Raw genomic sequence first — 64,083 nt, forward strand, 5'->3', positions numbered from 1 at the left:
TTGTCCGAAATGAGACCCTTAAATTTAGGATTGTGAACTATTTTTTACTGGATATTTTGTGTATTTAAACACTTTTAAAGTCTGGATGTCTAGCAATCATAACTGGGGTGTGCATCTTTTTTCTGGAAAAGCCTAATCAATCAGCCAATTTGATATAAAATCATGGTAGACACTATATAGGAAGCATGCAGATGCAGTATAGAATGCATGCGCTGTCAGTGTTTTAATGTTAAATTGGTTTATCTCATGCTGAATTGGGGCAATATCATTAAGAAAAGTTAATGTAGAGTATACATTGGTCTAGATATTTGTCATTAATACACTAATCACACACTATATGCAAATGTTAGGCTCAACATTAACAACGGTTATGTACTTTTAATCTATTTTGTAGTATCTGAGAGCTTAATCATTTTAAGACACTAGCAGGGAAGTAAAAACTGGCATGAGGCAAGGAAAGAGCTTTAGTGGTTTGAGCCTTCGGTAAAATATGTAAAATCACGCTTTCACTGCCTATTAGTCTCATTACCCATTTAGTAAATACAGCATTTTAAGTCACCATTTTGCAAATCCTACATATGTGATGCGATCAAGCAAAATCAGTCGGAACTCGGAAATCAGTTTCTTTTATGATAGTAACAAACATTTGCAAATCTGCATTTTGCAGAAAAACCATTGAAATTGAACAACCAGTTCCAAAGATATGAGCAATTAAAGAGTTTCCAAAACTGCCTTCAATATTTCCGAGTTCCGACTGATTTTGCTTGATTGCATCATATAGACCTATAATAAATCTACAAGTTAACTCTCTCCACATGGATGTCTAATTGCAGACGACGACAAATTTCATTTTTTTTTTAATTTAAACATTTTAAAAATGTTAATTTTCATAACCATACATCATTTGGAATCAGGATGAAAAATGCATCAAAATGAGTACAAACAAGCCTAGTATTGCTCTTGATACATTTATGTTAAGGCTAGCTCACAAAGAATTAAGATATTAATGCTCTTTATCAGGTGGTGGTCACATTGCATTGTCTAAATTCAGTAAATTTTCATCGTCAACCGTGTAATTGAATGGGATTCTTTTGAAATTTTAAAACGCTTGATATATCACAAACAAACAGGCCTATGTTAATAAATAATATAAATACAAGCTAAAACCGTTGGGGTTCGATAAATGAACCCCACAAAACTAATCAAGTATATGGAAAATGCCATACGGCCGGGCGGTTTCACAAGTTGCCGGCTCGATCATGCCATTCGCCGCCTGGCTCTTTATGTAATTTCAGTGACTAATACCATATTGTCTCTAATAAATGCCCCTCAGGCATGTTGCATTTTTCCAAAGGGGGGAGGGGCATCTATTAGAGGTGAATTTTCAACATTAAAACATAGGCAAACTCCATACTTAAGCTTATATATACCTGGAAAAGACAAAATATCACCAGGTGACCTCTGGTTGTACTTCCTGAACTTCAGGGTTGCAATGCTATTTTTGGCTATCTCATCGTGATCGGTAAGCTTATTTACTTGAAGAAGCATGAACATTTCTGCATTTGTAAAGCATTCTCTTCTGATGTATTTTAAACCCACCAGGAGTACTCGGTGCATTTAAACCCATTTGGTATATCAATGCCCCTTCTTTTAAGCCAATTTGGATATAATTATATGGATCGGTCATTTCTTATTGTTTTTTGAAAACAGCCTCATTCTGCCTTAAAATTTGCCCAAGATGTTTAGAAAAGTTGTAAAAACTCTTGGTAATTTTGTTTAAATTTGGTTGGTTGAACTTTTGGTAGAGTGATGGATCCATTTTTCTTGGAAAATTTGTATATGGATGGGTCCCCCCAATTTCTCCAAGCTTCTCCAAACCAAACTTGAGTAGCTCCCACCCCCATCTTAAATGATGAAAACTAAATTATTGATTCAGTTGTAGTCTGCAATGTGCAAAAAAAGGCAATTATTACACCTATTGACAAAATGATTTCATGAATGTGAAACATTCCATTGTATGACAAAATTTAAAACATTACAGGAGCATTACAAAACATGTCTACTGCTGTTAAACTTTGCCAAAGTTTATTCGCAGTCAGCGGCACACATAAAAAGGATGTTTAAGTGAAGTGTTGAAGAGTTTAAACTGAGGCATATCAATCTATTCAAGTACAGGCAATACAGCAAGTAAATGGATTTTGAATGATGGACGCTAAGTTCCTAAACCTTCAAATTAAGCTTAATGGAAGCACACGCTATGCGAGGGCGCTCATTAAATGTGTGCATTTTAGCGAGTATTTGCATAAAAGACACAAACAGGCCAGACGGCATGTATCAACAGGCCCATTGCATGGTCACTTATGGCTTAGTCCTCGGGCAAGTAGTGCAGGATGGAACATGATTATACTAAGAACTATTTTTCTTTGGATGTATAATTTGTGGCACGCATCTTTGCAGATTGACCAGGAAGTGATTTTATACTGCCCAAGAGAATGAATGATCTGTTAAAAGATAGGACACAAGTCTGACTTGATAGAGATACTATCACATAATAGCTAGCGTCATAGAGCTTCTTTTTTCAAGCTGAGATGATTCTTTCCAATTTAAAAAATACAGCATCTAAAACATTCAAATCACCCTGGAATTTTTTGATAAGGGTAGGGTGTTCACAGAACACTGTTGGATCCTGGGGCTTGAATGTGGTTTGCAACATGGTTTGTATAAAAAAAAAATTAAAAATCTCTAATTAAATAAAAAAAGTAAATTGAAAAAAAAATTTAAAAAAAAAAAAATAAACAATAAACAAACAAACAAACAAACAAACCAAAACAATTATACGAATCATCTATGAAATCTAATCAGGTTAAGAATCTCTGACCCAGCTACTGACCTCTTACTAAGTTAAGTCACTGTACCCTGTACGGATCTTCAGATATTGGAAGAATAGAAAAACCTAACAATTCACATAAATTATGCAAATCAGTTACTTAATTAGCATATTTTGCAATTTTGCAAGGAACTGAAAATGCAACTCTTGTTTCACAAATTCATTGTGATTCTAGAGTCAAGATTTTACTCAATGCTCAAACAATCCCCCTTTGAAAACAAAACAAAAGAAAACATTGCAAGCAACTTAAAAACACTGACCACCCCCTCTTCACCTATCAATTTAAAACTTTTTCATTCCAAAAACTTTTGTTTCTTCTTCATATTTTACAAACCCTTCAGCAGGCTGGCCATAATAACAAAGTTAGAAAGCTTGGATCAATGCATCTTGCTGGCTCCATATAGATGGTTCATCAGATAGCCTCATCTAGTACCAAACACCCTTAAGCAAATCATTTGACAAAAATGATGGCAGCTCCTGCTTCATACATTTATTATCTTCCAAACATCTCCAAGCTTCTAAATATTTATACCAACAATCTAATATGGCCACACAAGGATTAGATGCAATCTTCTTAAATGACCGCTGCATGTCCTGAATTCATTCAGCCCTATAGCGGTTTCACAAACTGAAATATAACCCTTCTAATACGTACTTATATTCCAATATTTAGACTATACTAACAAAATCATCATGTAAAAAACTGCTTATTACCTTCTTGACATGGTAATATTCATTAATATACTACCATCAAGTATTATGGAATTAAGATCCTCACAATTCATAATTCGAAACCAAATATGAAGTAGTACACGGACAAGTTTCCTGACAAGATGGCCGGCTCAGTGAGTTGATGGTACTCTTCATCCTCTTAAACATGCATGCTTTGCGGGGATTTTTTTCCTTGGTATCAATTTCAAGGGTTTTGTTTCCCGCATGTTTCATCATGTAAACAAATTCTAAGTGGCCGGTATTATTGATTATGCAAAAGCAAAAGCCCGAGAGCTGATGACAGCCCGAAATTCGAAAGTTGATTTTCTAATTAACCTTAAACCATGCGTCCTTTGGTTCAGGTGTTCCAATGTCAGGCATCCTTTGTCCGTTTAACTCAGTTATCTGTAACAACATATTGGGCTAGTAGATCAAAATCGATGCTAAATAAGACCAGAGAGGACAAATATTCAAATTTTGTTCCTTTTATCTCTGTGATAAGAAAGCAGCCTTAACCTATCGTGTTCTTCCTATCACTTGAGATCTGCAATATATGCCTTGAAAGGAAAGGCAAAGCGCTTTAATGAGCAAAATAATCAAATTGTCATGCCTGTGCTGAATCTTGTATTCTTTATCCTAAGGGTGGGGTACTCTATACAAAAGGGGTAGTAGGACATGTTGCAAATAATAGATATCTATTTCAGCCCTCAGGGGTGAAGCAAAGTTGACCTTTAGAGACTTACAAACTTTGGTATCAAAGTTGGTCACCAAGCAAAACTGTTTTTGCAGTTTGTCAAAATATTAGTTTTGGAAATCTCAGATGACATAGATGAACATTTTTGGACAAAATCTTAGAACAAAAAAATACACATTATGCAAATGCCATATGTGATGACAATAAAACATACATTGTGGTCAGTGTGATGTAGCCTCCAAGCAAATTTTGTGTTGCTATATAATGCTTATTTGGAGCATATTAGCTGGTGTAATTTTGCAGGCATTCTCAATTCAAACAAGTTGTAGGTTCAAACCCAGGCAGAGTTGTATTGCATTTTAGACAAGGTGATTTTATCTCCGGTTTTATTTTGATGCTGCACCCCGGGGTCACTCCCATTGTGGCCTGTACACCATCCGCGATAATGAAAACGTGTAAAAAGGGTAGTTTTTCGTGGTAAGTACGATACGCGCGTAACACGTTTAGGGTGTCAAAAACATGAAATATTGGAAAAAAGGGTAGCAAAATTGCAATTGCTAATACGCTGAAATGAAATTTAGGGTATGAAATTTGATGCAAACAATCCCTGTTTAGGGTGTGAAAACACCTGTTTAGGGTATTGTTTTAGCCAAGGGTTAAATCCTTGTTTAGGGTGCTTTTCAAAAGTTGATTATCGCGGATGGTGTACAGGCCACAATGGGAGTGACCCCCCCGGGCCCTAACCAACCAAAAACATGAAAATTGGAAAAAAGGGTAGCAAAATTGCAATTGCTAATACGCTGAAATGAAATTTAGGGTATGAAATTTGATGCAAACAATCCCTGTTTAGGGTGTGAAAACACCTGTTTAGGGTATTGTTTTAGCCAAGGGTTAAATCCTTGTTTAGGGTGCTTTTCAAAAGTTGACTATCGCGGATGGTGCACAGGCCACAATGGGGGCAGCCCTGCACCATACCCTGTTGTACACTTGAAACTTGAAACTAAAATGGACCTTTGTCAAAGGAAAATTACCCCTTTGCTTGTACTGGAGTGAAACACACACATCATAAAAATATATAATGAAACATACTACATCAACATGCAAGCATTAATTTAGTCACCCAAATGTAAACCTTCTTATCAATATATTATATGCAAGTTGCGATTAAAATAACCTTAAACTTTGGTTTTCATTTAAGAATGTCAAAATTTAAATTTATTTGCTGGCAAATTGACTGCATATCACTTTCATCTTCAGACATTTCTTACTCATTGCATAGCCCATCATGATTCTTCAAATCACTATGCTCATGTATAAGAACATTTTAAGGAGTAGGAACTGGAGTGGCTGATGGAACCTGATCATGAAATATTCATTGACCAATATCGCAAAGTTGCATCGCTTGACCGGTATGACCTGTCTATTTGTCCAGCAGTGGCAAAACCTTACTGGGACAGGGAAGGGGGCTTGAACTCTCATCCCCTCTGCTGCCCTCTGATCTAGTTATACCACTGATTGATGACCATGGTGCGGTTCCTAAAGGATTGTGATAGACCTGGCAAATAATTTTAAAATCAAAGCAGTGTGCCACTTCCATTTTGTCATGTTTATAACCATTCATAACCTGCTTTTGGCCAGAGTGGCAATTTACATCAGCCCTGGCCCCATCACTTAACTAGGACAAGATAAGAATTCAGCCTTTGTATCAGGTGCACGGAATAAGAATTCACAGTTTCTTACCCGGTATTTCTCAACCCAAGTGCTGAGAGCAAAATTGTACAATTGATTTTTTCGGAGTGGTCTTTCTTTTCCTTGCTTTTTTTTCTTCCTCAATTTGTTTCTTTCTAATTTTCTCTTCATATTTGGTCAGCATGCTAATATGTGACCATCCAGCACAACTGAGCCCTGAAGTCGCCAATCATCATTTATGAGATATTCAACCAAAATATTCTGCTTGAAATTAGCTTTAAAATGATGTATATCATGTCTATAGAACTTGATATTTAAGTAGTGAAAAATCAATAAAACAGTCAATAAATCCTTTGTTTCCTAGTGTTTATTGTTAAGTTCAATGGAGCATATCTCAATAGTGGCACTGGAGACATCCAGGCTCAGTTGTGGTGGATGGTCACATATAAGCTTTTAAGCTTGGCTTGAGCATTTAGCTTAAGTCTGGTCCCATCAGGACTCAAGTGTGTGTCCACTGGACCGACTTGTTAAACAAGTTTTGTTACAAAGTATTGACAGATTTTTCATGCTACACTGTAAAGACAGTTTTTAGACTTTTAACACTTTTCTAACCATGTTTCTAAACATGTTTAATTCCTAAACACCAATGTCAAATTCAAAGACATCATGTGTTTAATTCCTAAACATAGCTCATAAACCCAACCCATCACATGATTGTTTGATGGCATGTAGAACTGTATTCATTTTTAAGCAAAGTTGAACACTGATGGCGCTATTTATGTTAAATCTTTATTTGCCTCTTTACACGGGGTAGACACTTGTATGATATCATTAAAACATAAAAATGAAAGGAATAACTCTAAATAATAAATTGAAAATATATGTAAATAGCGCCCTCAATTTGCATACAAATATAAAGTTATAATATTATTCTAATACTAGAATAAAAATTACCACAAAAAGGCAGAAGTTAAAAATAGCTAAAAAGTGTATGTGTATTACAAGTGCATGTGATAGCTGCTTGTCTTGTGAAGGTCTAGAATTTAAAATTATGTAATGTTAGTTAACATTAATATGATCACATCAAACAACCATGATCAAATTCTATGTTTAGCCTTTAAACATGTTTAGAAACGTGGTGCATTAGTGTTTAGGAAAGTGTTTAAAGTCTAAACAGTGTTTTCACAGTGCAGAGTCAGAGGCAATAACCTGCCTCCTTGTCCTCTCCATCAATTCAATGCCTACGGTTACAAGAGTATTAGTAAAACTGAAATTTGTGATTTCAAAGAAAAACACTTTCCTTAAACGGCCTCTAAATTCTCCGTGTCCGTAGCACAGATACAGAATTTCATGTTAGGTTAGTCCACAACATATCATCTTGGCCAAACATGCGAGTCCACAGATCATGTCAAATCTAATTGTGCTCATATTACAAAGTATAAGATTACAATAATAGTGTCAGGCTCACTCCAGTAGGTTAACTTGAATTTCAACCTCACCCAATCAACACCAATTGTCAAGTTAACATAAACTATGATGGTGCGTTCAAAATGTACTGCCACATGCCTCTATTATGAAAAAATAAGTAGAATGGGATGACAGGAGCCATATTTGTACAGTTTAGCCTGCCAGCGTACTTCTTAATATTACATGTAATATTGATCTGATAGGAAATGAGTCAAGGAAGCCAATAAGCACATTTATATTTTCACAAGGTCTTGCGGTTCTTGAGCTAAGCAAATAATGTATCAATAGTTTTGGGTGTTTCCCACCCTCCCTAGAGCAATCATACACATGGGGTGGAGAAGACACCTGGCACCCCAAGCCTTCTTAGGATATCTTCTGTAGAACCCATACCATTCATCTTGTGTGTCAGCTTTATTTATCTCAATATTTTAGTGCAAACACTGCTAGCTCATGCTCACCTCCTTATTTAACCTTATGAATCCAGTTGCAAATGTTAACCTCTTGAAACTTCCCAGGGGTACATAATGCAGCCTATTCTTAAAGCCATATTATAACATTTGCTGAAGAGAACACCCTCAATATTCTGTTTTTTACATGATTATATTGTACTTTAATATACTAACATACCGTACCCTGCAAAAATCAAGACTATAGTGCTGTAGTTTGGTCAAAATCCAAGATTTTGAATAAAACGCAGGAACCATCGTTTTATTATTACAATGGGAATATTAGTCGAACGCATACACAGTGTTCATACTGCACAGAATGTACATGGTGTGCGGGACGGATATACACATCAAAGGATAGTACCGTAACACAACCGATGGAGTGACACACATTGGCAACATCGGCGCTGGTAGTAAATTCCAATTTCCTTTGCTTTACCTCAGTTGTTCGGCTCAAAATTAAAGGGGACATATCTGATAATAAAAGCTAACATTTTATGGCAAAGAAATACTAATCTATTTTGTATGGAAATGTTATAAAATGGCCTTTAAGAACTTGAAATAAAAGTGTTCAACCTAAATTTCACCTAGATTACACATGCTTCAGTAGGCTATTTAGAGTCAGCATTCAATATTTCTGGCAATGTTTTACACATCTTTATTTTGGAAAGCATGCTCCGCCCCCCCAAAAAAATCAATATTTCAACACCAAACTTATAAAGCTACAATTATGATTTATTGGGGATAGGGCTTTTTCTGTCGCTTCTTCACATCTTTGGCATTCTTTACTGGTTAACATCAAACATATCTTTTATCTCTGGATCGAAGGTCCATTAGTCCAAAAAGGGCCAATACAGTCAGGATTTAGGACATTTTGGGTTATAGGTTAGCGTTAGGGTTAGGGTGGGTGTTACGAATATGGTTAGGGTTGGGTATGGGTCAGAGTTAAGATTATAGTCACGGTTATGTTTAGGAATATCACTGGCGTTTCCAGGATCTGTTCCTGCGGGGGCTCAGAGGGGCTTTCAGAGTTATGCAGGGTGGCTTAATGGCTAAAATCGCCAAAAAACAGCTAATTTTACATGATTTTGAACAAAGTGCCGGGGCTTCAGCCCCCAAAGCCCCCCCAGGACATGTCACTGAATATGGTTATGCTCAGATTTAGGGTTAGGATTACAGATTGCTATAGGATAGGGTTAGGTAAAAATTAGAGGGTTTATAGCATCTGCTATTGGGTTTTCTGACTATTAACCCTTTGGACTATCAACTTGTAACCGTTTGTTTGGGCATCTTCATGATGGAATTTTGCACTCAGTGATACATATAAATTGTCATTATTATTTAAAATATCATTATCACCATATTATTATTATTTTATTACTTTTGTTCCCTTTTCAGAAAGAACTGCCTTTCCAAAATGACAGGTGGATGGGTGGTTTGCTAAGATTAACCCCAGATAGAGACAAGGAAACACAAGGAACGCAATTTCTTGGCACCACTTATTCACCATCAGGATAGGCCTAGACAATAATTTTTCGTTCACCTGATTGCTGGTCAACAAATGCAAAATCTGCGATCTCTGTGACCTAGCCCGCAGAAAGAACCGCTCTCATTGGCCAACTCACTGATGTTAATGGTGTCACCTACAGATGAAAGGACATCTATACTTTAACAAGTCTACATTATGTTTTCTTTTATACATGTTTTTCAGCTTTTGATGTGCGGTATCATCAAAAACAGAAACGGATATATGGCCGAAGTTTATACAGTACAAAATATTGAACCATTTCTAACAGCAGAGGTTGGAAGCAGAACCCTTTGAATGACCCTCCTGTATAGACTATATTAAATCCAAACATGTCCCAGTGGAGATCTTCAATTTACTTATAAATGTTATTTTTTCCAATCTTGATCTGGTAGAGGTCTCTCTTTCCAATACTATTTCAGTCAGTCCCTTGGTGTAGGCCCCTGTTGGCTATGTGTATGCCTTATCTTTATTCTATTTCTGTCACTTCGGGCGGGTCGGTAAGTAACCCAAAATAGCCGGTGGGGTTTGTGACCACTGTAGCACACTTCCCTCCGAGTGCGCTGCCCTTTCACAAGTACCCAATCTCATCCTGGCTTCATTTCTGCTACACAACATGTCAACTCAGCTGGTAAAGATACTGATAACCAGCCAGAAGTAGCTCTATGAGTGTCCATCCATTGAATGCAAATGAAAGTCACTTTACACTCGCATTTGGACATGACAAGTGTTCCTAATACAAAAGAGTAGCACTTAATTAAATTAATAAAAAGATGTGATTATTTCAGTAAAAGGAAAATTAAATTTCCTGTATCAGTCCACCATAGTAAATTAATAAGAAAATCATGCTGTTTCAATCTCTGTAATGGAATGTAATTTGTTTGATCAAAATTATTTCGTCCATGTAATTAACATGCTGAAGTGAGAAAAGTAATTATTACTTTTGATCTAATTTGAATATGTTACTCAAGACAAGTGCATTCTACAAATGTAGCATTTAAGTTAACCTTAGACCCAACATGCAGTCACGGTTGTTTGATGGGATCATTTATTAGTTTTTCAAACAAAACATCATGTACAACCAAATTTTAGGCTTAACCAGCTAAAAGTGATATCATGCTAATGTATACAGATGCTTTTGAGTCATTCTCAACTTTAATTTCCCATTTTTTTACAATATTATTCACTTTTATAGCATTTTTAAAGCTTTTTCGGATATAAAATGTATCTATTATTGACAAAATTAGTGGCGCTATTTAGTTACTGGAAATTACTCTTTCAAGCTTTTAATACAAATAATTCCTTTTATTATTTGATAAAATATGTTTATAAAATTTCCTTGTTGCTTGTTTCACCTATTCCAGGTGTTTTGATGGCAGTATTAATCACCTACCCCCCGGGCCTACCCCTTGCAAATAAAGAAATGTGATTTAGGATAAATAGCGCCATCTATAGTTTGCATTTAGTTAATAATGAAGCCAATTCTATATACATTAAACAACCGTGCAGTATGGTATATAGCTTACAGCAAGATATGCTCATGAGGATACCCTTAATTTTTCTCAAAATTCAAGATTTTAATATTTTGTTTGTTATTTGTTTGTTTACCTAGGTTGGTCTGGGGAACACACTTGAGCTCATGGGAAAATCTATGGTCGGTGATGCAATCGTTAGATGTTATTTGGGACATTTATACAATCCAAGGGACCCATGATGTCTACCTGATGTCTATCATTCTATGGCAGAGTGTCCCAGCTGAAAATATTTGTAGGTAAATCAGGATGGAATAGCCCTGGGAATAGCTGATACAAGGCCAGTACTTCCCTTTAAAAGAATTGCTTGCATGCTAGGGGGGGGAGCTATTTCAAACATTTTAACATGGAAAATGGTCCATTTATGAATTTTCTTTCTAATTTGAACTGTCTTTATCCCAAATTAACCCTAAAAAGTGGACATTTTCAGAGGGCCTTTTGTGTGTGTGTGTGTGTGTGGGGGCGGGGGGGGGTGCAGCTAGTTTCCAAAGAAATGTCAACTTTGGGTCCCCTGTGTGCTCTCAGGCACAGGGCAGGTAGCGAAAGTGGGAACAGAGGGCACACGTCCCCCTAAATTTTTGTAAGGGGGGATATCCCCTAAAAATCATAACCGATAAAAATAATTGCCATGTACAGTTAGGGCTAAAATGGTCTGAAATTGGAACAGAATATGCTCATCCTGACCCCCCTAAATTTGGATGCTTCCTCTGGCACTGCTCTCAGGGCTTCTTAGATAGGTCCCGGTTTAGGGTATTACCATTCCCCTCCTGTTGCGGACTTAAGGTTTTCACCTATGAAGTGTTTTTTTCAATACCAAATTTTAAAGCATGAAGTGGTTTTTTTCAATACCATTAAAAAATAAAATTTGATCTTAACACCTAGTCAGCATAACTTAACATGTTAAGGATGACCAACTGTGAATAAAATCATTATATATCAGTAAACCTAACACTGACCCAAGTCTCAATGAATTACCTATTCTGATCAAGTCAATTTTTACACACACTCTCTACACCTGTCTTCTCAGTAGTCACGTAAACAAATAAAAATCATCAGGTGATTTTGAACTTGAACTTTAACAAATCTATACAAACTTGGAACTCCTTATTAACCCTGTCTGCACTGATATCACCCAGATTATCATAACAAATTCATAAGTTTATTACAAATTTTTCCACAAATTTCAAATCAAGCAAGGGGAAAGGAATTTGTATGGAAGCTACATAAAATTTGAAAGCACAAACAGTCCTAGTATTGGTAGATTGGATCTTGGGATAATATTTTCATGTTATAATATCCGGGATAATCACAGCAGAAGAGCATGTGATGCAGTGCAGCTGACAGTTGCACGCAAACCATTAATTACACATTCATCTATTTCTGGGTACAACTTACTTTCCTCCTGAGATGACACTGTCACATCCATACGCTCTCCCGTCGTTTGAGATGACCAACGATGACAACAAGCGATAACAACTGTGGATGCCCTCCCAATGCGCACCGCTGGTGACCATCTCAGTGAATGAACTATGCACAATTTCCAAGTAATATACCACATTGAGTTTTAAAATTGCAATAAAATGACAATGATTATAGTTAATAGTTAATTGTTTTTGGTAATTTCTTTTGTAGACATTCGAAGAAGTTATAAGGGATATTTATGGTATTCATAATGGAAACATTCCATCTCTGGGCTCAATGTACAAGCACAACCACACATGATCTGAAATGTTACATTGAATTTCAACATCAAAATTGAAGAAAGTGAGAATGGTCTATAAACTCCTATTTAAAATGTGACACAATCAGATCAAAGTTGGTAAATAAATGAAATTGAGATATTGATAAAAATAAGGGGCAAATATACAATAAAACCTAAGAAAATTGAACATAAAAAAGTTCATAACTTTGCAACCAAACATGCCCAGAGTGTGGGGATTTCAATATCATTTTAAGCTTGAGATACTGAGCAAGTTAAGTTTGGAATAATACCTCAATATTTCACATTTCTGACTTTGATCTGCATGGACCAGGTCATGCCACAAATGTTAAATCATATGATAGCATATGAAAGTTGTAAGTATGCTAGTAAGTATCCTTACCTTAATTTTTTTACACTATTTTGCCCCATAATCGGGGTGAATTTTGGTGGAAACAGACTCTGTGTCTTTTTTCTTTTTCTCATTCCAGAGTTGTATGAAGTTACAAAATAAGTGATATTTTATTTTATTTATTTATTGGAACATACACTTTTGTAACAGTGGCACACGCCTAACCAGCGGTGCGTTCAAAAAACAATATCAAACATAATTATATACAAGAAATGATTTAAAACAATATACATGCGCAATTATTATGGCACAAAACAAAAGCAAAATAAATTGCCTGTGTCAACCCAAGTTGATTTGAAATGGATCGTTAGCAGGCAAATAAAGCGAAATATAAAATAATATTAAAATAATATACATTAACATGGCAAAATACTGGCATTAATTGTGCATAAATTCATTTAACAAGAGAAGCTCTAAGAGCCCAAGCACGCTTAAGGAATGATTTACAAAAGAATCAAAACAAAAACTACCTTCTTCACTGTCTAAGGGGGTCCCCAGCATCAAGCACGCTTTAATGTCCTCATTCCCAGCAATAAATATGTGCCAAAAGGCCTCAAGTTGCTGATCATATACACTACGCAAAAAAAGTTTCTTTATGGTTAGGACATTTGCCCACTATTAGAATCTATCGACTAATTTTGTACGTTTGCTAAATATTCGCATGTGGGTGATTGTCCTGCGCATTTTGACACCTCAATCACTACCCTACGACACTCCTGAGAAAAGATATGAATGTTTAAGTAACACGAGGTCGAAAAATCAAAATTGCAAAAAGGCCTATTCAAGTTTTCAGCATAAAAGAACACACACACAAAAACAAACAAACACGCAGATAGCATTAATTTGTTTACTTGCTGAGCACATTTCAGGCATCATACTACTGCTTCCAACTTCACTTGAGATTGATCTCTTTTTTCTTTCAGTACTTGTGTGTCCACCGTTGGCTTCCCTTACAGCAGCCACGCGGCGTCTCATGCTCCGAATGTTACCTTGCCGTTCCACTCATTGATAACGATGCGACGCAATCCCACCGAGTTGTATCTGTTTTTATCTTCTTGTTGACTCGTATCTTGAGCTGATCCCAAAGGTTCTCCAAGGGGTTTAGATCAGGGCTTCTGGAGGGCCACTCAAGTGTGAATTCCTTCTGTTTTGGTAACATTGAACATACAGTATCTTCCAAACTGCTGTAATCATGACCTGTTTTGAATCCCTTTTCCAAAAGCCATCTCTCAAAACGTAAATGTCTTAGTACCCACTCACCTTTGTCTTTGATCATTCGTCTGCACAATAAGCAAAGGATTATCCAACATGCATCAAGGCAAATGCTTTAAATTCAAATTGAAAAGGTGGGAATAATGAAACCGCCTTCGATCAGTGAATCAGCTCTAAAACCATTGAATAGGCTTCTTTGCAATTTTTATTTTTCGACATCGTGTTACTTAAACATTCATATCTTTTCTCAGGAGTGTCGTAGAGTAGTGATTGAGGTATCAAAATGCGTAGGACAATCCCCCGCATTCGAATATTTAGCAAACGTACAAAATTAGTTGTTAGATTTTAATAGTGGGTAAATTTCCTAACCATAAAGAAACTTTTTTTGCGTAGTTTAGTTCACTTTCCAGTTTCAGATACTCTTCTGCGCGAATTGTGTTCAGAGCCCTACAGTTGAAAAGGAAGTGACTGAGATCTTCGCTCCCGCTTTTGCATAGAGGGCAGGTATCATCCATGCCCTCGGTCCAACCGTGGATTCTACCATTTAAGGGGAGAGTGTTTGAACGTGCTTTAAATTTGAGGCTTATCCCCCAAAAGTCAGTTTTGTCAAGAAGGTAGTTTTCAAAGGCAAGTGTTTGTTTAAATTTAACATATTCAGCCAGAGAAGATTTGGTTTTGGCATTGTCATACCACGAGATTTCATACACATTTTTCATAATTTCTTTACAACATTTGGCCCAGTGTGGATTGATCATGTTGATAGACGCGTCATTTGTGAAAAGGCGGTTCATATCACATTTATCGAGAGCAGATTTGGTCGAGCTTAACCATTTAAAGCGAATTTTGTCAACATTGCAATCAAGAACGAATAAAGTATTGAAAAGCAGTTTTGGCCATCGATGTAAATCCATTGATCTGAGACGAGCAAAATAGTTAATCCTAATAGTATCTTGAATGGAGGCAATTGATTGCCATCCTAGATCACCATAAAGGGCTGCCGCTGGAGTATTACGCGGTGCTTTAAGAATATATCGGGCCATTTGTAACTGCAGGTTTTCAATTCTTTTGATGTCCGCTTGACTTCCACATGTCCACACTGCGCACGCATAATTAATACATGGTAGAGCAAGTGTACGCCATAAAATATCCCCATACTGCACCCTATTAAAGTCATCGTGACCATCCAAAATAGATCTAATATAACCAATAAGTCTATTTCCTTTTGACAACTTCATTAACATGTGTGTGATCAGAAAGATTTTTAGAAATATGAACTCCTAAATATTTATAACTGTCACATGAGGAAATGGTGCTATCACATAGGTTCCTGTCTTGTTATTACTTACTTGTTTTCCAATTACTACAACATTTGACTTATCATAATTAAAATCTAATTTCCATAAACGAGAGAAAGAAGATGCAATATTCAGCATTTTCTGAAGTTCGTCTTCATCATTTGCGATCAAAACAGCGTCATCAGCCCAGAATAAGCAACCTATTTGAACATCACAAATGCGAATACCGTTACCACTTTCTTTGAAAAGTTTAGCTAGCTGGTTTATATAAATGCAAAATAAAATTGGGGATAAGACACATCCCTGTTTAAGACCTTCTTCCACCTCGAAATATTCAGTGTCAATATCACCAAACTTTACTTTAGCTTCTACATTACAATAAAGACTTTCAATTAATTTCCAAGCACTCCCTCGAATTCCTACGCCCAGGCCACAGAGAGGAGGCCATCCCTCCAAACCGTATCAAAAGCTTTTCGGAAATCCAGGAAAGCTAGGAAAGTTGGTTTGTTTTCAGCTAACCTGGCAGCAGCTATACTCTTAAAAACCAAAACGTGATCTTCACATCTATGATCTTTCCTAAATCCGCCCTGGATTTCCGACAGCACGCCATTATCTTCCAGAAATTCCGAAATTGAATTTGATATAATACGGTTGAAAATTTTGGAGATACATGAGGTAAGGGTGATACCTCTATAGTTATTGAGATCTTTCTTATCGCCCTTCTTGAAAATTGGGATAATTATTCCCTTATTCCATTCTTTGGGGATCTTCTCTAAAACAAGCAATCTTTTAAACAAAAAGAACATGGAACTGTTAAGAGCATCCCCGCCATTTTTGATAAGCTCATTTGTGATTGAATCGATACCGGGAGACTTGTTATATTTGGCTTGATTAATGGAATCAATAACCTCGTCAAGTGTAAGTGCAATATTATGCATAATATTATCTTCAGATACATCTAGATTGTTAAAAGTATGATTGCTTAGATACTTAGTATTAGATATCATATCATTAATAAAATCTTCTTGATACAGCTGATTATTCATTTTGCCCAATGAATGGTAATATTGTTTGACAGTCTGATTCATGACTTTACGGTCGTTAGTTACATCATCGGAATTGGGCAGTTTTAAAGAGTATACATTGCTTATCTGGTTTTTAGGCCCTCTTAGGTTTTTCCAAAAGTCCCTATTTGAAGGACCGCCTTCTTTAGCAATTTTTACACTTCTATCGATTCGCATTTGCATTATACGATTCTTAATAAGGTTCTTCACCCGAGTTTTTCTTTCAATATATTCTTTCCATAATTTATCTCCAATTTCCTTATCATGACCCACACTTGAAGATCTAACTTGAAGTGGACCACCTGCGATGAGCCTGACAACTCTTCTTCCTGTCTTTTATGGCATCATCTATTGTTTTGTCCCACCATTGTTTTGGTTTACAATTGGAGTTTTTCACACCTATTGTTTTGTTTGCTGCGAAAATAAGCTTATTTTTCCAGTCACTCCACAGGGAATCTGGATCATCAAAAGAATTAGCTTTCCAATTACAAAATTGTGACTTAATCTCGTTTTCATAATCGGTAAAGTCCTGACCTTTCTTAATATCCCATATAATTCTTTTGTTACAAGCATATTTTTCTGTAGGAATATCGTTAATATTCATAGTTAATCTTTATATTTAGTATGCCAAATATGAAATGTTATCACCTATCATGAGTTAGCCATGTTTTGCCCTCAACATGCTCTACCATGGCCCTTGCTTTTAACAATTTAAAATCGTCACATCTCACTCCAGTCAACATCCTACCACTGGCAATATCCATGAGGTGTCACAAGATTTGGAATAAGTACTGGTGTTGCCTACCTGATAACACTATCAATGCAGCAGTTGAAATGCCTAACCCACGTCCACTACACACAAATATACCACTTTTGCCACGTACGCTCGTAATAGGGTTAAATCTGATAAGAGCATCAAGTGCACTAACAAAAATAAATAGAAATATTTTGCTAGATAACAACAATTGATATTGTTGGTTTCAACTTGTCACTTTGTGCATTCACCAGTTACATATCAATGACGTATCTAGCAACAGAATCATTGCTTGTTGAATTAATACATGCCCTAATATCTTGATGTTAGATCAAATCAATAGTGGTTTGATGTCATAGATGGCCATCTAGCCATTTATTTAGCTAAGAAATCACCAATTCAGTGAATGATTGTTGCTATGGATGCAGATCAAGAGGATGACATTCTAGATGCATAACAGAGTTGCATTATTTATCAAATTCAGGGTTTTCTTTAACGCACAAAACACGCGTATTTACGCGTTCAGGCACTTTGCTGACTCCTTCAAATCCAAAGTCCCAAAGTCCAACGCGCATACAAAATCTTGAAAACGTCTGGCGCTCAGATATTGCAAGATTTGAATAGAGAAACACCCGATATTGTGCATTTATTTTCGCTTTTGGCATTTAGGACCTACTCCCGATATGTAGGGCCCATCACATTTTGTCAGCATTAATCCATGCATGTTTTAGTGATTATGAGTAATGTAAGAGTGTCAGTTTGAAATCTTGCAAATTGGGTTCGGGTCCTTTTTCTGTTTAAATGATGCACCAAATGTCTTCAATTAGACTTTAATTTTGCAAAATTTTCCCTCTCAGGGGTGAACATCCTCCTCAGACACCCCCATGCGTAGTGGATAAACAAGTGACCATTTTTGCTTCTGCTTTCGACATTTGCCAATGTAGGCCCTATTTTTAACACAATTTATAAGCCTAATAGGGAAAACGTGACAAAGAAAGGCTTCATAGACCGTCATTTCACAATTTTCGGCTTTTCAACTTATATTTTACACAGTAATAGTGCCAAAATGGTCCACCAAATCGCTTCAATTAGGTCTTCATTTTGCAAAATTGTCCACGTTCTGAGAGGGGAACATCACCCTGCGTAGTTGATAAACAAATGGCCACTTTCACTTCTGCTTTCGACATTTGCCAATAATGTTTAACACAATCTATAGGCCTACCATAATAGGGAAAGCTTGCCGTCCGAAGGCTCCATCATGATCATGTCCATGGACTGCTCATTTCACAAATGTTCTGCTTTTTTAAACTAAAATTTTACACATTAATAATGCCAAAATGATCCGCCAAATTACTTCAATTAAGTCTTCATTTTGCAAAAGTTTCTTACTTCTCATCTCAGGGCATTTTTAAATAGTATTATTTTCTTTTTTAAAATTGCCCCCACCTTCTGACTGCTTTAGATCCGCCACTGCTCCAAACAGTGACGTAGATTTCTTTTTGACTTGGGGGGGTGAAAAATGTCTTGAAGTATAGTGAATCCAGCACCTTTTGGCGAAAGAATAAGTTTATGGTACAAAAAATTTTGCCACTGTTGAAATATGGTGCAAAAGTGGAATAATTTCGTGCACTTTTTGAGTTAAAATGACCAAATATGAGGTTAATTTGGTCAGAAACATGAGACTACCGGGCGATATAGGGGAGAAACCCACATACAGGCGTCAACATTGGGGGATGATTGTATGGACCATCCCCCTGGCAAAATATTGGGGGAGATTTCCCCCCCCTCCGGATATACGCCTATGGCTCCAAAAACACACATATTGTTAAAAATGTCTTCAAAAATAATATTATAAAAATACCCCTTGGGCAATGGTTTTGACTCCTTCAGAGGAAAAATTCACAATTGAAAGGGTCAAAAAAATTTGAAAATACCCTTTCAGCAAAATGCTTAAAGAAAACCCTGATCAAATTGATTGCAAAATTTCAAGTAATCAATTACTTTTTCTTTCTATGTTCTTTTCATTTTCGCATGTTCAGTGTCTAACATTTTCAATGTTGGAGGTCTCTGTCTATAGAGTAGCGCTGTAGCATACAATAATATTGAATGGAGCTTCACATCCGGGCAGGGGCACTTAAAACAAATAACCATATGGGTATGCTCCCACTGGAAAGAACCCTGTTTTTGGACCTTTCAGCTTCAAAAGACCCCTGAATATTGCAAACAGTGTAAAATGGATACAAGTCCATAATAATGCATGACTCATTTACCGGTATAGGGTCAGGACTTGGGAAGTGCATGGGTCCACTGTTTGGAACCTAGTTTCAGGTGTGCATGGTCCTCCGCTATATAGGTCAAAGTTGTAGGTCCTTCTGATAAGTGCATGGGTCCACTGTTTAGAACCTAGTTTCATGTGTGCACAGTCCTCCGCTAGATAGGTCAAAGTTGTAGGTCCTTCTGATAAGTGCATGGGTCCACTGTTTAGAACCTAGTTTCATGTGTGCACGGTCCTCCGCTATATAGGTCAAAGTTGTAGGTCCTTCTGATAAGTGCATGGGTCCACTGTTTAGAACCTAGTTTCATGTGTGCACGGTCCTCCGCTATATAGGTCAAAGTTGTAGGTCCTTCTGATAAGTGCATGGGTCCACTGTTTAGGACCTAGTTTCGGTGTGCACGATCCTCTGCTAGATAGGTCAAAGTTGTAGGTCCTTCTGATAAGTGCATGGGTCCACTATTTAGAACTGTGCACGGTCCTCCGCTAGATAGGTCAAAGTTGAAGGTCCATCTGATAAGTGCATGGCTCCACTGTTTAGAACCTAGTTTCGGGTGTGCACGGTCCTCCGCTAGATAGGTCAAAGTTGCAGGTCCTTCTGATAAGTGCATGGTTCCACTGTTTAGAACCTAGTTTCATGTGTGCATGGTCCTCCGCTAGATAGGTTCAAGTTGTAGGTCCATCTGATAAGTGCATGGCTCCACTGTTTAGAACCTAGTTTCATGTGTGCATGGTCCTCCGTTAGATAGGTCAAAGTTGTAGGTCCTTCTGATAAGTGCATGGGTCCACTGTTTAGAACCTAGTTTCAGGTGTGCACGGTTCTCCGCTATATAGGTCAAAGTTCTAGGTCCTTCTGATAAGTGCATGGGTCCACTGTTTAGGACCTAGTTTCGGGTGTGCACGATCCTCTGCTAGATAGGTCAAAGTTGTAGGTCCTTCTGATAAGTGCATGGGTCCACTATTTAGAACTGTGCACGGTCCTCCGCTAGATAGGTCAAAGTTGCAGGTCCTTCTGATAAGTGCATGGTTCCACTGTTTAGAACCTAGTTTCATGTGTGCATGGTCCTCCGCTAGATAGGTTCAAGTTGTAGGTCCATCTGATAAGTGCATGGCTCCACTGTTTAGAACCTAGTTTCATGTGTGCATGGTCCTCCGTTAGATAGGTCAAAGTTGCAGGTCCTTCTGATAAGTGCATGGGTCCACTGTTTAGAACCTAGTTTCATGTGTGCACGGTCCTCCGTTAGATAGGTCAAAGTTGTAGGTCCTTCTGATAAGTGCATGGGTCCACTGTTTAGAACCTAGTTTCATGTGTGCACGGTCCTCCGCTAGATAGGTTCAAGTTGTAGGTCCTTCTGATAAGTGCATGGTTCCACTGTTTGGAACCTAGTTTTAGATGTGCACAGTCCACCGCTAGATAGCTCAAAGTTGTAGGTCCTTCTGATAAGTGCATGGGTCCACTGTTTGGAACCTAGTTTCGGGTGTGCATGGCCCTACGCTAGATAGGTCAAAGTTGTAGGTCCTCCTGATAAGTGCATGGTTCCACTGTTTGGAATCTAGTTTTAGATGTGCACAGTCCTCCGTTAGAGTGGTCAAAGATGTAGGTCCTTCTGATAAGTGCATGGTTCCACTGTTTGGAATCTAGGTTTAGATGTGCACAGTCCTCCGTTAGATAGGTCAAAGATGTAGGTCCTTCTGATAAGTGCATGGTTCCACTGTTTGGAATCTAGTTTTAGATGTGCACAGTCCTCCATTAGATAGGTCAAAGATGTAGGTCCTTCTGATAAGTGCATGGTTCCACTGTTTGGAATCTAGTTTTAGATGTGCACAGTCCTCCGTTAGAGTGGTCAAAGATGTAGGTCCTTCTGATAAGTGCATGGTTCCACTGTTTGGAATCTAGTTTTAGATGTGCACAGTCCTCCGTTAGATAGGTCAAAGATGTAGGTCCTTCTGATAAGTGCATGGTTCCACTGTTTGGAATCTAGTTTTAGATGTGCACAGTCCTCCGTTAGAGTGGTCAAAGATGTAGGTCCTTCTGATAAGTGCATGGGTCCACTGTTTGGAACCTAGTTTTAGATGTGCACAGTCCACCGCTAGATAGCTCAAAGTTGTAGGTCCTTCTGATAAGTGCATGGGTCCACTGTTTGGAATCTAGTTTTAGATGTGCACATCCCTACGCTAGATATGTCAAAGATGTAGGTCCTTCTGATAAGTGCATGGTTCCACTGTTTGGAATCTAGTTTTAGATGTGCACAGTCTTCCGTTAGATAGGTCAAAGATGTAGGTCCTTCTGATAAGTGCATGGGTCCACTGTTTGGAACCTAGTTTTAGATGTGCACAGTCCACCGCTAGATAGCTCAAAGTTGTAGGTCCTTCTGATAAGTGCATGGTTCCACTGTTTGGAATCTAGTTTTAGATGTGCACAGTCCTCCGTTAGATAGGTCAAAGATGTAGGTCCTTCTGATAAGTGCATGGTTCCACTGTTTGGAATCTAGTTTTAGATGTGCACAGTCCTCCGTTAGAGTGGTCAAAGATGTAGGTCCTTCTGATAAGTGCATGGTTCCACTGTTTGGAATCTAGTTTTAGATGTGCACAGTCCTCCGTTAGATAGGTCAAAGATGTAGGTCCTTCTGATAAGTGCATGGTTCCACTGTTTGGAATCTAGTTTTAGATGTGCACAGTCCTCCGTTAGATAGGTCAAAGATGTAGGTCCTTCTGATAAGTGCATGGTTCCACTGTTTGGAATCTAGTTTTAGATGTGCACAGTCCTCCGTTAGATAGGTCAAAGATGTAGGTCCTTCTGATAAGTGCATGGTTCCACTGTTTGGAATCTAGTTTTAGATGTGCACAGTCCTCCGTTAGATAGGTCAAAGATGTAGGTCCTTCTGATAAGTGCATGGTTCCACTGTTTGGAATCTAGTTTTAGATGTGCACAGTCTTCCGTTAGATAGGTCAAAGATGTAGGTCCTTCTGATAAGTGCATGGGTCCACTGTTTGGAACCTAGTTTCGGGTGTGCACGGTCCTCCGCTAGATAGGTCAAAGTTGTAGGTCCTTCTGATAAGTGCATGGTTCCACTGTTTGGAACCTAGTTTTAGATGTGCACAGTCTTTCGCTAGATATGTCAAAGATGTAGGTCCTTCTGATAAGTGCATGGCTCCACTGTTTGGAACCTAGTTTTAGATGTGCGCGTCCCTACGCTAGATATGTCAAAGATGTAGGTCCTTCTGATAAGTGCATGGCTCCACTGTTTGGAACCTAGTTTTAGATGTGCACAGTCCACCGCTAGATAGCTCAAAGTTGTAGGTCCTTCTGATAAGTGCATGGGTCCACTGTTTGGAACCTAGTTTCGGGTGTGCATGGCCCTACGCTAGATAGGTCAAAGTTGTAGGTCCTCCTGATAAGTGCATGGTTCCACTGTTTGGAATCTAGTTTTAGATGTGCACAGTCCTCCGTTAGAGTGGTCAAAGATGTAGGTCCTTCTGATAAGTGCATGGTTCCACTGTTTGGAATCTAGGTTTAGATGTGCACAGTCCTCCGTTAGATAGGTCAAAGATGTAGGTCCTTCTGATAAGTGCATGGTTCCACTGTTTGGAATCTAGTTTTAGATGTGCACAGTCCTCCGTTAGAGTGGTCAAAGATGTAGGTCCTTCTGATAAGTGCATGGTTCCACTGTTTGGAATCTAGTTTTAGATGTGCACAGTCCTCCGTTAGATAGGTCAAAGATGTAGGTCCTTCTGATAAGTGCATGGTTCCACTGTTTGGAATCTAGTTTTAGATGTGCACAGTCCTCCGTTAGATAGGTCAAAGATGTAGGTCCTTCTGATAAGTGCATGGTTCCACTGTTTGGAATCTAGTTTTAGATGTGCACAGTCCACCGCTAGATAGGTCAAAGATGTAGGTCCTTCTGATAAGTGCATGGTTCCACTGTTTGGAATCTAGTTTTAGATGTGCACAGTCTTCCGTTAGATAGGTCAAAGATGTAGGTCCTTCTGATAAGTGCATGGCTCCACTGTTTGGAACCTAGTTTCGGGTGTGCACGGCCCCACGCTAGATAGGTCAAAGTTGTAGGTCCTTCTGATAAGTGCATGGCTCCACTGTTTGGAACCTAGTTTTAGATGTGCACGGTCCTCCGCTAGATAGGTTCAAGTTGTAGGTCCTTCTGATAAGTGCATGGCTCCACTGTTTGGAACCTAGTTTTAGATGTGCACGGTCCTCCGCTAGATAGGTTCACGTTGTAGGTCCTTCTGATAAGTGCATGGCTCCACTGTTTGGAACCTAGTTTTAGATGTGCACGGTCCTCCGTTAGATAGGTCAAAGTTGTAGGTCCTTCTGATAAGTGCATGGCTCCACTGTTTGGAACCTAGTTTTAGATGTGCACGGTCCTCCGCTAGATAGGTTCAAGTTGTAGGTCCTTCTGATAAGTGCATGGCTCCACTGTTTGGAACCTAGTTTTAGATGTGCACGGTCCTCCGCTAGATAGGTTCAAGTTGTAGGTCCTTCTGATAAGTGCATGGCTCCACTGTTTGGAACCTAGTTTTAGATGTGCACGTCCCTACGCTAGATAGGTCAAAGATGTAGGTCCTCATTTGCAGGTTTTAGGTGTGGGGATGGGTGCGTGGATGTGTCTCTTTTCACCTATGGACATTACATCCACTATTCCAGAAGGTGTTATACACCTTTAGAAAGAATTTAGCCTGTAATAGGTCCTCCATTATTGAGGGCATTATGTCAGCTCACTCCATGGTGTGACAATGTTTCAATAGTGAAATGTCACAATGTCCACAAATCCAAGGGCTCACAATAGAGGTTATCCGTGTTCTATAAGTTGCATATCCTATCAGCGACTGCTATACCTTGTTTAGGACTTTCAAAAGAACTACCTGCATGTGCAACCATGACTGCTTCAAAATAGCCCGCCAAAGTCATGCAGGTAACTCTGAGGTCGTGCATTGAATTGGTTTGAATGAGGAATACTACAGGAATCAGCGCCTTTTGTTAGAAGTCACACATGAGCAAAGTGGATAACCTCTATATGAGTTGGGGTGTAGGGGTGTGCTGTGCACCCAAATGAGTCTGCATACCCAAAAATAGTATAAACCCAGGACATCAAGCAATCAAGGATGTCCATATTTCCCTGTCCCTACCGACATATTGCAAACAAATTATGTAACAATTAACAGTGGACTTCGGGTATATATATAAATGCGCATATATAAATGCGCACGTGACATCTACAAGTCGCCATACCGTGTTCAACGATGTAAGGTAACCCGGATGTGCATAAATTCCACACGCAAAAGTATAGGCGAAAATGACAGGTTACAAGGAAAATTGGCTTTGCAAAATAGTGGCATTGATTGCAAAGGGCAAAATAATTTGACCCGAAACATAAACTCTTTATTTGGATTTTCCATTACGGAAAAAAAAAATTATGATGGAAAAGCTAGATATAGCTGATTTAAAAAGTTATATTTCATTATTTCCGTGCTAAATGGGCGTGGCAATTGGCCATATTGATGACGAAATGTGATTCTTACTGGCATTAAGGTCAGAACTGGGTACCTGCCGATGATGTTATTTGATAATGTTTGCACGTAGGGAACTTAGGGGGCTGCCATTTTCTTCGGAAGGAAGGGGTCATGGATTTATTTATTTGGGAGTCAAGATAAGTATCCCCCCCCCGTAGTGCCGCCAATGAACATAACTCTGACCCTAATTTTAACTCTAATTATAACGTAAATTGAGGAAACTATAACTTTAGCCCTTTTCGGTATAATGACCGCTCAAACTAATAGGCTAGATGTCCCCGCCCGACCTCCTCAATTCTAACTTACTCATTCGCCGCAAATTGACAAAAAACAAATTCAAAATGTGTTTTTAAGCACCTTTTGTGTCCCCATGCTAAATCGGTAATCTGTACGCCCTTTGTCGCCCTTTGACGTACAATTTAGAGTATAATCACGTAGATGACTGTACATGATCTAATCATCCCGGCTGGAAGATGTTGAGGAAGACTTGTATACTGTACATCACGCTCATACGTTATATGACAATATGACGTACAATCACGTATGTGATGCATGGTTGGAGATTTATTCAGCTAGTAAGTTAGATCTAGATCATACACATTATCCTCATGGTATATTGTAATTGTATACGCCAATTTTGTTCAGTTTGATTCAACCGGCTTATAAAGTTTTACTTTACACGGAAGGGGAAAGTTAGCAAAAAAACAATTAATTTATGAGTGTAAAATCTCCAACCATGCATCACATACGTGATTGTACGTCATATTGTCATATAACGTATGAGCGTGATGTAGTATAAATATAAATAAATAAATAAATAAATAAATAAATAAATAAATAAATAAATAAATAAATAAATAAATAAATAAATAAATAAATAAATAAATAAATAAATAAATAAATAAATAAATAAAATAAATAAATAAACATTAGTTATGTTTGTACATGGGGGTGCTGTGCAATAATCATGATCCTTTGATATCCATGATTTATCCTTGCAAATTTATAGCATCGAACCTCCAGCCAATGTTCCTTGCCAGTGCTAGCCACGAAACAAGGTCACAACTGTAGCCACTCCTTCAATGATCGCCATTTCAGTGATTGACAGTGATGTAATGCAAATATGGCGCTAGCCATCTGGTCATGTGCGCATTTATATATGCGCATTTATATATGCGCATTTATATATACAACCGAAGTCTACTGATTAATAAGGGCCATGTCTTGTAGCTTCTTCTTTACCCATGCAGTGTAAATTAGTTGGATAGTTAAAAAGTCAAGTGGGTCCATAGTTTGGAGCTTAGCTTCCTATTTGCAAGTTCCTTGGTTAGATAGGAAAAAAAGTTGTAGGTCCTCTGAGGTCTTTACAAGGGGTGTGGGTGTGTGGGGGTTGGTGTGTGGCTATGCCACTTGGGGTATGTAGGTCGGGGTGTGCGTGTGTGTGGTCAAGTATTATGCCGAAAGCTAAATTTCACTTCCTTCATCTTGGATTGGAACTTGCATGATTCATTGTTTTCCTTGTAAACTATTCAGTACCAATAATGACCATCCCCTTTTGAACTTTCAATACAAACAATGCATGGGGAGGGGAGAGTGTAGTGGACAATGATGACCTTCCTTTTACAAGTTCCATCAAAAGTATCTTCTGGTGAATTTGAAGCTGGACAAACAAGCTATGAGCAATCACAATGGCCCAGCACTAGCAGAGGACCCTCCGCCAATAAGGTGAAATTGGGGTCAAATTGTTTGACTTTTCTTGTTACTTTTATTTATCAGAAAAGTGACAATAAACTGTGAGGATTATCTTGGCAGAAGACCCTCATTACCTGAACAAGGTGAAATTGGGGTCAAATTTTTTGACTTTCCTTTAAAAAATTCATCAGAAATGTTATAAGATTTAGTTTTTCAAGCATGATTGAGGAGCTGGAGATTTTTCAAAATTGGTCAACAATCACTATGTATGAAAGCATGTTTTTTAAATGTGGTCAAAATGTTATTGTTAAATATTGTTTGCAATTAAAATAAAATATTTAAGTACTATTAATCATGTTAATCAAGTTCTAAACTTGTGCCTAATGTAATGTAATGTAATGTAATGTAATGTAATGTAATGTAATGTAATGTAATGTAATGTAATGTAATGTAATGTAATGTAATGTAATGTAATGTAATGTAATGTAATGTAATGTAATGTAATGTAATGTAATGTAATGTAATGTAATGTAATGTAATGTAAGGTAAGGTAAGGTAAGGTAAGGTAAAGGAGATGATCCTGTATAAACAGTGATCGGAGTGCCCATCTCTCTTTCAATGGCGATTGGGCCAGACTCCTCCATGTAATGTTGCTATAGGGGGATCACTACACCTCCTCTACAGCGAGTTGGTACCCATTTAAACACCTGGGTGGAGAGGAGTATAAAATCGATTATGAGTCGGAGCCTGTTCCGCTGGGCCACCATGCCCCGGCACCATGCTCGGTAATGTAATGTAATGAAATGTAAATGGACACTATAATGTTGCATTACGACTCTATGTCAAAATTGCTCTGTTGTCCTACAAACACAACAAATTTTGGTTGATTTCATGATGTAGGATGGGACATGCGTAAACATTACAACAACTATAATTATAGGAAAAATCAGGTTTGAAAACAATTAAACAATTTTATATTATATCATACATTTATGACTTTAAAAGTCTCATGCTGAAATGGTTTAAAAAAAAAAAAAGAATAGATGCCCAGTTGAAGGACCTTTTTTATATGAGACAATATCATATGTTGCTGTCTTGATTATATTACCCTGACTACAAACTGTAAAAAGACAGTGGTAAAAGGCATCCAGGGTCTATGCCCTGATTACCCATATCATTGTGTATATTGGACATATTAAGTGACAATTTGACACAGATTTCACAGATTTAAATTGTGCTATTTTGGAATTGAATTTCATACAATAGTATGGTCCATTTACTTTGAGATTATTAAATTTGCTCACTGATATGTGCAAAAACACTGGTTAAAAATCACTGAAATCCATTGAATTCAATTCAAAAATAATAATAATAAAAAATCAACAGAGTATTTAGCCATTACCATAAATCCCCGAATATGTCAAAATATCAGCAGTCAATTATCACTTGGGTACACTATCAATAGCCCGGGATCAATAGTCAGTTGTAACAAGCACTTGAGGGCACCTTCACTGATATCATGGAAGTACTAGACCATGTGTTAATTGGGGTGTAACTTAGGAACCTGCGCCATCAGCTTCATGTGATTTTGTCAATGAGATAGACTTCTTTGTAGTCCAATTCCCCATTATGCATACTCTAGCTATTTTAATAAATTTATAAAGTATAAAACTCCAATTTGTATTAACTTGTGTACAATTGATAGATTTTCACATCTGATCTTTTCAGTCACTGTTGTCCCTATTAGCTTCCCAATATGACGGGACAGGGATATGGGAAGAGGTCCTATTTTAGATGCAGGAGGAAAACCGGAGCACTTGGAGAAAAACCTGAGAGGACGAGCATGGATCGGCAACCCAACTCACATGTGGCACCGCGGGGAATTGAACCCCGGCCACAGTGGTGAGAAGCGAGTGAGAAGACCACTACACTAACCCGCTCTCAACTATACTTTTATAGTATAGTGGACGGTCTCTTTGGTTGATGAGTCTCCCATGATGCATCATATCACATCTTGTATCACATTAAACATTCATCATCAGCATGCACTTTAATATTATTATTGCAGCTGGTGTGTAATAAAGTTTCTGTGGGTACGGAATAATACATTTTAATGATAAAATGTTAATTAAATTTTTGTTCAATAGCAAGCAGATTTACAAGTGCAAGGAACCCAGCAAATACATTAATGTTTTCAAGTGACAATCGCAAAAAGATAGGATTGTTGCCAGAAAATGTTTAAATGTTAGGAAAGATCTCATGTTTCTGTAATATAAAATGTTAAAAAAGGACTAAAGAAAAAATATTGCTTCATTACACCACACTTGCCAGCCACACTGCTTACAATAGTTATTGAAATTCTTTGTACAACTCGCGATAAAAGCCTCAGTTTTAACTTGAGCTCAACAAAATCAAGATGCACAGAAATATTGATGATTTTTTATTTCATTCTTTATTCTTTAAATTGTTAAATTAACAAGGATTTCATCTGTAGTTGCATCGATATTAACATTACAAATTATTGCAGTGGCTAAGATTGTACAGTAACATATGCCACCCAATAGCTACACTGTTCTTAAAGGAATCAGAGGGCATCTGAGAAAAGTGGCATTCAGTATTGTACAAAAGCTCCATGAAAGTTGATTCATCCACTAACTTAGAGTAAACTTATATTACTTATAAGATAAATATCTCCAATTGCTTAAAGGAAGGTGACCTGATATAATCATGTAAATGTTCATGCGACTAATTCTTAATGGAATTACTGACATTTGATACAGCGTAAATCTGGTAGTCTATAGTGTTTTTATTAATGTTAATCATAATGATCATGTTATAAATTGAAATCAAATGACAGATCTTATTTTTCTCATTAACATGCTGAAATTAGGAGTTCCAAATCAGTGTATTTCCAAAGTCGGAAGATATCATCAAAAAACTGCTGAATTAGTCAAAAATGTGGTATACCACATTTGAGACTAATTAGGAAGTTTTTTGACGATTTCTTCGTTAATATACTGATTTGTAATGCCTAATTTCAATATGTTAATGAGAAAAATATGAGCTTTCACCTGATACCAAAATCTGCATTTTCATAGGGTAAAGTTGGGGATGAGGCTGTCAATCAGGTTACCCACCTTTAAAATTCAAATGCTCTAATTTACTCCACTATAATGATAAATATGACCCAGAGTAAAACTTAAAAACTTCTAAAATAATTATTGTTTATTAATTATTATTGTTTAAAATTCAAATTTATTATATACATTGACATTGTGAACAAGTCATTCAATATGCTGGATGGGTGGTCATTGTCTTTTTTAGGTCTCCATACAAATGCTGGAAGACATGACAAACTAGTAGAACTACCGGATCTATCCCGGATAAGGTATCACATTCCATATAAAAATTAAAAACTTTTCACATTTGCTTTATAAATTTACATTACAATTGTCAATTTTAACACCTTTTGTGTGTACGCATTTCTCATGTCCTGTTGACGTTATAATGGGAAAATTCACCAAAAATGCCATGCTACCCACTTATTCTCAAAAAAACAGCAAATATGTGATGATTCATGTCAAAAGGAGACACATTTGATCAGGAATGTAAATGGAGAAATAGCCAAAAATCTGCCGGTGGGTGATTTTTTCACAATTTGAGTTTGTTGCGAATTTGTGATGTTATTAATGTTAAAAATATTGTCTGGTAGTTTCAGACCGGAATATAACTGGCATCTTGTAGTTTTTGAGACATTTTTCAAATTAATTCCTATTCTCAACATTGTCAATAATATTTTTAAAGGCTGATATCTCAATTTCCAATTTTATAATACCCTAACTTCCGAACTCAATATCTTAATAAAAGTATACATATTTAGAATGGCAAAGACTGATAAGTTCATCTGTGAGGTCAAATTTGGGCCAAAATGGCACTTTTGGCCCAAAATCCCAAAAATAACGGTTTTTGGCCCACTTCTTTTTCGTGCATCGTAACAAAAAATTCTTGGGCCAAAATTTTTTTTTTTCTTAATTTTTAAATTTTTGAATTTTGACCAATTTCACCAAAAATATTTGAAATTTGTACCAAAATCGGGCTTTTTTATGAATTTTTTGAAAAAATCATCATTTTTTGACCATTTTTGGCGCAAATTTCTCAAAGTTAGTCGAAATTCAAAAAAATGAAAAAGCGGGTCCTAGATATTTTGATCTAGTTTTTAAAAATTAATAAACAAACATTTTTGGCCCAAGAAAACTGTTATTTTTGGGATTTTGGGCCAAAAGTGCCATTTTGGCCCAAATTTGACCTCACAGATGAACTTATCAAATCTTTGCCATTCTAAATATGTATACTTTTATATACTTTAGACCAACAATTTAGAAGTTATGAGGCCCGGAAGTTTCCATATTTCCAGGGTTCAGACCAACCTTAAGTCATAATTAATTCAAACATAACTTTGGCAATACTCAATCATTTTCGTTCGTTGAAACGGCAAAACATACTTTCTTTTCCTTGCAAATCGAATTAGCAGACATCAAAAACATTTCCACCACAAGAAGTAAAAAAAATTCATACCAATAGAAGAAGGCTATAATCTTAGCTAATCTTTAGTGTACACAAATCCCATCTAAGAATTAGATACCAGCCCTATGGGCTGGCGAAAAGGACATTTTCTTTACAATTAATGGCAATATCAAGACTACCTACATACATGTGCACGTTTTAGAATTCAAAACTGATTTTACATTGGCCAGCAACCCATCCAGACCGATCCGAGTCAATTTATGTGATTTATGAGCTAGACAAAAATAGAACACTAAGGTTTTGCTTGCTAGTGAAGCTAAACAATCTCCTGTACAACATATCCAAAAAGGACAAAAAAGGACAGAGGAAAAAAGGACAAAAAAGGAAACAGGGGAAAAATGGTAATTTACATCTATTCATAATGGCCACTAATGCAGGGCTGAAATTTCAAAATTGGGCAAATGGATAAAAACCATCTGACTGTATTCTTCTCATAAATGGGCATAAATGTCAAATGTTAAATTTCGGTCTCCACAGGAGTAAAAAATAAAAAATGCTCCGTTTTCGATCAAGTGGTCTCAAATTGTTTTGCTTGGGACAACATTTCAAACAAAGAATAGTTTGCTATATCTCAGGTATTTTGTTACCTGGATAACATCACAAAATAGGTCAAAGTTAACTTGATTTAATGGGCTTTGAATTTGTTGCCCTGTAACCCAGGTAACGAAACACCTGAGATATGGCAAACTATTCTTTGGTTAAAATGTTTTTCCAAGCGGAATAATTTGAGACCACTTTGAGCAAAATCAGGGCATTTTTTATTTTTTTTACTCCTCTACATAAATGATGGAGACCAAAATTTGACATTTGACCTTTATGCCTATAACTCAAGAACTGTACATCGGAGATAGGTCAAATTATACTTTTCCTGAATCCTAATAATGAGGAATACAATTAGATGTTTTTTATCCATATTCACCAAATTTGAGAATTTCAGGCCTGCATTAGCGGCCATTTTGGAAATATACAAATTAACATTTGTTCGTCTGTGCCCGTTTTTGTCCTTTCCGGATATGTTGTTCAGGAGCAAGTAAAATCATTGTTGTTCCATTTTTGTCTAGGTGTGCCCATTTTAGTACTTAAATTAATTCCTCTAATTGCAACTAAGTACCCATAAAAATCCCATATGTTGATAATCCTAGAGCAACAAATTAATGTTTAAATGCCAAAAATGAAGTTTCTCAGAATCATTTGGCAATAATAGTTATTATGCGGTATGTAGTAATTTCTATAGCTGGGGGAAAAGTTATGTGCTACATGAATTCCTTTTTTATCACAATTTTGCCCCACCTTTATTCTTCTTTTTTTCCCTTGTATTGATTTTTTTGCAGCCAAATTTTACATTTTTCCCTTTCATTAGGGTCAAAATGGGCTGATTGTGTAGCACTATGCTTTGAATCCAATCACATAACTATGCATGTTGGAAGTGGTGGCGGGCGCATTAAAATTCAGGGGAGGGGGAAGAGCAGAAAAATTTTCAGACTATTTTAGCCCCAAATGAAGGTGAATTTTAGTATTTACCTGGCCAATTTGGTTTATTGGGCCCGCTAGATGGAGTATATTGTTTTATTTTTTCTTCTCTTAAAGTTTTTAAACGAGTCTCCTAAAGTCCACCCCAATTTTGCCACCTATATCAACGCTGGTTTCTGAGACAAACTTTCTTTCTTGGCCTTATGTTGTGAGGTTTGTGAATTTAGGCCTTGATCTTGCTGAATTTCTCTTCAGTCTTGGGTATGTTCTCTTGATTAGGATTTGCACTTTCACTTTTTCAGTCTCATCTATAGTTTCTATATTTCCATTTGCACCATAATCTACTTGGTTAGGGCAGATATACTTCCTTTGATCATGTTTCGCAGCCTGTCAGTCTTACTTGGTGATCCGGTGATGGGCGGGGCTATGACTCCTATTCCCGGTGTAGCCCCGTTGAAGGTGTCACTATCGCTATTTGGAGTATTTATTGCGCCACTGTCCATACTGCAAATCCAGAACAACATTTCTCTGTCATCTCTTGCTTGGAACAAGAACCGCTGACCGCTTGCAAGTCTAATTAGTGATGAAACATGGAAATATTCAAGTTATTGGCTAAACTCAATCCCACATTCCACAGAACATATATGATGATCATTTACTTACATTATTGGCCCATAGCATATGTTGTATTTACTTTCTCCTCCCTCCTCTTTTTTCCCCAGCCCAAGCCAGTCACATGCAGGACTTATTTGGCGTGGGTGCAGGATTTCCAAAAAAAGTGGACCTTTATTAAATGTACTTGTCCAGATGTTTTTTGCAAACATTGGACTTCAATACCCCTAAAGGTTGCCCTTTTTTGGACATTTAAATCCCTTATAACCAAAATTTGACCTTTTTTGTCAATCCCCCCTCCCCTTTTGACCTTTTTACTGGAAAAGTAGTAAAAATTGGACTTCAGTGGATTTTTTTTGTTTCCACACTCCCTGCACTCCCTGCAAATGGGCCTGCCTTAGCCCCCTTCCCCTCTCCTCCACCACACTCCCCTGTTCCTTTGTCTCTCGCTCCATCTTTGTTTAACTCTGTACTAAAGCTTCTTTCATGATCAAATTGATTTTGTTTTTGTCATTCCTCTTGTTGTACATTTTTAATTTGATACTTTCTGTATTTTTTCCTTTCAGTTTCAATTTCATCTCCTCCTTTTCTATCTTGGACTCAAACAAATCAAAACAACAAAAAACGCTTTAAGCTCCACACAAATATAGAGTAGAAATGCACACATTTGCAAGATTACTTTTTTATCAGATTTAAAGCAGACAGTTGATTATGGTCAACTCAGTATGTATTGAAATGGTTATAATAACACAAACAGTTTCTAGTGCATTATCAATACATCTGATAAATAAAAATGGAGTAATATAATCCAACTTTCTAATTGCACCCCCATCGATTCCTATCATGTCCCTGCATACACCAGCTTTTTCCGCAGTTATTGCTGGTTAAAGGTAGCCTATAAGCTTCCACATAAATATAAGTAGATATAAGTATGAAATAATGAAATAGAATCTTCTACTATGGCAGTCCAGCTGTCAACCGTGGTGTGGGAACAGAGTGACATTTGTAAAATGGGCATGCCGGGCTACAGTTAGATTGTGCAATAACTATTTATTACTAATCTGGCTGTCCATCTGTACCGCGTGTCTGTCTGACCGCCTGCCCATTTACTTACTCAAGTTCATTCATGCTCCGTGCGCGTGACAATCTGTTTCAAGGTATCATTCATTCACACCGTACCACAATTTTCACAACTGGTAGTTCAAGACCCTAGTCAGATTCAGAAGTGTATCACAAATTGGGCGGTTGGGCCTGTGGTTGGGCTGCTCATCACTCATTTGACATCATGGAGTCAAAGGATGGAGTGGATATACAGGCACTGACTATGTGACAGGGGCATTAGGCATTAGGATTTACCACCCTTAAACTTGAGATTGCCCCATTTCCTCTACAAAACAAAAATCATCAAATATGTCACTATTTGGGGCAAAATTGTCACAATTTTAGGCATATTTTCCATAAATGCCCGACCCTTGAATGTCACTTTCTCCCAATCTCCACTACATGAAAAAAAAGTTATGGTTCCCTTTCTGATGTAGTAAATAGTGCTTTCCACAATTGCACAAATCACTCTATGGCAATTTCTATTTCTGCATTGAATTTATTTCATTTAGTTTTTGCTTGCAATTACCAAAAATCCAACAATTTACCAGTTATGCTGATTCTTGTCTTCTTTGAAATAATATGGAAATTATCAGTCATAACAAAGCGCATAAAATATTAGTGTTCCTGAATTCATTGGAATCCATAAACCTTTCTTACTACTCTGTAATTATCTCGGATAGCAATGCACCATCTGTACACAGCACGTGTCCTCAGTACCATGCTTCTGATGGTATATTGATCACTAATGCATAACATTAAACGTACACCTGTCCGCTTCACTGCCAAGTTGGCTTACAGTAGATGAAGAGACACACAAACAAAAAAACAAACAAACACCCCCACACACATAGTCATAGCTACTTTATATATGTAACAAAGAGAGTAGGATATAAATGTTTTCATGGCAAGTTTATGACAGGTAATTTTATTTAAGCATGCCCACCTGAGGCCCGTAGACTTTAGCCAGGATTTTTTTTGGGGGGAGGGTTGGCTTTTCCAAATGCAGATCTTTTCAAGAAGCAGACTTTTCCCCCCTCTACAATCAGTGGCAGTGGAAGCATTAAATTTAGGGTGGAGGTTAAGGTTTATGTTACTGGGACATTTGCACATGAAAACTTTCCAAATGAAGGTGAATTTTGCTCATTTATCAGCCAGTGCATATGTAGCGCACGCAATTGTGCAATCTTAATCTATTTTGGCCCAAAACATGGTGTTTTTTGGTCTGAAAGAAGATACACAGGGCAATTATAGTTTTATTTTGCAATTTTAACCTATTTTAGCCCAAAACATGATGTTTTTTGGTCTTCCATTAGGATTTTTAGGGGGGTGTTCCTCCTTGGTACAATTGAGGGGCGGGGTAAACCCTTGTCTCCGTCACCTCAGACCTTTGCAGATTTATGGAAATTGTATGAAAACTCAAAATTGCACGAATTTAAGAACAAGCAAAGCAGCTCTAAATCGGAGAATTGTGACAAATAACATGTGCAAAAATTACCACTTTTAAGAGTATACATTGGTTGTAAGTCATTTGAAGAAAAACAAAAGTTTCAAAACTTACGAAACTCTGAAGACGTATTTCCTCCTGGAATAGTCTGAAGCCGCATAGACGGATGCATCAGTCAAGTCAAGCGGCCCTTCTCCATTGTAGGTTTTGCCTCGCAGGTGATCTTCTTTACTCTCATAGAAGCACAACTGAGAACCAAGCTGGACGACATACATATATTGCCAGGATCTGTGGAAATAAATACATGGGAATGGAATCAGGCACATAGCCATAAAGAAAATCTACCCATGAAGGTCAAATTTACAAAGAAAAATTAATGAAGGTACCACTTTTCCCAACATCAAACAGTTCAAAATAGTGCCACCATTTGTTAAGGCCGAGGGTTAAGGCCACATTTTTTTTGGGGGGAGGGTGAATGACAAAGGTGCACATTTTGCAAATTAAGACAAAAATGCAGGGAATTATGAAATTATCATTCTTAAAAAGTTTCCACTGACAACTTGAAAAGATGCTGGAATTTATTACTCACCTATCCCGTGCTCGCATTGCGTAGTTTTCCAGTTCATGTTTCCGTAGCAACAATCCTTCAGACTCCATCTTGCTGGCTGGTGCCATCTGCTTCTTTGCAGCCTTTGGAATAACTTGCTTGTCTGCCTCACACTTCTCCTCTTCAGCAAGCTCAGCAAGAACTTCTGCTATCAGCTCATCTACACTCTGTTCATCTTTGGTCTTTGGAGAACTCTGGTTGCCATGGAAGTCCTGCTGGAATTTCTCCTCATCCAGTTCATCGCCACTTGCACACTCATCAGTGGGAATTTGCTCACCTCCAGATGCGGCAATGTTATGTTCTGGTTCGGCATGTTGAATCCCATCATTAGGTGTTGGACTGGCCAACTCTCTGATATCTTCAGATGAGGATACATAGCTGTTATTGTAGAAGCCATTGATGGGCTTAACATCATCATCATCATCATCGCTGCCACCATTGTAATCAGCATCATCAGGATCACTGTCATCTGTAGTATCTCCTGGATGAGCGCAATCATTGTAATTCAGGCTCCTGCTCACACGTTTTCGTTCTTGCTTTGAAGGTATCTTTTCAGAACTCTTCCCCTTGCTCCTTCCTTCTGTTGCAGCCACCTTCTGCGATTTTGTGGAGCTCTGCCGTCGATCAGTCCCAGTAGCGCCATGTCTATGATTCGCTGCAAGATGTACATTCCGGGTTACATCTTTCTGCTCAGTTAATTCCCGTGGAGTTGACACAACTGGTGAATTCCTGGGGGTTGTTGTCACAGACCTTGGAGTGTGGAGTTTCTTCCTGGATGGTGACCCAAATGCTACTTGTTTGATGACTTCGAGAAGGTTGGTTTGTGCCTATGTGTAATGCAAGTTGTGGATTCTTGTAAATCACTGTGGTGTTTTGAATGAGGCACTCTGGCCTGCTCCACCTGGACCATGATTATTTTGGACCCTTGGCCCAATGGCTCACAGTAAATGTATTCACTTGAGTTGTTGAAAGTCCAGTGGGGGCACCAGAAATATTTTTCCAGGGGCATGGGGAGAATAAATTTCAGGGGGGGGGGTAAAATCATGAAATTTCTGCAAAATGGCAACTGGGACAAGATCTCTGACTGGGAGCATTTCCCCACGGTGCTGCCACTCTGGAAGACCCATCAGGACACAAGTCTGTTGCCACACAGACTGACCATTTAAAACCCTTTTTTGATAACTCTGTTCAACATACAAGATTGGGCATAATAATAAAAGACACATGCATGTGTTTTTCTTAGAATACCATGTTTTATGCCTATTTCTTTCAGGTTGACTCAAACACAAGGTTTATGTCACATTGATTTTGCAAATATTATTTTGCTCACAAATTATCAAGGGTCAGAACCAGACCAGAACATTTCATTGTCACTCATCCTGTGTAAGACTTCTCATCCACTTAAAATTATATATCAAATATCATCCATCATAGTTGCAAATCCTGGAATTGCACGCAGCATGATAAAACATCCAATGCAAATTTTATGCACAACATAGTTCATATTCTATTCTATTTTCGATATCAACCTTTTATAGCAAACATGTTTGGCCACAATATTCATTTATTTATTTCTTACCTCCAACTCTTCTATCTTCTCGCTGATTACAATCTGTCAAGTGATCAAATCAAGGAAATAATAATTGTAGTGTGATTTCTACAAAACTGTGATTCATAGAACACAAAGATTTTCTCAGCAAAAATTAAGTATGCAAAGGTTTTGAAAGGTACTTTCAAACAACTCTTTTCAGAGCCACAAAAAATCTCCATTGCTTGGGTTAATGACTATATTGTCAGACACATAAGACTAGTACACGGACCAACCATGTTTTCACACTGGTTTTCACATAAGAAATAGTATCAAACTCCTGATCTTCTACAACTATATTGCATTTGGCTTCCTCAAGACAGTGACATCAGTACTTTGTTACGTTACCTTGCATGTGTACAGATGCACCACTTTGATTGCACATGTCAGCACCTAAAAGAAGCAAGTTCTTTGGTACAACACACATTATTTAATACTGTGCCCACTGGAACACACCTTGACTTAACTGCCTTGTGGAAGCTGAATGGATTATTATACCATGTTCATTCCTTTAAGTGGAATCCTGCTTCCTCTCATTGTGTAAGATCTGTTTGATCCTGAGGTTAGACCGGGAGAGTCAGTCTGTGGACTCCATAGTCCTGTGTGTAATGGTATGAAATATCCGCAATATCGGATTGTTATTCATGGGACCAAAAATGTGTTCCTCTACATTTTCATCTCAGCAATCCAAAGTTTAAAATGTGTGTTTTCTCTGGACATCATTTGGCTACACCATGCACCAGTGTGTCACTAAAAACCCTAAAAGATCCAGGTATTTTTCGAGAATACATTTAGCATTACCAAACCTCTTGGACCAGAACTATACCTTTTGAAAAGAAAAACAAACAAGTACAACAACAAAAAATAAACAAAAATATCTTTACCTGCTTGGTCTCAAGAGATGAGTTGAGTTCCTTGATGTGTCTATTGAGTTTCTTCTTTTCCTTGGCGATGCCATTCATGTCCTCCGTCAGAGAGTCCACCAATTCTTCCAAATCCTGCTCTCTTTTCTCAAGATCACTGCATCTGGAGTGGAGATTCTCCTGGAAGTCGAAGATAAATTATATAGAATAGAAGCCTGTAGTTGCAAATTTACTACTGCACTCAATTCGTTCATTTTATAGGGTTAGGGTTAGAGTTGTAACAAATGAAATCCCTTAAATGGTTTTTTAAGTGTGAAGGTAGACATGTTTTTGAAATAGTATTGGAACATACTCCTTCAGACATTAGGAATGAAAGCTTGATTTTAATAATTATGTAGTTGGAAAAAATTACTAACTCCCTTATTTTGCATAATTGTTAAACAATAACTACTCTTAAAAGGCCTAAAATGAGGTTAATTTGGTATGATTCACAGTTGATCAATTGCATGGGAATGGGGACCCACCCACCCAGCTGGTGTGCCACAAACAGGGAAGAGATACCACAAAACACACACAATCATGGACACTTGTAATGAAATATACATACGATATGCCTATTCGCCAGCGAAGTGTTACGTGTAATCCGATTTTCACCATGTCAACTGGATCACACTTTCGAGCTCTGTACCACAATCGAAATGATCGCAACACAAAGTCTATGGCATGCACTACCTATTCCAAAAGGTGCGTGCAGTGACGTAAATACCGTGGGCAGAGGGGGGCAACGTGCCCCGGGCGCCACCCTTAGGGGGCGCCAAATTGACAAATTCAGCAACGATTCTGCACCCCTCCAAGCGATGAAAGTTAAAAGCACAAAATCAATTGAGAGAACATTTTAATTCTAATATTCAACATCCATCCAGTAACCAAAATAAATTAGTTACATGATTTAGTATATCCTTAGTCCTGGGCGCCACAGCCCTAGCTACGCCAGTGCCAGCGTCTAAGATATTCTCGGTGTGGGAGGGTAGGGCGCCAATTTTGTTTCTTGCCCCGTGCGCTACCAACCCTAGTTACGCCACTGGGTGCGTGATCCAGTTACCAGGGAGTTATGTAACCACTTTGCTGGTGAATACTTGACACACCAATACTCTTTTCTATTACGCAACCATATTACAAAGGTGAGGCATACCTTGATCTGTTCCAGAAGAGCTATGTCTTCTTGTTGGTTTGACACAACTTCCTTCAGATGGGACACTTCCTGGTTACAACAGATCAATTTGCTCTCAACTACTCCAAAGTTCTCTTGTCTGCTGACTGTAAAACACACCAAAAGGAAGATGCAAATCACAATTTTGCCCCCGCTAGTTTGAGCCAGGTGGGCAACTTTTCTTTTCATCACTTTTATTTCAATTTGCCGCCCCACATTTGTCAACCTTGCTACGGCCCCGCGCATAAGATAAATGTTTTATTCATGTTTAAGCAGCGCATATTTACGCTGGCGACACAACCGCGTAAACGCACTGATTCGAGTTCCATGAAATTCCATGTAAATCTAATAGGGAATCTGATCTCAAAGATGGCCGTATTAAGGTGGTACTACACCCCCTGATAAATTTTGTGACTAATTTTGCATTTTCTCAAAAAATTACTACACACTAGTAACAAAAGTTATGTATATTATAGGGGCAAGGAATCTAATTACTTCACTGAAATTTCAGTGATTCAAGACAAGTGGTTCATTATGTTAAGAAATTAGGTACACTGTTGCGGTAACCTCTTTTAAGGTTTTACCGTCGTCAGCCGATTCGACTTGACTATTGCGCCTGTTTTCAAAGGCGTGCATGCGCAGCGTCGTGTTCTGCGCGTTATGCGTTGCAGACATCGCAGAGAACGATGCGTGTTGTCGTGTCAATGCTATTTTTTTGGCGATAACTAGGGCCAAAAAATAAAGAAAACAATGTTTGCTGAGCGCAAAAAAGTGGTCGCTTCTAATATATTAAATACAACATGTAGGCCTACAAACCAAATCTTGCCAGCGTGCTTCCAGTAATAACGGACCTGGACCCCTCCCCAAAGTAGGCCTATACGACAGTAGGGTCCAATAGATGGTATGAAGTTATAGGCCTACCAAACAAACACAGAATCAGGTTTTTTTAACATTAGGCCTAAACGAGTGTTGGGTAAATTGGTTAATTCGTTTTAATAATATTTTGGCCTAAATGTTGGGTAAGCACTACGGTATATTACGTATTAAAGGTTATATCGTTTGTAGAACGTTTCATAATGAAACACGCTACAACAAAATTAAAAACATGTGAAAATGTTATTGTAGACATATATTATTTTGGCACCATTGTTCCAACTAAGAATATGTTTTGCAGCAAGTGTTCAATGTTTTTGATTGCTATTTTCATAATGCATGCGATATAGACAACACCATCAAAACTATTCAGTTTAAAAAAAATGTGTCATAGGCCTACATTTACAAAAATGATATCATAATTGGCCAAACGTTTTTCTACAGCTATAGGCAACCCAGCGTTTAACTTTGGTTTAAATTGAACTGCAACAATTGATGATATGAATCCACCTCGAGATAATTCCGAAGGCCTATAGTTTTTGTGACCAAAAAGTTTTCCTCTCGGTAAAGGCACTAAGCATGCTAAGTAGGCCAATGCCTATAATAATTGTAGGCCTATTATAGTCAAACACTTCCGCCCATGGTGTCAAACGCTTCGCTTTAACATGTTTAATAAATCCTCTTTTTGGTCATTCGAGTCAGGTGAACATAAAGCTGAAAATAACTCACTTTGTGTAACTTGATAACTCTTTGGCCCAATATCTTTGCAGAATGGGAGTCTTTCTTACACCCGCTTGTGACTAAAATACACCAAATTAGAATTAGGCTAAGAATTTTTTGATATTCTTAGCCTTAATAGTCGACATCATTATAATTGTTCCTAATTATGGACACTTTTTAGCCTAAGTAGGCCTATCTTAGGTAACTTTTTTTTTACAGTGAAAAATTTCCTGCGTAAACAGACAATTCCTTTTTTGTGGCCATATGCGTAAATAGACGCTGATCCGGCATCAGATCGCGCTTCATACCAGCGCGTTGGCATGCACCAAAATATCCATGTACGCAATTAACTACGCATGGTGTCGCAGAAAAAATGCATTTTTGACCTATTTTGGTCAATTTACGCGAAAACTAGGTCCGGTACCCCCAATTTTTTTTTTTTTTTTTTAAAGAGCTTTTTGTTTTTCATAACATATATAAAATTAAAAAAATTTTTTCGACAATTTTTTTATACAACGCAAAGGTGATATATTTTGGGTCAAATTGCTGATTTTGCCATTGATGTGTACCGAGATTTTTGGAAATGTACACCTCTTTTAAAACGGCTGTAGCTCAAAAGTGAGGTCCGCACCCCTGTTTTTTTTTTTCCTGATTTATTATCTACACATATTAATGTACAAAATATGTCAATTTAAAAAAATTTCGTCGATAGGTTTAGTAACGACGGTAAAACCTTAATAACATACCGCTTGTCTTGAGTCACTGAAATTCCAGTGTAGTAACTTTATTCCTTGCCCCTATAATATACATAACTTTTGTTACCAGTGTGTTATTATTTTTTGAGAAAAATGCAAAAATAGTCACAAATTTATCAAGGGGTGTAGTTTAATTTTCTTCGTATTTTCTCAATGTTTCTGAAAGAAAAAATGGTGTAAGGATATTCTCCTAATTTATCTACCATTTTTTAAGCAACTTCAGAAATTTTAACAGCTTTTTTGTTGGTTCTGCATGACGGATCTCTGAAAGTCCCTTGAAATGTGTATAAAACATGCAGAGGAGCCAATATTTTTGCATTTTTGACCATGTTTCAATGAGAAAACCATGATATATAAAATGCAATGCACTACACCTTGCAAAAATGAACAGGTTCACTAATGCTGATACATGATATGGTAACATTTTAAAAAATGAGGCAAGTTTACAACATCTCATCCAAGTGTGTAAAAAGCTTCCTGCCGAGGCAAAGGTAATTGATACCACGCAAGAAAGGGACAGGAAATTGCTTTCAAAACACATTAATGATATTCTGTGGACTAACAAGAAATGAACTTTGGATGAGCAGTGTTGCATTACAGCATGTCATGATGATGCGCGGTGATGATGATGATGAAAAGTAATACCTAAATTGATAAATTCTCACCACACAACATCAATGAGAGATATCAGACCTAGTCAGTTCAGTGCCAAAGTCCAGGACCTTTTAGTTTAAAGTTAAGGGGTCCCTTAGCATGCTTAATAGCATGATTCTCTATCCAGGGATCTCCCTGTCAGATTGTGAGTAAATTATAGCCACATAACTGCACATGAGGCTGTGTATTTTCCTGCAGGGGGGGCAAGAGGGCAGGCATTTACCCCTTAGTTTTGGTTTGCTTCTTCAGTCAGGACAAAAATATCACAGACAATCCACTATTTTGGGTCAAATCACCCTATTTTGGCCCAAAATTGCAATATTCTAGCAATCCCGTCCCCTCCCCCATTTCCATTTTCACCCACCTCAGAAAAATATCTGGTGCTGCCACTAGTATGTGAACAATAAGTCAGTTCATCAGGTGATTTCTGGAGTTCCCCATATCTGCAACTCCACATATTGTGTTTCAATTTTGATCATACAAACTTGATCTTGTTTAAAGACCTATTCTGCAATTTGCTAAACCAGAACATATGCTACTGAAGCAGACAAATGGTAAATGTTCAAGTAATCTGATACAAACAAAATTGGACATCAAAATGAAGATGTACAAACTTTTATTATGTCTGGTTTTTGCTGAACCATGAAATGGTATCAGCCTATATTAGTCTATGTTACTTACTTACTTACTTACCAACCTTTTGGTCTGAAATGGACATATCTTTAAATGCCACAAAGGTATGAACCCCCAAGTGGTGTCAAATGAAAGAGGAAGAAGTAAAGAATATAATAAAAATATTTTCCCACCCGGGGGTGGCACTTATAATAAGCCCTGGGTCAATATTTATATGGGCCCTTTTCATATCTCAAAATGCCAAGAAGGTATGTACCCCCGAGTGGTGTCAAATGAAAGAGAACAAAGTAAAGAATATAATGAAAATAATTTCCACACCGGGGGTAACACTCCTCAGAAGACATTGGTCAATATACATATTTTGGGTCCTTTTCATATCATGAAATACCAAGAAGGTATGACCCCCTGAGTGGTGTCAAATGAAAGAGAAAGAAGTAAAGAATGTATTAAATCCCACTGCATGGCTGGGGGTCACACACCTCATAAGACCCGTGTCAATATTCCTATTTTGGGCCCTCCTTTCAAATCTCAAAATCCCAAGAAGGTATGACCCCCTGAGTGGCGTCAAATGAAAGAGATCAGAAGTAAAGAATATATAATAAAAAATAATTCCCCCACCGGGAATGACACTGCTCATAAGAACCAGGTCGGTATTCCTATTTTGGGACCTTTTCATATCTCCTACGGAGGTATGAGCCCCAGGGTGACAGTGATATTCCACAATATACTGCCGAAGCATCATGGTTCAGCTATGGTGCGGTAACCGCTCTAGTTTTTCTTATTGCACGACAAGGGTACCGACAAGGGTACCAAATTTATCATCCTATGACACTAGCAATAAACACTCAGGATACATTGTAGCAATCTACATTTCATAGTGGGTTATTCACATGTTTTATAGTTTTCATGCAATAGTCATGATATATTGAGATCAAATCAGCCTATAACTGATGATATTTTGGTGATGCAGTTTTAAGACAAAATATTTTGCAAAGAAAATGGCTGAATAGGCCTTTAATCCAATATCCTGGAATTCTAATTGATGATTATGAATTTTTCATCATGAAATATACCATAGACCTACTTGTTTAATCCACATGCTTAATAATTCTATAGTGTATTGTTCAATCATTAATAATAATAATGAATTAATCATTTATGAAGCAATATACACCATGTAACTAGAAAATGATATTATGGGAATCATCCAATGCTGCTTTTTGCATGAGTGAGAATGAAGGTAGCAGTAAGCCAAGTGTCAAATAAATTGGACCATTATGCCAAAATAAAAAATAAATTAACTGGCAGTTCAGCTGTCCAAAAGAAGAACCAAATGTTAACCCATTAGGCTGTGATCACATAGAAGTATACGACTATACGAAATACGCTCATTCGATCAGGCTGACTTCACATAGGAGTATACTATGTGAACTCGATTGAGCGTATTTCGTATAGCCGTATACTTCTATGTGATCGCAGCCTTAGGTACTGATGCTGAGTTTGCACACTCCAACTACCAGACTCTTAACGCGGCTGTGTACTCTAGCCATTGTTTCTTTCTCAAAATTGAGTTTTTATGATATGTTTGTACCTTGTTATGTTTTTTACAAATACAAGGAATGAAAATCCAGATTTGTAAACTCCAACTGCAATATTTTAAGGATTTTATTTCACTATTCCACTCGTGTTTGAAATTGAAAAGGAAAGAAAATCTTTGTTGTACCAGCAAGGTACACGCGCAACAACTCATCGCGTTGCGTGTCGCGCAATTTGTTAACGCACAAATACGCTGACGCATACGCCGACGCCAGATCTACATGCGCCGGCGCATCTGATGGAAACACCACGGAAGCTACTGATTTCACAAAAACCTAGTGGTCAAATGGCTCCGTTTTAGCTGATAAAATGTGGGTTTTTTCAAGTTCTTTCCCCGATTTAAATATCAAGTTATGAATGGATTTCGCTCAAACTTCTCAAGGGGCTGTGGATTTACCCGATGTTCACGTAATATAAGTTTCAAAAACGAAAACTGTCGCATTCTCCTGTGAGATTCGATGAAATTGCAAAATGTGACCACTTTTAACTTCAACGGCCATTATTTCAATGTTCATTTTCTCGGTAAATTGACGATTTAGGTACACGATAACTCAATAAATACAGCATCTATAGGTAAGCAAATATGATCATCGTAAAAAGCATGATCGACTCAAGAAACGGTTTTCTCATTTTTTTATATTTTGGTCTATTTCCGATTTTGGGCATCATTTTGTGCAAATTAGGCGTTTTGAATTTTAAAAGTTCATTTTGATGCCTTATATGGTCAATATCTCAAAAAATAAGGCCAATATCAAAAAATAAAAAACCGTTTTTGGAATGGAGCCTCAAGATTGAGCTAAAAACAAAATAAAATATTTTGGAAAGAGTGTTTTTTGTTATGATGTACCTAACAAATATTGCCAAAAACTCACTTTTTTGTGATTTTCTTCAAAATTGTTGTTTTTACCCCAAATCTGTATTTGTATTAAGATTTATTGATGTCTTGCCTTCATAAAAATGTATACTTTTATATGTTTTGTGCGAATAATTACAAAGTTATTGCACTTTTACTACATGCATGTCTGAGAGTACACAGCCACCTTAAAGAGGTGGTATTAAAGGCATTATGGAAGTGCTCTAAGCATGTTTTTTAAAACAGATTAATATTGAGTATCAGAGCAAAGCACACTTATCAATATGTCTTTTGTTTGAAACAAATCGGACATACGGTTTTCAAAGTATATCAATCTATATTTTCTTTGTATCTTATTGTTTTTATCAATAATTGATAAAGTTAATGAGCTAAAATGACTGGAGAAGCTCATTAACATATGATTTTTACCAATATTTTGCTAACAATCCATGAATAAATGTTCAGGGTATTTTTATTTTGCATACTTTTGCCTTGAAACTTGGTAAAGTGTTTCTAATATGTTTTAATGTATATGTAGTAAAGCCGCTCCCTAATTTGCATATTTGCATAATTCATTAGCATTTATGCAAATTAGCTCATTAATTATGTAAATTGAGCCTTTCCAGTCCTTTTATCTCATTAACTATATCGATTATTGACAAAAACAATAGGATACAAAGAAAATATAAATTGATGTATTATGGAAACCGTATGTCCGATTTGCTCCAAACAAAATGCATATCCATCAGTGTACTTTATACCCTACTCAATTAATCTGTTTAAAACATGCTCAAAGCATTTCCTAATTTCTAGAAAATGCCTCCAATACCAGAGCTTTCCTATGAAGAACCAAAAAAGAACTGAAAAAGTTCTGTAAATGCCAGAAGAGACCATTTTGAAGTTCTTTCACTTTTCAAGAATACTCTTCTCTTCAAGGTTCTACAGGACAACCCTGAATTTTTTTTTCCCAAGAGTGCACCCCTCAATTATGAAAAAAATTATCGTCAGATTATGCCACTGATGGAAACTATCATCTAAGGGTCCGACTTTTGCACCATTTATGACAGCATGTTTTTTAAAAAACCTTAAAATAGGCCAAATTATGGTATTCATCTTACTCTAAATTGATATGAAATTTAAAATGGCATCATCTCACTCTAGATTGAAATTTAAATTGACCACGCCCATTACACAGTGTGTTGTCATGATATATCTGTAAAAATGGGATGAAATTGCACCTGCAAATACATAATTTACTTAGATCTTTTTATACAATTATGCTATGTATAAGGCCCTTTACAATTGATTCTTAGTTTCCTGTTTCCCGCCCGGGTCCAAAGTAGAGAATTGCAAAATATTTAATCATTTTATTTATATTTTTGACTTTCTCTTTTAAAATAACTGTTAATGACTCCCATTTGCTACTTTCTGACTTTGATCATATCAACTATAATGATGAATAAACATAGAACATAACTGTACCATTACTTATGTATAAAATCAAACATAGTTGGAAAATAATTAAATGCATGTTCCTTGTTAAAACGGGTTGATGTAGGTTGCGACCACTAAATAAAGAAAATAATAGATAATTAATAATTAATAATTAAAAGTCACCTCATCCCTTGTTTTCAACCATGAAACAGGAAACTAAGAATCAATTGTGAAGGGCCTAATATTGAATTTGAACCTGCAGGTGAGACATATTTCACACAATTCTAAGGTACAAAAATTGTTATTTAACTATTGATAAACTATTTTGCAAAAATGTTTGCCCAAAATATTTTAAAATAATGTTTTCAAAATGTATATTCATGATCTTTATATAACCAACATTTAAATGTTATAAAAACATTTTGAATAAGCATTTTAAGAACCTTTTTTGTGTTGTTTGCTGGCCTAAGCATGCATGTGGTTGCAAAAATGTAAAAAACATGCCATGTAATTTACCCATGTAGGCCTAGTTTCAATAACATAAACAATTATGACAACCCATCATATTTTAATGTCATCAAGTTCATCAACAACGGTTCATTGCATCCCACAGTTTCAGCCACATGAAACTGATAGTGAAAAACATAATTTACGGACTCGCATTGAAATGGCTGATCCCAGGTGCCTGATAACCAAAATTATGCCATAATATTATAGGTCATGATGTGAATGAGATTTATACTCCATTATAGTTTTATCATAATATGCTGCTATAGAAATTATACTCCACGTGGCATAGTTTGCTAGTACTTGAATACTTGAATACTGTAGTTCAAATGCATGTGAACAGGAAGCTGTTACATGAAATCAGAGTTAAGCAGCTCAAATTCCTTGGTCACATCCTCAGAAAGGATGGTTTCAAGAACCTAGTATTGACAGGAAGAATAGAAAGAACAAGGAGCAGAGGCAGGAAGAGAGTGATGTGGTTATCAAATCTGAAAGACTGGCTAAAAGAAAGGGGAGCTGAACATAAAGCGACAGAGCTTCTGGAGATGGCTTATAACAGAGAATTGTGGCATGACATGATCGCCAACGTCCTAGGATATGGCACCTAGAGAGAGAGAGAGAGAGAGACTGTAGGTCATCATCCATTAACTTACTTTCTGATTTCAGAAACTGTGATATCAGTTTGAAATTTTTTAATCTGTAATTACCATGCTGAAATTTAGAATTGACATGATTTTTCATTGGGAGGTCATAAAGGTCTGGCTAAAATCATTGTAGCCAGAGGTGCTGCTAAAGTCTTTCAAGGGGGGGGGGAGTAATAAGCTTGATTGAGGGAGGACCAGCCATTTTCAGTAATTTTCAATGCGATGATTTTTTTTACAATTTTCATTTCTATTAGGGAAGGACAGTGATTGTAGTCACAATTTAGCAGTTGTGTCAATGTGGAATATAGTATACATCAACGCTCTGCAGGGTCTATTGTTCTATTGTTTCCGATTAGAGCGCTGACATATTGGAAAATGTTGCCAATCAATATTCATGAGAGTGTACATTCAACGTCCAGTTTGCGAAATTGGGTGAGTTGTGTTTGGTAGGTGTGAAATACATCTGACTGGGCGTTTTAATTACGTAACGAATAAAGGCATTGACATCATCGAATGCTGCCCAGTGCTGTTATGTGTTTAGTTATTATATAGGCCTAATAATTATTATTATTCTCTGTACTTATTCTTTCCTAGGCCTATACTTTATCACTCCCTCGCTCTCATTGTCCCCTCTCACACTCCCTCTCTCATTCCCATCATTTTCCTTATATTTCTATTTATCTACTTGTCTTTATTATATCTTTTTATTTCTCCCTTCCTCCCGCCCTCTCTCATTCTCCATATCCCCTCCTCCCTCTTCCCCTCCCAAGACTTTTCACAGAGGTGAATCTGCCCCTCCCCAACCCCTTCCCTCTTTGGGTACGCCACTATTTCTATACCAATCTCCTTCTTAAAATAAAATTAAATGGAAATTTCTTAAAAAACAACCTTTATACAGCCTGTCTCAAAAAGAATTGTGCAAGTGAAAAGCGCCCTCTTTGGCGATTAGAAAATACCGTTGTGTCATGATGCTTAGATCAACGTCAAGGGCACAGTCTTAGCTCTCACATACCGTTTGTTCTGTTCAATTTGCTCTTTTTAATCTCGAGATATATTTAGTTAAGAACGAAAGGGTAAAATCACAATTGTGCCACTTTTACTAGGAATAGGGCTGTACATGTAAATCAATGATAGCTGATGTTGATCGTCTAATGCACTCCTCCTTCGGGGCTCGTGCATTAGACGCATCAACACCAGCGCGCGTGCAATATTTTGTCTAATTTCATTAATTTGTCAAATTTCATGAACTTATCAAAGTTCATTAACCCATAAGTGTGTAATATTTGTTTGTATTTTAACATGTCTTGAAAAAAGAACAGTATTTACCATGGTAAAATCATTGACATGCACATGTATTTAATTTTACAGCAGAATGTGAAATATTTATCGTTTAATTTGTCGTAAGAAGAAAAAGAGAATCATTATACCTTTATCATGATAAAACATTAAAAACAATTTTGTATTGTTGTGTAATTGATGCATTCTTTTGTTTTCACGAAGGAACTCTTGATAAACTTGATGCTATCATCGATTTACATGTACAGACCTCTTCCCTAGTAAAAGTGGCACAATTGTGATTTTGCCCTTTCGTTGTTAAGTAAGCATATCTCGAGATTAAAACAAGCAAATTGAACAGACTAAACGGCATTTGAGAGCTAAGATTATGCCCTTGACGTCGATGTAATCATTATGTCACAACGGTGTTTTCTAATTGCCACAGAGGACGCTTTTCACTTGCACAATTTTTTTTGAGACAGGCTGTAGGCCTATACTTATACTTACATGTATACGTATAGCTATTACCATTATAGTGTAATATAGATATAGGGCCTATGGACTGGACATGGCAGCCTTCATACATTCTAATGTGTAATCGATCAGCGAGAGCATTCAATTTATTTAAATGAAACGCCTAACGTCAGGTGGGTGGTAAAGATGATTGCATCGACAGCTAAAGCCTCCTTATAGACTTCAGACCCACACAAGCACACATTTGGGATACGTGAGTACAATGGTACCACTTTACACATGACTGCCCTTACACATGACTGTAGTGTGGTCACTTATTGATATTCGCCTGTTGTGTAGAGCGTTAATATGATGCCGGATCAGTGACCAATTTAATGGCGGAACCCCTTTATTCAAACAATGGTACCACTTTTATGAATAGCCTGTCGCAACTTCTAATCGGCATCAAACGAACAAAAGATTATATAATCTATTGCGACTCTATTTCTATTTAAAACCTCTTTGGTATACATGATACCCCATGGATCATACTTGACTGTGGTACATCATTTTACTAGCGGGATGGAGGGATCCCATGATCATGATGATGATAATGTAATAGGAGCATACATCATATTATGTGGGCTAATGTTCCCCTAATTACCATGGTAAATGCAATTAGGCCTTGTATCTATTACATGCTGGGGAGATGATTGATATTTTTTTATTATGAAACCAGAGTTATAACAAAGAACATGACAAACACCAAGTATAATTCTGTCTTGTTATCTTTGAATACTTAAAAGATGAAATAGGTAATGTAATGGGGTTAGGCATCCTGCACAAGAACAAACAGACACAATGGGGAACAATAATGCTCACTTCAAGAGGAAACTGTCCATATTATAAAGGAAAGGTTGAACGGTTAACCAACTCAAAGAGTTACACTGAAACTAGACAACATAAATAAAATCCTGGTCGGTGTTCAACCCAATTCTGAACAAGTTAAGGAAATGTGCCAGTGCCAGCATGGGATTCGAACCCACAAACTTTCATTTTCAAGTCAGATGCTTTTATCATTTATCAATTTTTTTAGAGAACAGTGGGAGGAGGATGCTGTGGATCACGAAATGCCCTTCTTAATATTTGTATAATTATATCACAATTATTGCTGATTATTACCATGCGCGTATTTTTTTGGGGGGCTTTGGGTGCGAGCCCCCAGGGTAAAAAGCAGGGGCAGCCAAAACGAAGGGCGATGGAAGAAGAAGGGGCGGCAAATAGAAGGGGCAGCGGAATAAGTAAAAGGGCGGAAAAATTTGAAAAAGTATAAAAAGTTGTGAAAAATGGTACTATACAACAAAATGTGTTGTTTTTGGGCCACGGTACGCCACTGATTACTTACTTTGTTCTGCCTCCATCTCTGCATTGCGATGGAGGTATTTAGATAACTTTTCTGTAAGCTTCTGAATCTGAAATTCCTTTTCACGACACTGTTGATGTAACACATGAACCTGCAAGAGCAACCACATTTATTCATGATTCGCATCTCTTGTGAGATGTATTCCCATGGCAACAGGATTATTTGGAAGCTGTCAGAGTTTTGCCTTTTTTTCCAAACATCATGTTTATGGGAGCCGGGGATGGGAGCTGACATCTTGAAATCGTTCATCCTCATCCTCGTATCATCGTCATCCCTAGTGTGTCCAGTACATGCTATCCCCGTGTATAGATGATGTGATTACGTGATCATTTTAAAGGGGCTATCTTTTTTCGGAAGGGGGTCCCAAATATACGGGGGGGGGGGGGTAATAAATTTTGGAAAGAAAAATAGAAAAAAAGAAAGAATGAAATTTTGATGACCTAAATGTGGGGAGGCACATGCAAGATGACCACAGATAGTGTGTTTATATACTGGTTTGACTGGTTTCAATACAATTTAGGGGGTATCGGTGGTGGTGGTGGGGGGGGGGGGGGTCATAAAATTTTTGTTGTTGAAATATGGACGGGGTCGCAATTTTATTGACGCCGACTGTTGGAAAATTTGGGACCCCCCTCCCTTCCGAAGAAAATGATAGCACCCCCTTAATCAATTATGATATTATGCCAATCAAACATATGAGTTTTAACGCATTAAATATAAATGTAAATATTCGGCTGTATGAAATTTATGACACGTGTACACGTTACAAATTTCTCAACAAAAATCAGGTTTGATAAAAGAAATTAAGAACACGATTCGAAGAGATACTAAAATAATAATTTTTCATGATTTTCAAGGTCTAATAGTACAAATGCAATAAAGTGACAAACCTCTTCGTGAAGCTCAGTGTCAAGGTCACACATCCTTCCTCTTCTGCCCGCACTTTTTGCTGTATGTCAGGAGATATTACTGGTTATGTATTGTTTGGTGTAATAAACATGATAAATAGCAGGCCCGTAGCCAGGATTGTTTGTGGGGGGTGGACTTTCTTCCCTAAATTTGGACATTTTTTGACCAAAGAAGCTTTAAAAATCCCATTTTTTTGGCTCGCTACGCTCGCAAATTCTTACATTTTGGGACTTTTTTTTGTATACTTTAGTAAATTGGGGGGGCTGGCTACGATCCTGATAAATAGGTCCACATATTTCTTACTTATGTATAGGCCTATGTATTATGTATCTGCTCACCCTTAACCTCCCCTCCTCCTGCTCTTCTCCTCCACCTCCTTCTGTTGCTTCTACTCCTCCTCTAGCTCTGGCCTTCTCATCGTCCTCTTTCGGGATTATGATTTAGAGGGTTCTTGTCATTCTCATTAGCTGCTGTGAACCACTAATTGGCTCAAAAGGATTACTAATAGTGCTATAATCATCGTCGTCGTCGTCGTCGTCGTCATCATCATCATCATCATCATCATCATCATCATCATCATCATCATCATCATCATCATCATCATCATCATTGTCATCATCATCATCATCATCATCATCATCATCATCATCATCATCGTCGTCGTCGTCGTCGTCATCATCATCATCATCATCATCAGTCATCATCATCGTCATCATCATCATTCATTCATTATCATACTCTATCGTCGTTGTCGTTTGGGCAATTCTAGGGTTACAAGCTTTAGCCTTAAGGTTAGTGTAAATGCCGGAGCTGGCTCAGCTAGGGTTAGAGTTAGGGAAATGAATCAGCTGACAACGAAATCTGAAAACATCCACGTAATTTAAAACAAAACCTCGTTTAGAACTAGAGTACCCATTATTATAATAGTATATATACATGTTTCGGGCCATATAATATACTCACTTGAAAGATGCGGTGCGTGAGTTGATGATGTGTACGGCCAATCATACTAAAGAAGTAAAGAAAATGTGCATTTCATTTCAAAGCATTAACGAGGATTTTTAATTATTACCCTCCCCTGCACAATATGGAGCATTCCATAGAAACTTTCAACCAATCAGGAAGTGGTTTGTGATACAAGCTTACTACGTGCTCACCAAAAGAGGGCGTTCATACGTTTATTTACTGTGTGTCATGTCTATTGGGGTGTGGGAGTGTGTGTGATAGTACACACTGTGTATCTAAGAGTCCTGCCAGATAGGCTGCGAATGTTGGTAATAGGTTGATAACGAATGCTAAATTATCATGAAATAAACCGAGAAAGTAATAACTGCAAATAAATCGTGTCATTAACCCTAAACTTGTTCTAATAGTAATCTAGATAGATACACAAGTTAGCAGCAGCGAATACATGCGTTTCATCAAGCGTGACTCCTTAATCACCGTAATCATGGTAATTACAACAAACTCAAAGGAACTATAGTCGTTCCGACGTGCTTCAATTTATTTTTACCTCCCTAAATATAATTTTTTTATTCGTTTTCTCACTACAAATCCTTGATTATTAGTTATTACCTTCTGGTGAATGGTACGTGAATGAGTCAAATCCGGAGAGGTCATATTTTTCGCACCATTTGCGCTAATCTCATAGTCATGATCGCCAAGGGCAACTTGCAATCCGACTTCCCTGACCACCACATTTCTTGGCGTCTTATGCAAGTAATAATACTTCTCTGAATTTGTTGATGGGTGACTTGCAATTGCATTGAGCTCCATACAAAGCTCTCTTGAAACCTGGAGCCTGGATGGATGTACAAAGAGATGTTAATTAAGGTGGCTGTGTACTCTCAGACATGCAATAACTTTTTAATTATTTTTAATTATTCGCGCAAAACATATAAAAGTATACATTTTTATGAAGGCAAGACATCAATAAATCTTAATATAAATACAGATTTGGGGTAAAAAAAAACAATTTTGAAGAAAATCAAAAAAAAGTGAGTTTTTGGCAATATTTGTTAGGTAAATCAACAAAAAAAAAAAACACTCTTTCCAAAATATTTTATTTTGTTTTTAGCTCAATCTTGAGGCTCCATTCCAAAAACAGTTTTTTTATTTTTTTGATATTGGCCTTATTTGTTGAGATATTGACCATATAAGGCATCAAAATGAACTTTTAAAATTCAAAAACGCCTATTTGCACAAAATGATGCCCAAAATCGGAAATAGACCAAAATATAAAAAAATGAGAAAAGCGCTTCTTGAGTCGATCATGCTTTTTACGATGATCATATTTGCTTACCTATAGATGCTGTATTTATTGAGTTATCGTGTACCTAAATCGTCATTTTACCGAGAAAATGAACATTGAAATATTGGTCGTTGAAGTTTAAAGTGGTCACATTTTGCAATTTCATCGAATCTCACAGGAGAATGCGACAGTTTTCGTTTTTGTAACTTATATTACGTGAACATCGGGTAAATCCACAGCCCCTTGAGAAGTTTGAGCGAAATCAATTCATAACTTGATATTTAAATCGGGGAAAGAACTTGAAAAAACCCACATTTTATCAGCTAAAACGGAGCCATTTGACCACTAGGTTTTTGTGAAATCAGTGCTTCCGTGGTGTTTCCATAAGATGCGCCGCGCATGCAGATAAGCGTCGCGTATGCGTCGCGTATTTGTGACTGGACGCGGCGAATCAGCCGTAATGTCGGCCCCGGTCAATTTTGTTTTATTTCGTGTTTAGAAAATATATACTATAAGCTTTAAAATGATATATCATTTGACTTCAAACGATATCCAAAAGCGGGGTTATGATTTGTTGAACTCTGTTCCTTCGACAAAATTGTATTTTTTATCGGTTCTACATGTGTCTCTTTTTCTACATTTCTGGTAATAAATATCCAACAGTCATAATTGGCGGTCATTTTAAATCATCCCCAAGTCAACGAGGTTCAGAAATATCCTCTCATTGTTCATTGTTGACTATACATACCTATAGACAAAATACAATGCTTTGTTATCTACCACTTGAACAGGATTTAGCCAAAGCAAACAAAGACAAGAACTATTCTATAGAAATAGGTATACGCTTATTATCCTCTTCAGCAGTAGTATTATTGATTGATTTAAACAGTGTTTGATAAGATACTTGTCGCAACGAATTGATACACCTATTAATACGACCTTCACATACATTTTACACTTTAACTCAGAATACAATTTGCCGAGTTTACGGCTGATTCGCCGTGTCCACTCACATTTGTGCGTTAACAAATTGCGCGATACGCAACGCGATGAGTTGTTGCGCGCGTGTACCTTGCTGGTACAACAAAGATTTTCTTTCCTTTTCAATTTCATACACGGGTGGAATAGTGAAATAAAATCCTTAAAATATTGCAGTTGGAGTTTACAAATCTGGATTTTCATTCCTTGTATTTATAACAAACATAACAAGGTACAAACATATCATAAAAACTCAATTTTGAGAAAGAAACAATGGCTAGAGTAGGGGGCCTACACAGCCGCGTTAAAATCTGCACTTGAAATGTGTTAGCTTATTTACGGAAAATTTGAATGTAAATGTAGGAAAACACTATTATCATTATTTATTTTTAATCAATCTCATCATCATCAGATCATCATCATCATCATCATCCCAGGTCATCATCATCACCATTGATATTTCTCAGTTACTTATTATTATTATGGGAAACACAACTACTATTATACGCAGATGAAGACTACGTGATGACACCCGTAGTCAGACGAATTTCCAAATTTTTTAAAAGTAATCCCACCGCTGCCACCAAATGTAACCTCCATTATCTGGGGGAATATCAGAATTCGCTTTATAAATACGCCGCAGATGACTCGTCCGTTTTCCTGATTCAATTTCGGCAGAATGCGGGCTGTTCTGCACACACAAATTCAATTCGCCTCGGCGGACATCGAACTGGCCTCTACTTTAGGCCTTTCACTATATCGTGCCATCTACAGATATACGTACGTGCATGCTAGATATAGATGATCAATCATTTTTGTTATCCATGAATACACTTCTAGTGCCCTTTTCTATTCATCGTTATGTATTCTTCTCCCGTGCATTATTTTCGCGAACTACCCTTCACAGCCCAAATTATATAAACCTGCACGCTAAACAATGCATTATCTAAAACCTGCACGCTAAACAATAGATTCTAGATAATACGTGCACGCTCAAATACTAGAAATACTACTTTCACATAACCATAAAGTAGAGTTAGGTGGCGCTTTAGACACAGAGATCACATAACTATATAATTGTCTGTTCGATATATATACCAACAAAAAGTACGAATATACATTCTGTGGTGTTAAAATGGTATAGTTACAAACGGTGTTCTATAATAGTGTACAATTACCGAATAAGGTGCAACTCGCTAGACTTGAGTCCAGTCCTCGTTTACGGAGTTTAGGATTAGGGTTTAGGGTTGGGATAGGGCAGTCTTGTAATAAGACTAGTAGAGTTGCACCCTTGCAAATATCATTGTCACATAAATTATGATTAATGACCTCAAATAAATCAAACATCAAATGAGAATAATCGAGCTTCTATTAATTAAAAAGGGCCAAAAACAGGTGGATCATAATTATACAAGATGACACCATTGCAAAATATTCAGCATTTTACAAATGAAATACATGTAGGCCTATAGGCCTATCTAAAATAACATAGCCGGGCCCGGGAAACACACACTAGCGCATAATATCATGATCATGCTTTATAATACCATAGGCCTTCAAACACATGTGTTTGAAGGCCTATGATAATACTGAACAAATTGTTAAATCCCAATGTCGTGTGTTTTAATATAAGTAGTTCAAATTATAGAGCTATAAAGTCCAGTTGATATTCACCGTAGTACTAGTCTGACATCTAAATCGATCGTTTCCAACTGGTTCAGTGCTCTCTGTGTTCGAAACCACGATATTAAATGATCACAACATAAAGTCAAGTCAATTAAACCATGCGTGAATAAGTTACCTAAGTATGACGTATGGCGCAATCGATACCATTGATTACAGGGATTGATTTTCTTTACCAGTTAAATGCTACGTAGCTGGTCAATGTCCTGACGGTGTTTTTAAAATGTAAGATATTTTCCCTAATATTAAAACTAATATAATGAATGCAGCAATTAATATTGCCTATTGTTTTAATAGGCCTACACTCAAAGTGTATGACGGATAATGTACTCGTGCAAATGCATTCGTCAAGATAATTGCACTTGCCATGGAGTTATTGCATTTAGCTTTCGAGCCTATCGGCTCTCAAGCTAAATGCAATAACTCCACGGCGCGTGCGATTATCTTGACGAATGCATTGCACTCAGTTCATTATCCTTATCATATTAGCTGACACTGTTGTAACACCAACATAATCTCGGCGAGAAAAGCACTTTGATATTTTGATCTTTGCTATAATATTGCCTTGATAAATCATCGCATGAACGTCGCGTCAATGTGTCTCCGACATTACGCAAGATTAACTTTCGTGTTTATCATGTGCAAAAAAATACATGATCCATTTAATAACATCAAACCGTCATTTAGTTTTGACACACATACAGATCAGCATTTAAATGAATACAAATTGTGTTTTATATTGTTTTTAAGGTTGAAACAATATCAATAGTAGTTACACAGTCCGTTTTGGTTGAAACAATATCAATAGTAGTTACACAGTCCGTTTTGTCGATGGCGAAGGCTCGCCATCGAAGACGCGCTATACCAAAAATAAGGTTTACTTTATGTCGAATATGAAATAAAGTTCGCTATGTCGAATCTTACCCTAACCCCCGCCCTAACCACCTTTTCATATTCGATATAGCAATCCTTATTTTTTTCCCATTCGACATAGCGAACCTTATTTCATAATTATTCGATATAGCAAACCTTATTTCATATTCGACATAGCGGAACCTTATTTCATAACTATTCGACTTATTTCATTTGACATAGCGAACCTCATTCTCGACCCAGCGTCGCTATATCATAGCGAACCTTCGACATTGCGAGCGGGCTGAGATCTCAGATGCTGGCTGGCCTTGTTAATATCGTTGTATGACATGTACCGTATAAACGAAATCAAAAACCAGTGTGCGGAAATAGAAGAAACTTAAAGCATTCAGTTTATAAAAGCCGTTTAATGGAAAGCCATAAGTTATTGTTATATTATATATAATGCTATTTACCCCTGAATTGCTTTTACGGCTTAGTTGGAAATTGATGTTCGTGATCCAGAGCTTTATTTTAAAAATGAACAGCTAGGATGACCTGTATTGTTTTGCTAGGATGACCTGTTTTGTTTTTCTTGAACTGCTTACATTGTTATATACTTGAATTCTCCGCTAATTATACAATGCATTGAACACGGTGTTCAATAAACGATTGCGTGCTATGTACATATTGTGCTATCTACTGAAGATAACACAGTTTGACAGTGTTATCCAGGGCAGCTACCTCGAGTCGCAACGTGTTCCAACACATAATATCAATTAAATGTCGAGTGTGGATTTTCAATATAGGCCTATAGGCTACATCATCAATATCATTATCCAAATTATTTTTACCACGGCAGAAGATAAAGCTGTACATTTCCGAACTAAGCATTCGGCATTTGAAAGCTGAAAGCGTTTTCCAATCATGCATACTGAATTATATGCTAAAAAATAGACGAAATTGGCGAAGGGCGAAGATTAAACTAGTTCTGGGATTCGTATCTTTTTATTATTATTTTTCTTTATTGTTTTGTCTCTATTTAGAACGAGGTATACTTATATTTTACAAACAGTGTAAAGGAAAAAATATGCAAAAACGAATTGTTTGAGTATTTGACATGACTTACTCCTCTCCCAGTATCTTGTTCTTTTCACGTTCCTCGGTCAGTTGACACGTCACACTGGAAATATTTGTCTTCATTTTGAAAAGGAGAAGAAAATGGTATAAAATAAAATGAACATTGAGTAAGATACTAGCGTGTAGGGAGTGTGTTTGTGTGTAGGGTGAACATTTACAAGCTTTTATTGTAATCTTTAGATACCCTTTGCGTTGTTAATACCAAGCAAGTGTTTCCGCACTCTCTCAACAACATTTCGGTCTAGAATTCATTGGATGGCGCTAGCACTACTGCTTCAACAGTCAGGAACAAAGCGCGCGTTAATTTTCACAAATCCTTCTCAAAATGTTACAGACGGAGAGGAGTGGGGTGGTGATGATAATGATGGTGTGATATTTTAAAATTAAAATAGCATATAAGGTTCTAATTATAAGATTTACGTTTTCAAACTATAATGTAAGCTTTCCACCCTCCAAACTACCATGGTTCACTGGACACTCAAAACTTTGGGGATATTATTAATAGTAGTAGGTATGTCACAGTGGCTGCGCAATAATTCTGCCACACTGTGCATGCAAGCATAACAGTGAATTAAAAAGCGCGCGCATCAAAGTCGGCTGATTTTTGGAAAACATCAATGTCAAAAATGAATTTCCTTAGTATGTTCCATTTATCCCAATTGTTTGAAATTTTAATATATGGTATATGAAACCTTTCTGAAGCTACCATTGAATCCGACAAAATTAAATTTTGCTTTGTTCAAGAATTACTGCCTGTTTAATGGATCTTTTGACGATCGCTCATAAATCAGTAAATATAGGCCTATTGAAATAGTCTGATCTACCACCATTTAGCTTAAATACTAATCTTTCTTAGCATGTAAATTATTTCCGTGTATATACATTGAATGAAGCACTTGAGGAACACTAGTTAAAACATAATATTATCAAAGATATTCCATAGGGAGTAGTTTTCCAAACCACAATAGCTTTAAGCCATTGTGTGTGTCCAAGGCCATACTAGTTTTGTATACGCGCTAGAGTGAAACGGCGCTTCCTTTTACCATTTGCCCTCCTACGTTAATCCAGATAACAAAATGTTAATTTTAAGTCTCATTGCAAATGAATTTTTATTTTTACTTTTCGGATTTGGCTTTGAGTAATGGTGACACATACCATGTTGACAGTAAAAAAGAAAATTCTATTCCAGACACCATCAAAATGTCAAACTTTGTATTTTTTGTATTATTTTTAAGTAATTAACTGCTGTTTCTTTATTCAACATCATAACAGGTTCATACTTGACAAATTTATAGTGAATGAATACACTTTCATTACATATTAAAAAACACCAAAATTACTCATGCCTAATTTACATAATAATATCATGAATACATAATTAGCTGTAATTAGCTAATTTGCATAATTAATTACTTTTTGTGTATTTTTTGTTATCAATTGAAAGAACTTCGTATACATATGTGTGCAAAAAAAACCGCACCCTGATATCGTGTACGGTTTTCCACTGGCATCAATTTTGCATATTAATTAGCTGAACATAGTCATTTTTTCAGCTTTAATTTGTCTGCAGATTGGCCGAAATTGCTAAAATAGTACATTTGGTTAATTTATTATAATTATTCAATGATAAATTTTTTAATTTTGTTTTCTTTAACGAAGTCAGGAAAGATAGGCATCCAAATAAACCGTCAAAATCTCGGAATGTGCCAATTTTGTCATTGCAGCCATTTTGTGGCAGGTTTTTATTCCATTTACGAGCATCTTTAAATTGACACTACATCACAATGCATTGACCGATTTCAATTCCGTTTTTTGATTGTTGATGCTTTAATAAAGCTCAAATCACGTAGAAACATTAAATAACGTGTTTCTGCTGCGCTTATTTTTGATGTGATATGCCTAATAGTAGTGGTGATGGGTTGTTATTCTACTTGTTGGTGGTGCAGTGTTAGTTTTTGTCGTTAAGTTATGGTAGGCCCTACGGGTGCATGGTAATTGTGGTTACAATGTTAAAGACATCGTCAATGATGATATATGATTGACGATAAATGAAAATAACAAGTCAAAGCTGTGAATTGGATAAAGTTTTGATTGGACCACAGATTTGACGAATTTGTTGCCTAAAAAAAACATACCTTTTGGCCCAAAACTGAGTCTCTTAAGTTCTGGATGGTATCTCTGGCATCAGCTAAATCACTCTCCTTGACAAAACAACAAAAACAAACTCAGATGAAACGGATGTCTTGATATTAAGACTTATAAAATACGCCAGAGAGTATAGAGTGAGAGTTTGGTTGGTATAGAGAGGGGCGGTAAGGGAGGGATAGATGGGAAATGAGACGGAGGAGAGAGGCAAAAGAGAGGTAATGAGAACGAATAAAAGGAAGAGTAAGAAATGGAGAGATGGAGAGATGGATATTATTATAATACTATTAATTATTAAAATAATAAACTTAATGTATCACTGAAGATATCTATATAAATAATATCATAATTACCAATTCTTTGACCCTATCTTCACTCTTGGCAGCACTCGTAATAGATATGTTATCCATATTATCCCCGTCAGAACTTGGCCGGACAACTTCCATTACCTTCCATTTCAAGTGCGGTAGACTAGCACATCGCTCTAAAGTTTTCTTTCTGTTCTTTTCTTCTTCGAGCTCTTCTTGGACTCTCATGGACTCCTCAGGATTATCGACTTCTTTCTGTAGAATAGCCAATGCCGTCACGCTTTGACTTCGACGAGAAGATGGTTGCAAGAAATTGCGGCCTTCGGTGGACAAAGCTGGTATGATTGAGGCCACCAGACTGTCATTATCCGCAGCGGATGATGTCTGTAAGACGTTAAAGGATGTGTTACTACGCGTGATCCAGGTTTTTCGAAAGTGAAAGGGAGACTCAAAAATTGTTCACATTTTCTGGGAGAAACCAGAGTTGTAAAATATTGCAAAGAAGAGGGTAACAAAGAAGGGGGTTCACCGTATCGGAACAGGTTGGTCTACTGGACTAAAGATACAGGAAGGGATATCATGGCACCATTTTTCCCGCTTGGCAGAGTGTTTCAAAACGCGTGCAATGTCTGATTCATTACTAGTTTTCCGCTTCCAACATAAAAAGAGCTTTCCCAAATGAAAAGCTTTAGTTTGATTTCAGCCAGGAGTGTTGGCCAGTACAGCGAGTCACCAAGAACCAAGCTCAGCTCACCGAGGTAAATTAATGGTCTAGCGCCACCTCATTTCCTAAAAAATCAAGTCTAGCCTATTTCAAATCTCAGAAATGAATTAACATGACGAAAATACCAACATTTTATCAATTTCACGACAAATTAACGAATCACGAGTTTTAGTAATACAAAATAAAATACCTGATCTATCGGCATCGTGAACAAAAATCGTCTTTATTCAGAGTTGAAAAGTGAAAACGTCGATTTTCAGGTGTTAAATTTCACTGCATATTCAAGCCAAGTATGGTATATATATTCTAAGTGCGATGATGATGAGCGCAACACGCGTTGAACACGCGGGAAATCAAAACGCGTATAATCGTGTGCGTTGCGTTGAACGCGTGCAGGTCCCTGCCGGCTCACCCGTAGCGTAGAGAGCAGACCTGGGAGCAATATTCATTTTATCATTTTATGTAATTATTTTGCTTTAGGCCTATTTCGTGTTTATTGACATGGAATAAAGCAAAATTACTTTACAAATATTTTCAGAATAAATTGTTTTATACAAAATGATGTACAAGAAAATATTGCAGCCCGAGACATTCAACATAAGCCCTGTTTTGGATGAGGAAATGACGCGAAAAATGTATTTAGCCTAAACAAAAAAGTCATTTTATGGTTATGCACCTACATTGATTTAGTGGCGTTATCCCTTAAAAATGCTATCTACTGAAGATAGCAGACTTCAAACCAGACATTGTGCTCTCTTTTAGTATTATAATTATAGACAGTATATACCTCTGATACATATTACTAGGCTCAAAAAGGAACTTATAATTTTTCACAAGGTCAAATCTTAAAATCCTGTCATCATCAAAATGAACCAAAATTACATGACACACAGGACTACTTCAATGCTCTACTC

The 64,083-nt window shown here is 37.1% G+C and overlaps 1 protein-coding gene across 1 annotated transcript; it reads right to left on the reverse strand.

Annotated features, from left to right (window-relative positions):
- Positions 1-33,272: 33,272 nt before the first annotated feature.
- Positions 33,273-60,055, reverse strand: LOC140152049 (uncharacterized). The gene is made up of 11 exons (XM_072174350.1): positions 59,982-60,055; positions 54,664-54,889; positions 54,052-54,097; positions 53,427-53,512; positions 52,162-52,270; positions 40,342-40,466; positions 39,171-39,329; positions 38,278-38,310; positions 36,681-37,525; positions 36,206-36,379; positions 33,273-33,504 (listed from the first exon to the last, which is right to left on the reverse strand). The coding sequence occupies exons 1-11, from the start codon at positions 60,053-60,055 to the stop codon at positions 33,273-33,275; spliced, it is 2,109 nt and encodes a 702-aa protein (XP_072030451.1).
- Between the last annotated feature and the right edge of the window lie 4,028 nt (positions 60,056-64,083).

The sequence above is a fragment of the Amphiura filiformis genome, chromosome 5 (assembly GCF_039555335.1).
Source record: "Amphiura filiformis chromosome 5, Afil_fr2py, whole genome shotgun sequence".
NCBI lineage: Eukaryota > Metazoa > Echinodermata > Ophiuroidea > Amphilepidida > Amphiuridae > Amphiura > Amphiura filiformis.

Excerpts from the sequence above, each read along its gene's own strand:
- LOC140152049 (XM_072174350.1), bottom strand. The coding sequence starts at position 60,055 with ATGAAGACAAATATTTCCAGTGTGACGTGTCAACTGACCGAGGAACGT. Across the intron at positions 39,330-40,341 it reads CTCTTCTGGAACAGATCAAG|GAGAATCTCCACTCCAGATG; the intron begins GTATGCCTCACC and ends TTCGACTTCCAG. Across the intron at positions 37,526-38,277 it reads AGAAGATAGAAGAGTTGGAG|GCACAAACCAACCTTCTCGA; the intron begins GTAAGAAATAAA and ends CATTACACATAG.